The 72,089-nt window shown below is 46.6% G+C and overlaps 1 protein-coding gene across 1 annotated transcript; it reads left to right on the top strand.

The window, feature by feature from the left end:
- Window positions 1-47,898: 47,898 nt before the first annotated feature.
- Window positions 47,899-69,339, top strand: LOC120842012. Its single transcript, XM_042286938.1, has 2 exons — window positions 47,899-50,004; window positions 69,097-69,339. The coding sequence occupies exons 1-2, from the start codon at window positions 48,127-48,129 to the stop codon at window positions 69,337-69,339; spliced, it is 2,121 nt and encodes a 706-aa protein (XP_042142872.1). The 5' UTR covers window positions 47,899-48,126.
- Window positions 69,340-72,089: the final 2,750 nt, after the last annotated feature.

Genomic DNA, 72,089 nt, shown 5'->3' with positions numbered 1-72,089 from the left:
AATCCAGGTGTCCCTTGGGAACCCTGGGAAACCACTCCAGTCCTCTACGCCCAGGTTGAAGCTTTCTCTTCCTGGGCATTCCCTCTCGGCTGCCAAGGCCGCTAAGGCAACCGGTCATTCCAAAGACTCGGGTGCCATTGAGGCAATGGAGGTGACTCCATTGCCCACACCGCGCAGGTCGTCCTCGAAAGAGAGCGAGCGAGCCCCTCGCTCCTCCTCTCAGAAGAGGACTTCCTCACCCAAGAAAACTCCAGCTTCGGCGGGAAGCACACCAGCTGACTCCCGGAGTCAGAATGGGCAGGCAATGCCTGTCCGTGGTTTGAGGACTTCCTCTGGTGAGGAGCGGCACTCTCGCCAAAACTCGCTGGAGAGGTCCTCCTCATCCAAAGGGCAGCATCGGGCTGCCCCTTCAAGATCTCAGGGGCAGGAACAGAGAGACTCGGGCAATATCACGCCCAGTATCTCCCCTGCCTCTTCAGTAGGGGGTGGTCGTGGACGGGGTTTTCCACCCCGTGCTGCGGACCTACCCAAAACTCTAGGAAAAGTCTCGTCCGAGGAGGTAGAGGCGATGGACGAGGCTACTGATCCGGCTACTCCTGTGTCCGACCATGAAGACATGGAGTGGCAAACCTCAAACCGTAAATCGAAAGGGAAGAAACCTGTGACTGCTCCCAAATAGATTATACCAATTTACCCCTTTAGTCGCGAGTATTAAGTTTCTTTTTCTCTCTCCCTTTTTATTAATTTATTCGTATACTTTTTTACCTAAATGAGAAACTTGCATTTTATGCAATGGAACTGTCGAGGTCTCCTACCCAACATCGATGATGTTAATTATTTTATGGATGAGCTTCGGCCTATTGCCCTCTCTTTACAAGAAACTCATCTTCAAACACATCAAACACAAATTTTGCGACATCATCAAGTGTTCCGCAAAGACCGTTCGAACTCCAGTTCTGGCGGTGTAGCAGTGGTCGTGCAGAGTGGGGTTGCCTGCTCGGAGGTTCCTCTTTGCACACCGCTCGAAGCTGTAGCGGTACGCCTTCTTTTAGACCGCCTCATAACAATTGTTTCCATTTATTTGCCACCAAACGTTCCATTGCAACTTCACGAACTCCAAGGGCTTGTAGGGCAACTCCCTCAACCCTTCTTAATTTTAGGAGATTTTAATGCCCATCACCCTATGTGGGGCAGTACTCGCCTCGATTCTCGAGGCCGAGTAATCGAGCGGTTTTTACTATCATCTAACTTGTGTATTTTTAACGGGAGAGAACCTACTTTTTTCAGTTCTGCTCACAATTCATTTACATCTATTGACCTTTCTATTACTTCACCTTCATTACTTCCATGCTTTTCATGGAAGGTTTTTAATAATCCTTTTGGGAGTGATCACTTCCCTATCGTTTTAGAGAGTACTGTCTCTCTTCCGACTCTTTTAACGCGAATGCCTCGGTGGAAGCTAGACAAGGCAGATTGGTCCATCTTTCAATTGGAGGCACTAATCGATTCTTCTATAATCTCGAACATGAACCCAGAGGAAGCAACACTGTATGTCACAGAGGTTATAATAAGCGCTGCCACACGGAGTATTCCTCAAACGTCTGGTCGTCTTCCTAAAAGATGCAAGCCTTGGTGGAATGATGACTGTAAAACAACACGAAAGTCCCAGAACAAAGCTTGGTGCATCTTTCGTAGATATCCAACTTCTAGGAACCTACTTGAGTTTAAGAAAAGAAGAGCTAAAGCTCGCTGGACAAGACTCCAGGCGAAGGGAAGCTCCTGGAGGAAGTATTTGACGTCCTTGAGTAGTTTTGTACCTGCAAAAGAAGCGTGGGATCGGCTTAGAAAGGTTAGGGGTGACTACTTACCCTTCAGAATTCCGCTTTTTCCTGCATCATCTTCAACGTCCCTGAAAGATCAAGCGAATGTTCTTGGGGAACATTTCCAAGACGTTTCTAGTTTACGAAACTGCAGTGAAGCATTTAAAAAGTTTAGTTCGACAGCAGAGAAACAGCCGATCATTCTGTCTGGTGCTCGTGACGCTCCGTACAACAGGCCTTTTACACTCTCCGAGCTCGAAGTGGCTCTCAGTGTAAAGAAGCAGTCTGCTCCTGGACCAGACAATATCCATTATGAGATGCTAAGGCACCTGTCACCTGATTCGCTAGGCAGTTTGCTGACCTTTTATAATTCATTATGGCACTGCTCTGCATTCCCCGAGATTTGGAAAAGAGCACATGTAATCGCTCTTCTGAAGCCTGGTAAGGATTCTTCGCAACCAACTAGCTACCGCCCCATTGCACTCACAAGCTGCTTGGGAAAAACCTACGAAAGAATGATTAATCAACGTCTCGTTCATCTCCTGGAGACCGAGAATGTGCTTGACAATAATCAATGTGGTTTTCGGGCTGGACGTTCCACCCTTGACCACTTAGTCCGCCTTGAAACCTCTATTCGGGAGGCATTTGTACACCGCCAGTTCTGTCTCTCTGTGTTCTTTGATCTGCAAAAGGCATACGACACGACCTGGCGCTATGGGATCCTACGGGATCTCTATGCTTACGGTGTTCAGGGTCGCATGTTGCGATGTATACAAAACTTCTTAATGGGACGTACCTTCCAAGTGCGTCTGGGCTCCACCTTATCGGACGTGTTTTCTCAAGAATGTGGTGTCCCTCAGGGAGGGGTGCTGAGTGTCACACTTTTTGCTGTTAAAATCAATAGCTTGGCTAAGGTGATACCACCGACAGTATCTTATTCTCTCTATGTGGATGATGTGCAAATTTCAGTTTCTTCTTGCAATCTGCGTAGTTGCGAACGTCAACTGCAAGTGACAATCAACAGGATGAGCAAGTGGGCAGCCGAAAATGGGTTTCGTTTTTCCCCTGACAAAACCGTATGTGTTCTTTTTTCACTGCGTCGAGGGTTATCACCAGTTCCTACCTTGCATCTGAATAATCATGCCATTACTGTAAAGGAGGCACATAAGTTCCTAGGTGTGGTATTTGACAAAAAGCTCACATTCATACCCCACTTGAAAGAACTAAAACAAAAATGCCTACGATCTTCCAATATTCTTAAAGTGCTGTCACACACAACTTGGGGGTCTGACAGACGATGTCTGCTGCGAATTTATAACTCTCTAGTGCGGTCCCGGTTGGATTACGGTGCACCGGTATATGCGTCGGCACGACCATCTGCTTTGAAGATGTTAGACCCAATCCATCACTTGGGGCTGCGTCTAGCCACAGGTGCTTTTCGCACGTCGCCCGTGCTGAGTCTGTATGCTGAAACGCATCAGATGTCGCTTGAGCGACGCAGACAATATCTTAGTCTCAGTTATGTCTACAAAGTTTATAGTGATCCGCACCACCCTTCGTTTTCCGCTCTGCAGACCTCTGCATCACTGCGCCTTTTTGAGAATAAGCCCAGTATTGTTCGGCCCCTGAGCTTTCGGGCTGAGAGCATGGCAAAGCCGCTGCACCTTTCTTTTGATGAGCCTCCTTTGTTGAGACAGGCCTATAGGGTTGCTCCTTGGGACTTGGTGCCAATCTCTTGTGATTGGTCCCTTTCAAGGTACAGCAAAAAGGTTGTTCCTCCTTTCGTTCTTTTGCGGGAGTTCGCAGAGCTAGAGCAAAAATATAGTGACTATCTCCACTTTTACACTGATGGCTCGAAAACATTGACTTGCGTAGGCTGTGCAGTTTGTTCTCTCGCTTTCAGTGAAGTCAGGCAACTCAACCCTCTAGCAACTATTTTTACTGCTGAATTGTATGGTATCCTGATAGCTGTTGAATATATTCTAAAAAATAACATTAACAAAGCGGTTCTGTTTGTTGATTCCCAAAGTGTTCTCTTAGCTATTTCATCTTTAGCAGACAGCAAGAACGCCCTTGTGCAACAGGTTCGTTTTCAGATAAACAAAGCTTTCCATCTAGGACAACTTATAAAATTTTGCTGGGTGCCCAGTCATGTGGGCATTCCTGGTAACGAGAATGCAGACCACCTTGCACTTAGTGCAAAAAACTACACGGAAACGTCTTTTGGCCTGCCACACCAAGACCTCAAGCCAGCCTTATACAAGTCAATTATTAAGTTATGGCAGCTGGACTGGGACACACAGATCGATAACAAACTCCACATTATTAAGCCCAACTTAGAAGTATGGGAGAGTTCCTCCCATAAGGACCGCCGTTCGGAAGTCCTTTTGTGCCGCTTGAGAATCGGTCATTCTCGATTGACGCACCTGCACTTGCTCTACGGTGAAGATGTAAAGCTCTGCGAAAAGTGTGGGAAAGTGTTAACCGTCCTTCACATCCTTTGGAATTGTAGATTTCTCGATCATCAACGTCGAAGATATTTTCCTGAACTTTTCAGAAACCACCTTCCATTTCATCCTTATTTTTTGCTTGGAGATAGACCTTTGGTACCATTTGCTCGCGTTTTAAGTTTCCTACATGCAATTGGCTTTTTGCATCTGATATAAGTAGACAAGTAAGTTTAGACATAACTGCATGCTAGGCTTTTTAAATTAACTTTCTTGGCGCAATATGGCCACAGTCGCTCTTGCGCCATTAAACCCCAATCATCATCACGGCCCTTACTTACGTCACCCCCAGGCAATCAACGTCAACGAGTACTACGCCTCGGGGTGCAATAAAACACTAGAACGAACTGCACGGTGCCAGTGGTGGGCACGGTACGCTTTGCGACAAGATGCCTAACCCACTCGTCTTCGCCTGCTTGCAGGTAAGCTACAAGAGTTGCGGTGTACGGAGTAGTTTATGCCTTGTTGTTGTACCGTGCCCCCAAAAACTGCTCTCCATGACGTTAGAGTGCTTAGATATTGTAAAACAGCCTGTGATTCCAAGTGGTGACGTCGAGATGAACCCTGGACCACAGCACTCAGTCGAGGAAAAGTTGTCAATAATTCTTGATGGGCAAAAATAACACATGAGAGTGCTAAACGATATTAAACGAGATCCGGGCTCTATCCAGAAATACGTAAATGAAAACACAGAAAATTTTAAAAATCTGGATGTCGGTGGGTGAATCTCGAATCGTCAATTAAGAGTGCTGTAGAATTGCAGGCCTTGGTCCGGGAACTCTCGCAAACTGTTCGTGTATTAACACAAAAAATCGACGACCTAGAAAACCGCTCGAGGCGCAATAATCTCTTGATCTTCGGATTAAATGAGGAAAAAAAAAAATGAAACTCCAGCGGTTCTCTCCGAGTCGGTTCAGTTCAATGTATTTCACAAAGTTAACGTGAATCCCGAAAGCATAGAACGCATGCACCGTCTTGGCAAAAAACGTCGCAGCCCTCGGCCTGTTATAGTACGTTTCTACGACTACAAAGAGAAAATGGAAATCTTGCGAAACTGTGACAGGCTAAGAGGCACGAACATTTCCGTTAGTGAAGACTTTTCTAAACATGTTCAAGATATTAGAAAACACCTGTGGGAAGCTTCACGCGAGGAAAAGAATCGAGGTTCAAAGGTTCGGTAGCTATACGACAAAGTGGCTATTGAAGGTCGTATGTTCTAGTGGGATCCTGAATCCAACTCTCGACTGCCGTGCCGGGACAGTCGGGAACTGGAGGAAGAACTGAGGCAGTCATCGTCTCCTGAAAACCAAGGTTTTTCCTGATGCGCTCACGGTCATCAATTTGAATGCAAGGTGTGTGTTGAACAAACGGGCTGAACTCGAAGCTGTATCCCTAGAGCGTGAACCTGACGTTGTTATATTAACGGAAACTTGGTAAAGTGCCTCTGTTCAAAATTCTGACTTTATACCCCCAATTATGTGTGTTTTCGTAAAGACCGGAAGACTGGTGGCGGGGGGTCGCCATTGTCATTAAAAAAGAACTTAGGGGTGTTGAAATGCCTGCTCTGGACATAAAATCTTTGTTTAGTATGATAATATTTCATAAACTTCCTATTATAGTTGGAGATGTGTATCGTGTCCTCCATGTCAAATGATGATTATTTTCACGTGTATAAATGACTACTTATGGCGAACATGTTCATAGCAAAAACACTAGGCTTGTCCTGGCCGGGGATTTCAACCTGCCTAACATTGACTGGACTAATTTGTGCGTAGGGAATGGCGAAGCCTCTATGTCTCAAGCACTATTAGATCTGGCTTATTCACAAAATTTGACACAAATAGTTCAAGGGAGTACTAGAACGCAAGGCTCAACTGAATCCATGCTCGACCTGGTATTTCTAAGTCCTACTATAGCGCAAACAAAATACTCATGCCAGATTATTGACGGGATCTCTGATCATGTTATGGTTCTTGTAAAATGTCCTCTGGAGAGGCGAGATATTCCGACACTCCAGAACCTCTCATTTCCGGATTTTTTGAAAGCAGATGACGAAAGTATACTAGATTTTTTAGATGTCAACTTTGATAATTTTAAACAGTTTTCTTTGTTCAAAACCATAGTACATAATGCTATAGAAAAGTTTGTTTCGCTTCGAGTAAGAAGGCATTCACAGAACACTCCTTGGATAACAAGAAATATTGCTTGCCTGAAGCATAGGTTAAAGACCGACCAACGAAACCATTTTCCGCAAGGTAGGAAAACGCCCCTCGCGCCCTCCTCTTTTCACCCTCTCCCAAAAATCAAGTGACGGCAGAGGCTTCTTTTGTGTCGGCTTTTTCTGTAGGGATAATCCTCAAAAAGCGCGAAACAAGCGGCTAGCTGCGAGCGCCACAACGACCTTGAGACGTCCAGGTGTCTTCCCTCGTTGACGCGGGCACGCGCAATCCGCAGGATTGAGGAAGCCAGCGCGACCGAACTCTTTTTCCCATGAGCTGCAGGTCCGAGGCCGCTCGGTCGGTGGAGATCGAGGGGTCGTGGTATGCTGGGTTCGTTCCAGCAGCCGCTTTCTGGCATCGCGCGGCTGCTGGAACCATTCTCGCGCCTGCACACGGATTGGCTTGCACAATAAAGGGTTCAGGTCGTCGATAATACATTTATTTCCGAAACTTATAAATCAAGTGGCTTACCCTAATCTCTTCATTACTGTTTGAAACACGTCTCCCCTCATAGGTTGTTCATCCCATTTTGGACTCTTTTGCGTATTTATTCCTCCTTACGTCTGCTTGATGACTGTTCTATAACTTGATAAAGACCTTTAAATATTGGCGCGGGCTTGCGCGATCAACGCTGTCCCGGATTTATTCAAAATGGGAAAGTTTGGCGTCAGGAGGGGTTGAAGGAGCAAACCGAAATTCTTGCTTCTGATGAGGACGGCACAATCGCAAGATAGGTCTTTGCTTCACCTATATCCACAACGCCCCATCGTTTGCACGATCATAATTTCTCAGTGACATAGGTGTATACAACACTTTACTCATAGTTACTATAGATGTGGCCCCACAGGCTTTCCCGTTATGAGCGAGTGAGCTTTTTAACGACCGGCGACTCTCGTGAGTGAGAATAAATATTATCACCTTCAAACAACATCCACCCCTTTCTCCCCCCCCCCCCTCCCCCCTTTCCCGAGTTGGGGAAATATCAGGCCACTCCAGGAAGCAGCCTGCAGACTGCGCTTTTCGGCTACTCATTCTCAACACATTCGAACGTGGAAGTAAACACATCAATCACATGAACGACGCCCTGTTTATCTGCAACCTAAATAATGTGGCTCTTCTGTTGGGACCCAATCAATTTCATCATCAATCATTATTTGTTACAACTTCATGGTGAATGTGTGTTCGTAGTGATGCCACAAAGTGGTCGATTCAAAGGGAGAAATAGGTCCTTGTATTTATTTTGCGGAAATACTCGCTCCTGTGACTCCCAAGTGCGCAAGGTCAAAGCACCCGAGGCAGTGCGTAATACTTTAAACCTGTCGTTGACGATGAAATATTTGTGGGAAGCGCGTAAAATTGTTTACACCACGAAAACATACCTAAACGCACCAAAATTTCGTAATTGCAAAAAAAAAAAAATGATTAGTTTGGGAAAACCGTTGCTTTCTCCCTCCCCCCTCTCTCTCTCTTCTTTTTTCGCGCCACTACAAGAAATAGCGGCCGAGCAACGAAATTCTATCAAAACCTCGCTTCTTGGAGAAAGGACACCATGATATATGGTTGCGAATCTGCCAGGGAGTATTTCCATTTTCCTTCCACGCGATTAGAAGGCAAGACGCTGGGGAAATTTATGTGCACTAACATGCTGCCTCTCAAAGAAAGTACCAGATTTCTAGTGCATGTCAATCTACATGTAAATTGTTTAATCAGAGTGCACAAACATTCGCGGCCTGGAGGATGACATGGATGCATGGCGGAAAGCGGCTTGCTGGAAATAGAAGTCTCTATTGCACTGCACTGGTGTGAAACATTATTACGTATTTTTGTTTTATTTCTGTGCGAAAATAAAAACAGCTTTTAGAAACCGAACACTGAGTTTCGAGGAGCGCCGAAATGATATAAAAAACCGGGACAACCTGAACCATACGAGTTGCCTTGCGTCACTCAGCTTTTCCTGGTTTCTTGTGTTTACGGAGCCTTTTAAAAGGGGATGAACAATTATAAATAGACTGACCCGACTTGCCACATTAGAGCAGTTCATTTTCATTACGACAGGCTCTCTTCAAGCATCTTCCATAGTTGAGCTTGTACTGGTCTGTTTTTATTTTCGGTTCCTTTCAAAAAGTGATCTCTAAGCCACTGGACCAACCTACAACATTTAAAATTTACGGAAGCGGAGAAGTGGTTGGGAGGGCTAAGCGGGCAAGGGTTGCAAGCCTCTCGAACCACCGTCCGTTACATTTGCTTAGTGGCTGGGCTTTGCGAGCAGAATGCGAGCTTGCTCGAGTAACTTGGATCCGTTCAGAAGATAATCCCCTCTAAACGACAATCTCCGCCGCCTGGGAAGAACGTGAGTGGGCGAACGAGACGCCTCTGGGTTTTGCGTCACGCCTGCATTTCAAGATTCAGACTTACTGGTTCCCGACACCAGCACGATTGACGGCCCCGCCTTCGTCTTTGTACATTGATACGGAGAAGAAGGAGAAGAGCGCGACGGCCCGCGGCCGTAGTGCGTTCTGTCTCGCGCTCTGGCGGGCAATCACATTAAAAACCTACCGCTGAAAACCACCCCGTGTACATAGTTGAGAACATAATAAGCATTAATGGGAGTGAACGTAGACATCTAATGATCCGATACAAAGTTTCGCTTGATTCCTAAACGCATAATGCCATAGCCAAGTACACCTTCACATACAATTGTTAGACAGAATTGAAGAGAAGATTGTGTGTTTTTTTTTTAAAGAAATTTTGGCCCCCTTCTATCCGGTCGTGGGCGAACCATTCATTTTGTTGCATTTCCACTTCTCCGCTTCCGCAGATTATGAATCTGGTAGTTTGGTCCAGTGGCTTAGAGCTCACGTTTTGAAGGGGACCGAAAGTAAAAACGGACCAGTACAAGCTGGACTATGCTAGACGCTTGAAGACAGCTTGTCGCAATGGAAATGAACTGCTCTAATGTGGTAAGTCGGGTCACTCGGTTCATAATTTTTCATCCCCTTTTGAAAGGCTCCGAACAAACAAGGAACCAGGACAAGCTCTGGTTGTCCCGGTTTTTAATGTCCTTTCGGCGCCCCACAAAACGCACAATGTTCGGTTTCTAAGCGCTGTTTTTATTTTGGCACGGAAATAAGACAAAAATACGTAACAATTTTTCACACCAGTGCAATGCAATACAGACTTCTATTTTCATCAAGCTGCTTTCCGCCATGCTTTCATGTCATCCTCCAGGCCTTGAATGTTTGTGCACAGTGATTAAACTACTTACATCTAAAATGACATGCACTAGAAATCTGGTACTTTCTTTTAGAAGCAGCATGTTAGTGCACATGAATTCTCCCAGCGTCTTGCCTTCTAATCGCGTGGAAGGAAAATGGAAATATCGCGGGCATGATTCGTGCAGAAGGCTAGATTCAATGGTCGCCCATTATTTGTACAAACTCCCTGGCATAATCACTACCATATATTCTGGTGTCCTTTCTCCAAGAAGCAAGGTTTTAATAAAATTTCGTTGCTGGGCCGCTTTTTTTTTTTTGTAGTGGCACGAAAAAGAAATAGAGAGAGAAGGAAACAACGGTTTTCGCAAGCTGATTTCTTTTTTTTTTTTTGGCAATTGCGACATTTTGGTGTGTTTAGGTATGTTTTCGTGGTGTAAACAATTTTACGCGCTTCCCACAAATATTTCATCGTCAACGACAGGTTGAAAGTATTACGCACTGCCTCGGGTGCTTTAACCTTGCGCACTTGGGAGTCACGGGAGCGAGTATTTCCACAAATAAATACAAGGACCTATTTCTCCCTTTGAATCGACCACTTTGTGGCATCACTACGAACACACATTCACCATGAAGTTATAACAAATAATGATTGATGATGAAATTGATTGGGTCCCAACAAAAGAGCCACATTATTTAGGTTGCAAATAAACAGGGCGCCGTTCATGTGATTGATGTGTTTACTTCCACGTTCGAATGTGTTGAGAATGAGTAGCCGAAAAGCGCAGTCTGCAGGCTGCTTCCTGGAGTGGCCTGATATTTCCCCAACTCGGGAAAGGGGGGGGGGGGGGGGGGAGAAAGGGGTGGATGTTGTTTGAAGGTGATAATATTTATTCTCACTCAGGAGAGTCGCCGGTCGTTAAAAAGTCCACTCGCTCATAACGGGAAAGCCTGTGGGGCCACATCTATAGTAACTATGAGTAAAATGTTGTATACACCTATGTCACTGAGAAATTATGGTCGTGCAAACGATGGAGCGTTGTGGATACAGGTGAAGCAAAGACCTATCTTGCGATTGTGCCGTCCTCATCAGAAGCAAAAATTACGGTTTGCTTCTTCAACCCCTCCTGACGCCAATCTTTCCCATTTTGAATAAATCCGGGACAGCGTTGATCGCGCAAGCCCGCGCCAATATTTAAAGGTCTTTATCAAGTTATAGAACAGTCATCAAGCAGACGTAAGGAGGAATAAATACGCAAAAGAGTCCAAAATGGGATGAACAACCTATGAGGGGAGACGTGTTTCAAACAGTAATGAAGAGATTAGGGTAAGCCACTTGATTTATAAGTTTCGGAAATAAATGTATTATCGACGACCTGAACCCTTTATTGTGCAAGCCAATCCGTGTGCAGACACGGGAATGGTTCCAGCAGCCGCGCGATGCCAGAAAGCGGCTGCTGGAACGAACCCAGCATACCACGACCCCTCGATCTCCACCGACCGAGCGGCCTCGGACCTGCAGCTCATGGGAAAAAGAGTTCGGTCGCGCTGGCTTCCTCAATCCTGCGGATCGCGCGTGCCCGCGTCAACGGGGGAAGACACCTGGACGTCTCAAGGTCGTTGTGGCGCTCGCAGTTACCCGCTCGTTTCGCGCTTTTTGAGGATTATCCCTACAGAAAAAGCCGACACAAAAGAAGCCTCTGCCGTCACGTGATTTTTGGGAGAGGGTGAAAAGAGGAGGGCGCGAGGGGCATTTTCCTACCTTGCGGAAAATGGTTTCGTTGGTCGGTCTTTAAGAAGGAAACGGCGGCAGCTAAAAAATGATGAAACTTCCAAAAGGCGAGAGGAGGTGCGGAACCTTTCCAGACATTTTAAATGCGAAGTTCGCAATGCTAGATCTTTTTATATGAATAATTCCCTTCTAAATTTTCTGAAGACTTCCCCTGAAAAATTTCGGAGGCATTTATCTCCTTCTAGAGATGCGGTAACCAGCATAGTTGAAAACGGTTCTGTTATAACGGATAAAGATCAGATGGCTTCATTGTTCAACGAATACTTTCAGTCAGTTTTCACGAGAGACAATGGTTTCCTTCCAGCTTTTCACGTTTCTGGCAGCATACCTCCCATTCCAAACGTATACGCGAATCAGGAAGGTCTTTTTAATTCGCTGTTAAAAATTTATACAAAAAAGTCTCCGGGACCAGACGAGGTTCCAAATTCGTTTTTCCAAAGATATGCCGAATGGTGTTCCCATTATTTGCTGACAATTTTTAAACTTACACTTAGCAGAGGAATGATTCCACGAGACTGGAAGTGCGGGAAAGTAATTCCTATTCACAATCAAGGCGAAAGGACCACCCTGAGCAACTATCGACCAATATATCACTCACTAGTACGTGCTGCAAAACTTTAGAACATATAATAGCAGAACATTTGATAGATTTTATAGAAAGCAACAGCATTGTGAACACTAATCAGTACGGCTTTAGGCAGGGTTGTTCTACAACTACGCAGCTGATTGAAGTTTTTTATGACCTTAGCAGAAATGTGGATAAGGGTGGACAAACTGATGTCGTGTTTTTAGACTTCACGAAAGCCTTCGATCGCGTATCGCATCCGAAGTTATTACATAAACTTAGTCTCATTCTAAAGAACAGTCAAATTGTAGATTGGTTGGAGGCATACTTATCGGACAGAGAACAGTTTGTTTATCTTCAGGGCGAAAGGACCAACTCATTGCCAGTGTTATCTGGTGTACTCATTTCAAAAAAGGATTTCAAAAAAGAATTTCAAAAACTGTGGACGATCAGAAGAAAGCTAGATCATGCGAGTCCAGAAGTAAACTTAATGGCTTTTAAATGTCAGATTTTACCAACCATTGACTCTGCGAGCCCTGTATGGGAGCCATTTACCACTAGAAATGTTCATATTCTAGAAAGACTACAAAACAAAGCAGTGCGATTTATATCCAATAGTTACAAATCAACCGACTCTGTCTCCGCACTCAGGTCCCGAGCAAACCTATGCAGTGTTCAAACCAGGTTGGCTATAAGCAGAATAAAAAAAATTTTTTTTTTTCAGGTTTTGAGTGGATGTTGCAGAATAAATGTTTCGAAATACGTAACAACTCCCGAACCCATGCAGCATAGAACAAAGCATAATCGTTACATTCAACCATATTGGTGCTCAACAGATCGTTTTAAGTACTCCTTTTTTGTTCGGTGTATAAATGAATGGAACAAGCTCCCGCACGTGTTGTCGATTCCGAAGATCTTATGTCATTCGCAAAGGAACTAGGGTTTGTGTATGCATGTAATTAATACCTTTTTATTCATGTTTTTTTTTTTGTGTATGTAATTATGACCTTTTGTTCATGTTTTCTATTTCTACCATTCCTGCCCTGGCCTTACGGCTGGCAGTAAAGATAAATAAACAAATAAATAAATTTAACGTCTTCTACGCAGTTTCTGGCAGGGCTCTTCGAACACTATGCATGGTAATTGAGATTAGCCGATCAATAGGGGATTGATTAACTAGGGTTCTTTGTTTTCAGCCTGTATAGACGCTTTACACACGCACCAAAGTACAGCCACCATTGCTGCCCCTCTTTTGTGTTTCCCAGATACCGAGTCACTAAGACGGGTGTCGACAAGCCTCCACAAAGGCCTATGATGTGGAGAAGGACAGACTAGAACCTAAAATGGCAATCGCGTCCCATTGTGTGGTATCGATGAAATAAAGTAACGGTAATAAGAGGAAACAAAAACTAAAGGTTGGTTATGGCGGCGCCCATGCGCAGCTGCAAACGTTAGTTTGCTGCGTGTCGTGCAATGTTGCCAAGCGTCTTTGCTGAAGCATACACCACTGAGCGTAAAAAGAAATTTAACCATTTTTTTTTATAAAACCTTTAGGTGTTGTCTTTGACCCCGATAGAGCACAAGCAATGAAATAAAATTACGTGAGCCAGTAACAATTCGAAAAATGACAAAAATTCCTAAAGTTTCAAAGCGCTCATCAGAATGCGCCAGAAGCCACATGGTCATTGCATCAACGACGGCTGCACTCGTGGCAACGAGGTAGAGGGGCTTAGAGTGATAAACCGGAAGTTCGGAAGTGGCACCCCCCCGGTTGCCGCCATATTTTACGCAAATGTGACCACTCGTCACGTGACCTCCCAAGAGCCGTGACGTCACAGGTAAGATGGCAGCGCCCAGAGCTGGCGGATGCGGGTTTGTTCGGCGCGCGGTAGCCGTGATGTGCAGCTGCTTTCCGACGACTTCGGGCTTCTTCGTGCTCGCTGTGAAAATGTGAAAATATGAAGGAATGAGACTTTATACCGTTTTTGCGCAAGATCGCTCTGGATCATCTGGATATTAACGCCTGTGAGACAGCATCAGCTCTGCATCGCCGTACCGGTGCTTGGATTCCGGGATGTGTCCGAGGTTCGATAGAACTTGAGTGCTTTTATCATGAAATTTTCGCATTCTCTTAGCTTTGTTTGAACGTTGAAATATCTGAGAATCTACGCCAAATGTACACGTCACGTTAGGGCCTAAGGGAAGTTGTTTCAGCCCTCCGTCACCGAACAACCTTAGCAACTTTTAGCGAGGAAGCTCCTGCGATTTTAACCTTTTGTGCTAATCCACGATTCTACATTCGATCGCTTTTCTTCCTTTTATTTTGTGTGTGTGTGTGAGTGCGAAGTGCACCTTTATTTTCAGCTACGAGGTTGGCGTTTTATTGAGTATGGGGAAGAATAAATCGTTGCAGGCACCTGCTTCAAAGCTATTCGACTTGCTATAAGAACAACTGTTTTGTTGCATGCATAGATTAACCGCGCATTTTTTCTGTTTTGTAGGATTGCAGCTATACTCTTTTCCATCAAGAGTGCATTGTATTAGTCGGTCAATTATTTAATTGTTCTAATTACCTGGATAAGATGATTCATATTTGTGTTCATCCCTTGCCTGGAGAGCAGTCATGTTGAAAAACGTTGACTACCATTCCTTTCGGTCTCTTCAATAGACTCTTTTTAAAAGTGTGGGCTGTCTATACTTCGCATCACCGTAACTTGGAAAAGGCCAACCGCCACAGCCCCCTCGAGCCAATCAGAGAGACGGAGCGAAGGTGTGTGACAAATCTGTGCAGACGAGCACTCTGGTGATATGCTGTCATGTGCCTCTCTCCAATGTGTGTATTGACTCACCGAGACCGTAGCCTTTGCCGTCTGCCAAATTCTGATGAAACAAATTACAGTAGCTACTACTGTAATTACCCCAGGCTTTCATACTTTGGGTATTTGTTCGACAAGAATGTTATGTCCGCCATCCCTGTGAATTCGGCTCAGCACCTATTGGACTCGAATGCTGCATTGGCGTTCGATGTGAACTGGGGCCCATTTGTGTGCTTTGCGCCGAAAAAAATGGTGACGGTTGTGTTGCTTGATAAGGTTCTGCGAAGGGTCTATTGTGTCATACATATAGGAAGTGTCATGCTATATAACAATGCATCAACACATACTATTAAACTATATGCTCAGAGGTGTGTTTGTTTCTCCAATTAACAAGTTACAGCAGTGTGCTTTAATGCTATTATCATGTGTGTAGTTTTAAGTATCCTCTCTGCAATGCCTACGAAGGCCCCTGGAAGGAATAAATTAATAAATAACATTTTCACATCACTGGAGTTAGTTTTCGGATGCACCACATGTTCAGGAAAGGTTGAACGAGTGCAGCCCCTTGCAAGAAGTCTGCCAGTCTGGTATTACTCCTTAATTAATATTGAAGGGTCAGAGAAGCGAGTGTCCTCGTAAGGTCCAGAGCGTGCAATGGACACAATTCTTGGTATGTAGACTCTCAATGCATGAAGGCAAGTGGAAATATGTTTATCTGGTTAGTGTATCAAATATGTTTATTTCCACTTGATTACATAATTATTGATTCTTAGTAAATGGTTCCATAACGAGTTCTTTCTGCGACAGTCTCGTGTCAGGCGCTCCTGGCACGTCAGTGTTCAGTTTGGTAGAGTGGCAACTTTGACCGACTGATGCTGTCTTGTAATCATACGTCATGTGCACTGAAGCTGCAGGGCTGGCTTCTAATCCGAAAATTTTCCTGGTAGTTTTCGGCATTAATGTAGCAAGCTCGGGCATGTATTGCTTACGTGGCTGTGCCTTTTGCTGTACCGTTGACTTGAAAGCTGGCAACAATTTTTGTTTGCTATCCAAGTCTGGTGATGCTTGCAGTTCACTTTTGAGAGCAACCAACCATTCTATTCCTTCAAGTCACTCAGGGGCATTCTCCCTCAAAGTTCGAAATTGTGTGCTTCGTGGAGTGGACACAGAAAATTGGTGTCAGCAAATTTTTAGGTATTGTCCTTGGACGACAACCGACACCAAATCCACTGTCACTGCATCGCCGCTCACCTGCTTTGTCGTGCTTACCTCTTGTTGAGGTGATGGACATGAGGAGCTTTGGGATAATCAGGGATTCAGAATCTTCGATTCAGCACCTTCGGCATCAGGGACAAAGGTCGCCGAAGGTAATCCTTAATCTCCCGTGGTCGCTCCTTGAGACGTAATTCAGGGCCGTTTGGCACGAACCCTCGCCGACCAATTCATTGGTACGGGCTGCTTTGGTAGACATGGTCGGCTTCATGCAGTGGTAGCAAAGTGGTTTTCGGTCGCACATTCGCATCACCTACGTTTTAATCGGTGTACTTTGTTGAGCACAGTCCTACACACGATGTCGGGAATGCTTCGGCGTTAGAGTGTCTCATTGAATTGGCATTGAATACTAAGGGGCAGCCGGTGGCGGTCGTCGTGCCATTGTGGTGTAAGTTGCCCTTGGTTTGTCAGATGCCGCTTCGCTCGCAGAAGTCTCGGTTGAAATACCTGTCAAACTTGTTCCGAAACAATCTCGGCAATCAAAATAAAAGCCGGGCAACTGATGGCAGGAAGTAGCTTCCTGATCTCCTCCCAGACAACGTCGTGGGTGATGTCGTGGATGCCTGGGAGGCTGGCGTCGAAGTAGTAGCTGGACAACTCGAGTGTCGAGACGCCGGGAAGTTGTTCATAGTGGCAGGCTCGGGCATGCAGTGCACATTCTATGTTGGAAGCCTCAGTGATATGAACACTTCGACTGTTGTTGGGGGGTTGCGGACAAGGCTGCCCAAGGTGTTGTCCCTCACGTGAGGCGCATGGGATTCTTAGGGCTTGTCTTCTGTAGCATCAAGGTTGGCGTGGGCGTGGGCGCTCGATCAAGCGCAAAACATCCTCCCGCTCTCATTGGGGCAGTGTCCTGGACAGAATCAAGAATGCGGCTCTCTTTCCTTGATGTTGGCTGACGGATGCGCGCTTCAGCTTGATCTTGCAAACTTCCCATGACGTTAAGGAGGATCCATGGTTCTCAGACCAGCGCCGGCAGTTGCTTCCACGAGAAGTATAGGTTCTGCAGGAGCTGGTTGTCTGTCCACCCAATGTGGCGGGCGACACTGTCATATTGTTCAATCCAGTCCTTGACGTCTTTATACAGCTTGCGTGAAAAAGCGTCGGAGTGTGATTTGCGACGGGCATGCAAATAATGGTGGGAGGGGACACGGTTTGCTGCTACAGGTTTGTCATTGTTGGCTTAGTCAGCTTCGGATTTTCTGACAGGAGACCGAATTCCGGTGGTTTTTCCTGGTAGCAGCAACTGGCTCGGATTTCAGGTGCTTCGTGGAGTATTTCCGCGGTTACTCCTTGTGGTACTCGGTCGTCTTGCGGTTGTTCTGCCAGGCTCGGGTCAGGACTTTGCCTACGGCTCGACAGGGGTATAAGACGCAGAATAGTCCGCCAGCCGTGTCCCATTATCGGGTAACTCGGCTGAAGAGCCGCTGGGTTCACACAGAGTGAAGGGCTACGGGTAAAGTGCCCAGCACCTCCACCTGAACACACGATTACAGCTGAGCATGACCTGCAGTGTCCCAGAATAGTGAATATTGATAGAAGATAGGACTGGAACAAGGATCCGTGACAGTATAACAAAACTAGCAGAAGAGAATCTATCCTGACCACTGAAGAAGCTGCATTGCGCTTTAGTGGCATTCTGTCCGAATAAATCCTCTCCTTCGGGGTTTGGCGACTGCCGTGGACGAACTGAACTGAAATGGATGTGGGACCACTTTTCTGGTAATGAGCCACTGCAGACTGTTGCCACAAAGCGGCGGGAGCTGGGTACGTAACACGCTCGGTGAAATGTCCGGACAGCTTGCAATCCGCGTAACGAGTGTGGATGAAACGTTTGTGTTGACGAAACGTGCGACAGACCAGCGGGATCAATGCCAACTGCAACACCTGTGCTCCGTGAAAGTGCACGTCTACGCCGGAACAATTTCCGAAGCAGCACAGCATCACCTAAAGCATGGCACAGGAACTACCAACTTGAAGGCAGCTCTTCGGTGCGCCGCACACCTGTGCTCCGTGAAAGTGCACTTCTACGCCGGAACAATTTGTAAGCAGCACAGCATCATTCAGCACGGCACGGGAAATACCAGCTTCAAGGCAGCCTTCCGGTGCGCCGCACAACCGAAGTGAGCCCTCGGTCATTTGATCGAAGCTGCACCACGATTGCACACCGCCAAGCACGACTCACGCAATTTCCGTCGCTAAACTGTGTATCCAAATATATTGCACACGCTTCACTGCAAACCTCGAAGATTCCGATGGTCAACGAGAGCACAGAAACGTCGCCTTAAATTTTATCCTAGCGGTATCCGAATCAATCCGAGGTCCGAGCAACGTAGGTCATATTGTCTCTTCCGTGGCAATATCCCGGTCGGTCACCAGCGAAATGCACACCGTTTATCCCTATTTTCACGTTATACCTACGTCAAACACCACGCTGAACTCTGAACTCGCTTTCAACCGGCCTCATATGACGGCTTCCGCGTCTGAAATCAACTCGCCGAGACGAACGACAACCAACAAAGCAACCGACAAGCTCCGGCCCAGCTGGGGCCAGCCGCTGCATGGGCGCTGCCATCTTTCCTGTGACGTCACGCATTTGGCTTGGTCATGTGACGTGTGGTCAAATTTGCGTACAATGGCAGCCTCCTTATGGGGGTCACTTTCGAGTGCAGACCGGAACCCCGGTTTATCGCTCTAAGCCCCTCTACCTCGTTGACTCGTGGGAACACTGATCTCTATGTCTATTTGCTGGATCGCGTTTGACCAGCTCCTCCTATGGACCGGAATGCGGTCACTGGCGGCCATCTTTAGGTAGAGTTATATCATCTCTAGCCATCATAGTACTAATATGGCGGACAGCGCAATGGCGGCAGGCTGTCATAAAAATAGCCGGGGTCTAGTACAACGTAACTTCACTTTAGTACACAGGTAACGTTTGTATACAGAGCCGTGGTGCCGTGGGTGATTTTTTGTGCTTGATTGAAGTTGTTCGACGAAGCAGATTCTTGAAACCCGTCGTGAACGGTAGCCTCATCTTTGAGGACCCGGAGGAAGTTCTACGGAAGCGCAGCACCGGGGTAAAGCAGCGCAGCTCGCATCGAAAGCAGACGCCGTACCGGGAATGGGAACCTCCAGTGGAACCTCCGCGGTTCGACGTCGTTGATCGGTGGTGATTTCGTTGGTGGTGAAGTCTTGCGATCCCGAACGCTTAGATACGGGTCAAGAGACGCCCTGCATGTGCTCGCGATCATTTGGGGAATTCTCGCGAGTGTACGTATTTACCGGGGTCTCTCCACAAACTAGTGTGCCGATGTGCCCGTGAGTGATTGATATATTTGCCTGTGACGTTCTGAATAAAATGCATTTAAACGAAGTGAATTGATGTCTCTTCCCGATCAATACTGGTCAAAGCCAGAGGTCCAGAGCGTTGTCCGCTCGACCGAGAGAGCGCACACAGGGCGTCGTCAGTGTCGTGCGAAATCAGCTGTGTGTCAGCTGGTGTCGTGTGCAATTAGTTGGCCAATCGTAATCGTGCATTGCAAAACGCGGGAACTTCCGAGCAGTGTATTAGCTGGGGTCGTGTGCAACCAGCTGTCATCGTACAAATGAAAACGCGGGAATTGCCCTCGGAGCGCGGTCGACTATGCCGTCATGTTGTGCGGCGCACTGCTCCAATCGCCCGGACCGCGAAAAAGCGAGAACTTACCATCGGTAAGTATTCAGTGTTTTGTGGCTATCCTGGCGCGCAGCGATATTTCTGTAAAAAATATATATATATATAATAATGACTTTATTTACCATACAAGTATGGTGGGAGCTAAGGAAAAAAGCTGTGCAAGCAGCTTGACTGGTCCTCAGCCCCCCACAGGTACACAGCACTGGGGAAGTCATACACAAGAATTTATATAATACAAAATACTTAACAAAAAATTAACGTAACAAAAACAAAAGCAAAAATCTGCTAGCTAATTAACAGCAGTAAGGATTGTTTAATTAGAAAGAAAATAATCCTTAAGCGCACACATATTGGAAGATTCGACATCAAAATTAGAGCCCATAAGAGTGTTCAGTAATGTTGGCAAATATATTTATTTGTTCCCAAGGTTTCCACGAAGTCACCCCGCGACCCTTCAGCTGTGGGTGGAAAACGTCGGCAGGTTGAACTGGGAGCCTTCAGAGACAAGCGTGGTCTGCTCTGACCACTTTGAAGAACAATGCTTCGATAGGACGGGGAAAATTATGCGCCTAACGGAAGGTGCAATACCCACCATCTTCAACCAGCCTACAGACCTCGTCAAGGTAATATAGTACCCCTGCTTCTAAAAATATAATCTTTAAATCCCAAAACGTTAATGTCAAGCACTTGTTTTGCTACGGTTGTTAAATAATGTTTGTTTTTTTACTTTGATTCATTACTAGTAACAACACTCATTATTAAAACATATATATTTATTTTTATTATTTTTTTTTGGGGGGGGGGGGGGGAGCAGAGGCGTCTATATTAACGAGACATGACTATGACGCTAAACCAAGCCATGTATACAGAGGCTATGGCAACACTCAAGTACTTCTAGCACAGCCAAAAGCGAAACATAAATTGAACAGCTTGGTAAGTGTGCAGTAGCTTAAAGCCACATACATACAACGTGACCATAGAGAGTAAAAAAATATATATATATCAGTAAGATACGAGATAAGGACAAGTTTGAATAATGACTATTGAAAATTTGTGAGTGCAGATGATATGAATGAATTAATCTATGTCGCATTGGAGAGGAGTGACTGTGTGCTGACAAGACTTTTCTATGAAGTCTAGGTTAGCGAGCTCTGAAAAAAGCCTGTTTCACTCTGCGACTGTGGGTTGAAAGAAGCTACTCGCAGACCCGGGGCGTAGCCAATGGGCTTCACCCCCCCCCCCCCTCCCCAAAATCCAGCTGACCCTATAATATATACATGCATTTTGACACCCCCTCCCCCTCTCCACACCCCAAGTCATGGACATCCCAGCCGCCGCCACCCCGCCCTCCCCCCAAAAAAAGAAAAAAAAAATTTCCTGGCTATGCCACTGTCTCAGACATATCTTTTGCCAATGTCCACATTGGAAAAAGATATGTCTGTCTCATGCAATTGATTAGCAGGTAACACAATTTTAGTCTGTCCCTGGTACAACTTCATGATGGATGACCACCTGTCATATCAGTTGTAGATGAATCGAAGGACTTTTTTTTAACATTGTTTAACACATCAATGCTCATTTGTGACCATGGATCTCATATTGCATTTGCACACTCCAGCACGGAGCGAATAGAGCTTTCATGTGACACAAATTTAGTCGCAGAAAGTCACTAATTCAATGGGAGATTTGAGGTTTGTATAACAGCAAAACATTTGTATTTACACACAGGAAAAGTTGTTCAAACAAACAGGAGTACAGTGTGCTGATTCAGCACAATAAGCAGATGTATGGATGAATGCGTTACTTAATTGTCCAGCTATTGTGTGTACTCGCTGAGCCCATCACTTAAGCTAGAGGGCTCTCCTTCGGTCCTTGTTGGTTCCACACCATATGGGGAGTTTTTCTCCAAGTCCAAAATCAAGTGATATATTGAAGAGTTTCTTTCAAATATAATGACATATGCCATTATCCTTGGTATAGTTGAACTGTCCAGTTAGTAAGGATGGTCTCTGAATCTCGACCTCCAAAGAGGAGCTTGACTGGTTGTCAAGCGTAAAAATTACCCGACCGACTATATTGAAATTGGTGGCAGCTGCTTCCCACCTAAGACAACAAAGGGACAAATACGATAAAATAGGAGTCTTTTTCTGTAAATGTAGAATTAGTTTATCAGTCGCTTATAGGGCGGGAGGTCAGGGAAGCAGGAACAAGCACCAGCTCAAAGTATAACTGTATCTAAATTGTTTAATTGGTTTTGATGAACAATACAAACAGCTAAACCAGTAAATTATAATGTATACAGTCCGATCCCTTATCGCGTGTAATTCGAACAGAATAAATAAAGTAAATAAAATCTTCACTGTACTTCTCACAGGCCCAGTAAAATCATAGTGCGCAAGTTCTTTGACCTGATCTTTGGAACCACACTCTGTTCTGTTAATCACCTCGCTTGGCGGTGTAGCCTCATCTTCAAGTAGCATGAGGCTGTGAGCTCGGTCAGTCGGACGACATGGTTGTTGTCTGGTTCGGGGTCAAACATGTGGTCATCGAGGCCTCTGAAGACCTGGGTCCAGTGATTTCCCAAAACACCCCCTAAGGGGGGTGTACACCCCCCCCCCCCTTATTTTTTATGAAGGCATCCCCTAAATTTGCAATGATTCCTCTATTCTCAATGCGGCCCCCCTAATCCCCCCCCCCTAAAATTTAGACACCCCCTAATTTCGATAGGTGAGTGGCATTTGGCAACTTCCGGTTTCTTAGGAAATTTCGTTTAGCTGTTGACAAGCGGCGACGATAATCTGCAAGCCTGTCTAAGCATGGTTCTGAAAACTACAGTCTGGAGGTTTCAAAATTATGCTTGCACAGGCTTCCAGCTCATTGTTGTGCTTGTCAAAGGTGAAACAAAATTTCCTAAGGAACCGGGAGTTGCCAAACGCCGCTCACCTATTCCTGGGGAAACCCCTGCCTGGGTCCTCTCTTCAGCATGGTTGTGAAGAACCGCACATACAATGGCAGCTTCCAGGCGTGGTTGCTGAACCAGCCCCTTGGAGGCGTTGCTGCCGGGCTCCAGTCTCCTTACACACTTGCTATCGCTAACATGTGATTTTGCCACAAATATTCCAAATTGCAATATCTGCTTTCTTCACCAGAATATAACACTAAGCATGCATGCTTTCTCAAAGTGTTGGAATCACAAAACCTATTCGTTGTTTGATGTTTTCTCAGCAAACTAAAGCCAAGGGGCGGGCAAAGCAAACTGCAAGTGCAACCGGAATTGACGAAGGTGCTGGCACTAGCGGTACGACATGCGACACCCTCGTCGTACAACCATCGACGTCGACATCGGAGCACTCCTATGCCGTGGGAAGTCCACACAGCTTAAAGCAGAAGATGGAAGACATTGTTTGTCATATGGAGGCTTTACAAAAAAAAACTAAAGTACTCGCAGGAAGTTGCAAGGCGGTTGAAGCAAAAAGTCTCCCAGGTGGAAGAAATCCTCCAGGACCTCCAGAGGCAGCAGCTCATCAGCAACGACGCTACCAATGTTCTTCGTCGGACATTTTCAAGCACCACACTGGAACTCTGTCTCCAAATGCTGAAAAACAGTAGGGGGAAGGTGACTAGAGAAAAGTACCCTCCGGAGCTAAGGAGTTTCGCTCTTACGCTGCAGTTCTATTCGACCAAGGCATACGAGTATGTGAGAAACACTTTCCAGCTGGCACTTCCCCACTCGTCTTCGATCCGGTCATGGTACACCTCAATTGATGCCGAGCCTGGGTTCACCGCTGAAGCGTTCGAATCTCTGCAGCTCACTGTTAGAGAAAATGAAAAGAAAGGCAACAAAGTCATCTGTGCCCTGCTCATGGATGAGATGAGCATCCGAAAGCACGTGCAGTGGGATGGGAAAAAGATGAGAGGATTTGTAGACGTCGGGATCGCAGGGGACAACAATGAGAACTGTGACGGCGGTGCAGAGGAGAGCAGCGACACCCGCAAGGATGTTCGTCCTCAAGCCACTGAAGCTCTTGTGCTGATGGTTGTGGCTCTAAACGACCACTGGAAGGTGCCCTGCGGGTACTTCCTGGTCCATGGAATGAGTGGAGCAGAGAAGGCCAACTTAGTAAACATTTGCCTAATGAAGCTTCATGACATCGGTGTCATTGTTTGCTGCTTGACATGTGACGGGTTCCAATCCAACTGGACTATGTTCAGAACACTCGGGGCTGAGCTGGAAGATCCGGAAGAAATGAGGCCCTGGTTCCCACATCCTGCCACCAGCGACCAGAGAGTCTTCATTCTAATGGACATTTGTCATATGCTCAAGCTGCTGCGTAATGCACTAGCATCCCTACAAGTGATCAAGGATCCCGATGGACGCTCCATCAGGTGGTTGTACATAGAGCGCCTGAACAAACTTCAGGAGGAACAAGGTCTGAGGGCAGGCAACAAGCTGCGACCAGCCCATATGGAGTGGGACCGCCAAAAGATGAAGGTGAATCTTGCAGCTCAAGTGATCAGTTCAAGCGTTGCTGATGCCTTAGAATTCTGCAACATTGATCTCAAGGACCAAACCTTCACCGACAGTGAGGCAACAGTGAAGTTCATCAGGATCTTTGACAAGCTGTTTGACATGATGAATTCGAGAAATCCTCTGGCCAAGAACTTTAAAGCACCCTTGAAGATGAGTAGACAGCATCTATGGAAGCCCTCATTTGAAGAAGCAGCCAGGTACATCCTTGGCTTGAAAGACGTTCGAGGTCAGCTGCTCTATCTCACCAGACGGAAGACTGCCTTCGTGGGATTTCTTGTGGCCATGAAAACCTTTGAAGGCCTCTGCGAGACACTGTTGGGTGGTCCGGAACCCCTCATGAGGTACCTGCTCACCTACAAGTGCAGCCAGGATCACCTTGAACTTTTTTTTGGTGCCATCAGGAGCAAGGGAGGCTGGAACAACAATCCCACTGCTCTGCAGTTTAGGGCTGCTTACAAAAGGCTCCTTGTGCGCCATGAGGTGCAACAGGTGAAGGGCAACTCCACTGTGCAGGATGAGACCAGCATATTGCATGTGAGCACGAAGGCAGCCCACCGGGATGGCACTAACCATGAAGGAACCCTGGAGGACTATGCAGTAGCTCGTCGCTTTGGCTTGGTGATCTCACCCGGGGAAGAGGACCACGACTATGTTTACATCCCAAACGCTACGACTCTGTCCTTGTATGTGGAGAATGTCGTGGAGTACATCGCCGGCTATGTTGTCCGCATGTTGCGAAAAAAGGTAGCCTGCCCAAACTGCCTGGCTGCCCTGCAAGAGCAAAGCGAAACTGGTGGCCAGCTCCTGAGAAGAAAAAACCGTGGCGGACTGCTCGTGCCTTCGTCTAGTGTGCAGGCCATCTGCAAAAGTGCAGAGAAGTGTGTCAGAAGACTGGAACCCGGCAACAACGCCTCCAAGGAGCTGGTTCAGCAACCACGCCTGGAAGCTGCCATTGTATGTGCGGTTCTTCACAACCTTGCTGAAGAGAGGACCGAGGTCTTCAAAGGCCTCGATGACCACATGTATGACACCGAACCAGACAACAACCATGTCGTTCGACTGACCAAGCTCACGGCCTCATGCTACCTGAAGATCAGGCTACACCACCAAGCGAGGCGATTAACAGAACAGAGTGTGGGTCCAAACATCAGGTCAAAGAACTTGCGCACTGTGATTTTACTGGGCCAGTGAGAAGTCTAGTCAAGATTTTATTTACTTTATTCTGTTGCGCACTCTGATTTATTTTACTGGGCCAGTGACAAGTCTAGTCAAGATTTTATTTACTTTATTCTGTTGTGCACTCTGATTTTTTTTGCTGGGCCAGTGAGAAGTCTAGTCAAGATTTTATCCACTTTATTACATGCGATAAGTGATCGCACTGTATACATTATAATTTATTAATTTAGCCGTTTGTTAAAACCAATTAAATAATTTCAGTTATACTTTGAGCTGGTACCTGTTCCTGCCTGCTTGTTTTGAATGTGATTCGGTGGCTCGGCCACATAAGTGGTAACATTGCCAGAACCAGAAATTCGCACCCTACTATTTTCCGTCGAAACGACTCGCATCTCAAAACCCATTGAAGCTTTTGTTCTGAATTTTTTTTTCTGACGGCCCGTGAGAGCCACAATTGTAAAGTAAAATGGACATTGCTCATGAGTAGCAACAACTCGCGAGAATCCCCCAAATGATCGCGAGCACATCCACGGCGTCTCTTGATCCGTATCTAAGCATTCGGGAGCACAAAACTTCACCACCACCAATATCACACCACCACCTGTCAACACATAATCGCACCGCGGAGAAGCTCATTTGCGGCACGGCGTTTAATGTTTCTTCAACTCTGGAGAGATGGCATGCAGCACAGAACCACTCCGATGTTGATGAGGAGAGGCGTCGATACATTGCGAAAGACACATCCTCGCATTTGCGGTGGTGCCATGCATTGCGAAAGACACATCCTCGCATTTGCGGTGGTGCCACGCATTGCAGAGAGATGACATGCAGCACAGAACCACTCCGATGTTGATGTGTAGAGGCGTCGATACATTGCGAAAGGCACATCCTCGCATTTGTGGCGGTGCCATGCATTGCAGAAAGATGGCATGCAGCACATAACCACTCCGATGTTGATGAGGAGAGGCGTCGATACATTGCGAAAGGCACATCCTTGCATTTGCGGTGGTGTCATGCATTGCACCCGTCACACTGCAATGCCGCCACATTATCATACACCGAGCGGGAACAGCGGGGGAAGGTAGGCCGCGCGCCGGGATTGGGGGGCACGTGGTGTTGGCACGTTCCCGGCGATGAGGAGCCAGGTGAGATACGGCTGACGGTGGATGGAGCGAGCGGGTGATGGCCGGCAGCGAGGCTTGACAAACCTGCTGTTGTCCACAGGCGTGCCAGCAGATGTTCACGGCCTATCGATGACGGGGGCCCCTTTGCCGTAGGCGCACTAGTGCTGCACTTTAGTGCTACGAGACACGAGGAGCCGAACTACGCAAAAGCGTCTGTGCGCCCCGCCATCGCCCAAATCCGCTTTCGGTGCGAGCTGTACTGCTTTTCCCCGGTGCTGTGATTTTGTGAAACTTTCGCCGGGTCCTCAAAAATCGGGCTACCGTTCACACCGAGCACGAAATATCACCCACGATTATTCTCACGGCAGCCTGCGACCACAACTGCCATAACGCTGTCTGTCATGGATTGATGATTGTGGCTGCGCCAGCAATCTAAGGGGCGGTAGATTGCGCCACCATAGTACTATGTGTGGCTAGAGGTAATATAACTCTACCTAAAGATGGCCGCCAGTGACCGCATTCGCAGAGTGGGCAAACGCGATCCAGCAATTGTCATTGAGATCAGTGCGTGGGAACGCCTCTTTAGGTAGTCGATCAGTGTTGCCAGATTGGGCTATATATAGCCAAATTGGGCTACATTTTTTTCTAGTTGGCGTCAAAATTTCGTGGTTGGCTATGTGGCTCTTTCTAAGAATGCGGCGAACTTTTGTCGAACCTCAGGTTCGACGCCGAACTTTGAGGTTCGGCTAGTTAGTTTTCGAACTTCTATTCAGTCTCGAAACAAAAAAGTTTTTCTTTTGGCTAGTCGAGAGGAGGGAGAGGAAGGAGAAAGGCTTCACCCTTCTACAAACTTGGGGTTTTCACCTTACGCAGTGAAGCAATGCTTGCAGAGTTCAAGCGGGCTCCCTACAGCGCAGTGGAGCAAACCAAACAGATTGCACCATTACCAGAGGCTTGGTGGCGCGCCTTCAACCCGGGCGCATATGGCTCTGCCCGGACGTAGACTGAGCTCACCAAATGCTGCTTTGGTGCCCATTGCGGGAATGCTTAGGCACCCAGGTTTGTGAAAGTGAGAAGTCCGCAGTTTCACCGCTAAACAATTGACTACCTTCAGTCGCTGCCCACCCCAAGAAAGGACAACACAGCCAGAAATAGCGTGAACATGAATGGGTGACACTAATATTTTTCACAAAGAAAAGGAGACGGGCCGAAAAAGGAGGGGGGGGGGGATATTAGTAAGGACCTGAGATATTGGGGTTCTAGTTTGAAGGATCAGTATTACGACTGTTTTGCTTCTGTATTTGGTTCCTTTACCGTATGATCATATCTCCCGAGCTTCACAATAACGCTGTCTTTGTGTGTTTTGTACTTCTGAGAACCTACGAAGGAAACGCCAGTTTTGTACGGATATTCATTTTTCCGAAGCTCCTCTTAAAAAATTCGCAAGTAACATAATGTTCACAAAAGGTGGTGCATTTGACGGTTGAAACAGATTGTAACATGTATTGCATGAGCGTGAAAAATGTTCAATATAAGGCTTAAGATTCATTGTTTTTGTCTTGGCTTTTTTGGGCTATAACGTTTTTCACGACTTTGGCAATATTTGGGCTATATTTCCCAGTCGTTTGGCGGTTTTTGGTGGGACCATCTGGCAAAACCGTAGTCGATACGAGGCAGTGACGTCCGTGACGTCACTGCCGGAAACGTAAACACAAGCGAAAAAAATATATCTTTTTATTTATTTTTTTACGTTTTGTGGAGAGCCTGTTGCAGGTTGTGTCCAGTCTCCAGCGTTGGGGCGGGGGAGGCGGCGGCTGAGGCGTGTCAGTGTCATGCGCTAAAGAACAGAGGCCAGATTCACGAAACGATATTACGCCAAAAATGTACGTACGACAACAGCTCCGGAGCCGCCTTTCTAGGATCAAATCAACGTGACCGTCAAAGTCGCTCTGCTACTTGGTCGCGACGACCAACGGACATTTTTTTTTTCTACGTGCTCTTACGGGTTTCGATTTCAAGCAGCAAGAAAAATTAAGGAAGTACTCGAAACCGGCCACGACGAACACGAACGCTGGATCCACAAACACCCGGGAAAAGCTACAACGGCAACAATAACACCGACCGAGCGAGCTCGACAGACTTTAGGCCTGGCAGACACTCCGACTCGGCGCAGCGTTGCTCTGATCAGCGCCTGCGCTGCTCTGACGGTCCTTAGCCAAGATTGTTTGCCCACGACCGGCTGGCTTGCTGAATCGAATACGCGCCCGCGCGACCCTTCAGTACCCTTCCTGTATTATAGTTTGATCGCTGACCTCAATTTTAGGTCAATCTCTTCCACTTGTCATCTCCTTGTTTTCCGAGGCAGCGGTGACGAACGCTGTCGTCGATTCTATCTCCTTGTTTTGTGTGATATGGAGCTCAAATAAACGCCGTATGTATTACTTTCGCAACACGGTATAGTACACTTTGTTATTAGTGGGCCACTTTTATTCTGACACGCTTGTAGCCGCGGGGGCGCCTTCCTCAATTGTTTCCGATAGTAAATATTACTGTCGAGCTATAACAGTTCGTGGGAGCTACGCAATGCCGGTCCCACCTTTCTTTGCCGAGAGTCACGTCAGTATATCGACTGGTACTCGTAAAAGATCGGTCCCGACGCACGTCGATCAAACGTGCGCGTGCGCTCCGAGTGTGCACAGGTATTTACGTGGCTCTTGCTGACACTCTCGTAGCTGAAACGTCGGCTCGCTCCTGCATCTCCGAGGCCGCGCGCGGCGATTTGTTTCCATCTACGTCGCTTTGAAACCACTGGCACGGGCCGTTATTTAAGCCAGCACAGTTGTGCTGACTTAAATAACGTTCCTCCGTAGTCAGCACAGTTGTGCTGACTTCGGAGGAACGAGCTGGGAGCATACTCCGGAGGAGCGCGCAAAGTGAAGAGGTGAAGATGTCAAGGTAACAAAATTGGTACAAATAGCTTTATTTTGACTAAAACCGGATATGACGCCACAGACGTAAAACTACTACTCGGTCCCCTTGCTCTGCCACATATCGACCTCCAAAAAAGATGTCCCGTGCTCGCGGCAGCTCTGGCTGGCTCTGGCTTTCACGACGTGCAGGAAGAGAGGCTGACGATCGTTGTAAAATCACCTCCAACCCTTAAACAAGGCCCGTCCTACAGTATTTGATGCTACGATCGTGTGAGGATACCTTCAGCTGCGTTCCAAAACAGTAAGTGCGTCGCTGATACTGGCCGTCGGCGATAGAGTAGACGGCGCCATCTTGGTCAAAGCGCATCCCAATGACGTGCACCTGGCGCACCCCAGCATCGCGGCAACGTCACTCGGCGCCAGCATCGCTCAAAATGGCAGCGCACCGGAGCCTTTCTTGGAAACGTCTATTCATAAAGCCAAAATAAATCCTAGGTCCGCTGCGCGTGGATCCGGCGGGCTACCACCGAGCTACGGCACAATTTTGACTAGGCTGCCTCAATGTTTTTTTGTTTGGTTTCTCTGTTTAATGTGGTGACATTTTTTTTGTAGTGCCCGATGCCGACTTCACGCGCTCTGGACAAATGCAAAGAAATAGCCGTTAACAAAATGCCGTGACCATCGGGCCGGGAGAATCACTTGAAAGAAATGAAGAAACAAAAAAAAAACGTTCCGTACAAGATGTTGAGATGTCACTCTCGTTCCTAACGCTTTTGTTCACGCCATGGAGTTATTACAATGAACGCTCCTGCAATGGCGGCCTAGAGAATCGCGGTGCCCGTTTTATATTTACTATCATCGCACATGTAGTGTCTCAACTATGAAAACTAATTTATCACCCCCTGCTCTTTCATTACGCCGAAACATTTCTCGTTTGTGTCTTTTTTTATAAAATTTGTCGTTCCAATACTTCGCTAAAAAACAAACTAATGTTAAATCTTCTTTTCATCTCGCCGCGCGTAGATCACCAATCTAAAGTCGGAATTCCTCACTCCATTACATCAGCCTATTATAACTCTTTATCCCTGCGCAATTAGTAAACATACCGTCCTTTGATTGCGGTGAATGCCTACTTGTGTTAAATATTTTTCTTTGTTTTTTTGCCTTGTTCTAAAAAATTCTTATTTTGTTTACAATTTTTTAAACATTTTTAGCGCTTGGCTTCTACTGTTTGTATATTGTTTGTATTTCGAATTAGACTTGTACTACTCCCCTCTGTAATGCCCCAGGGCCTTGAGAGTACTGCAATAAACAAATAAATAAACGCTAGAGGTTCAGGTGGCGCTAGTGTGCTGATTTTTAAGCAGACAGCCACCAGTCTAAATTTGACTTCCGGTAATGCATTCCTATGGGAAAACGCAAATGCCAGGGATGGGCAGTATTTCAAATACAAGTATTTGAAATACGTATTTCAAATACTTTGTGTATTTTGCATTTGTATTTAATTACAAATGGGGCAATGTATTTGACGTGTGTATTTAAATACTAAAACATGGGTATTTCAAATACAATTGTAATTAAATACAATTTTGTGGGCGAAATTACATTTTGCTTTTATGGATCTGGTTGTAAGATATAGTCTCCATCCTTTATTCGGCCATGGGGTTTTTTTCCTTTTCTCCTCCTGCTTTATTTTAAAGGCACCGTCCAGAGCAGGAAGAAAACTACGTTCTGCACCGAATGGAGTGTCTTTCAATCAAGCAGAAGCTTTTAGTGACTTTGTGATTACGGTGATAGTCCAGGGCAAGAATAGTGACGAAACCGACGTTCACAGGCAGATTGGCGAAATAAGTGCCTGTGACAACTTGTGATGCTTTCCAGCCGGATTTCCATCCATATTTTTGCCTGGAACATTCTAAATGCGCGGGTCGTCCAGATTTTCGTACTGGTGCGAGTTGCAACAATAAAAAATTCTCTAGCTAGTGCTGCACGTCTTGGTCGTCTCGGTTCTTTGTTGGTCTATACCAAAATGTAATTGACAAAAAAAGCTGCTTGAAGCTCTGCACTTTTTTTACCTATTACGTCCAAGCTGATTACATTTTTTTAGTGATTATATTTCTATTACGTTACTAGAGCCTGGCACACTAACTCCCGAGTGTGCAATGCAAAATTAAAATGAGATACCCAGAAACCCGTTGCAGGTGCCCTGAAGTCGCTGAGGCAAATCTTGAGGAATGTATATGGAAAAGTATTTGGAAGAGACCAAATACGTTTGGTTGTATTTGTATCTTGTTCTTAAATGCGTTTTTGGAAATGTAATCAGATTTGTAATTAAATACATTTTTGACGTAGTATTTTGTATTTGTATTTCGATACATATTTGCATGTATTTTGCCCATCCCTGGCAAATGCGTTTTCTCTTCGCACTCAAATATAAGAGCAAATATTGCTTAAGGTTGTGACAGAATAAAAAGTTTGGAACTTTTTACAATCAGATGTACAGTCGCCGCGGAAGTTAATAGTTCCAGGCGAGCGCGCGTTTTTTTCCGAGGTGCGCTTGACTGGTGGCTTGCGATGGAACTAGAGATGACGTCAGGGCGAGCCCATGCGGAGTGGACGGGGGAAGCCGTCTCAATTCAAGGGAACCGTTCTCACCATCTCGCCCCCGGAGGCGACGTGGTGGTCAGCGTAGTTCGAATGAAAAGGGGAGATGATTCTGCAGAAGTCAAGATCGCCGAGCACGAATGAGATGGCTGCTTGGTAAGAGAAAGGAAATAGAAAACATGTCTCGTTTTCTACACCGTTCGGCGGCTTCTCGCTTTTATTTGTTAAGTTTACAGGTATCAGCAGTTATCTTTTCTCGCGGACGATTGATGTTAAGTAGGGTTGTGCAAATAGTGGTTCGAATCGAATAGTGCTGCGTCATTCATGCCTTGACAGTGCATGAGAAAGCCAAGACGGTTGGTTCTTTTAGCAGTGCACAAGCTAGGGATGACGCTGCACTATTCGCACCCCTACCCCCCTGTTAAGCGCTTTGCGCTTGCTCTTGAAATTTCAGTTTCTTTCTGTTTTTGTTAATCGCACGAGATCGCAGAAGTTGTCTCGCAGGTTCAGCTCGCATACTGTATGCTCTAGTTTCGTTTATCCTGGTTTACGTTATGCACATTAATACTCGGTTCTTCGTCCAAGTTGTCTCGAATAAGCTTTTCTTTTATTTTTAATATGCCTCCTCGTGTACCGCATGATACGAGGGTTCGCATAACCGCGCTCTCGCAAGCTGGATTCTCGCAAAGGCAAATTGCATCAGCCACAGGAGTAAACCGGCGAACGGTCAACCGGATTGTGCAGGCCTTTCGCGATGAAGGGCGCCTTGAGGATGCACCTCGAGGTCGACCCCCTCGCCGCACGACTGAGGAAGAGGGCTTGCTCATAGTAGCTGCTTCCTGTGATGATCCGTTTATGACAGTGAAGGAGTTGAAAACGTGCTTAAACATCCGAGCTTCCGTGACGACCATATGTCAGCGCCTACATGAAGCTGGAATTCGATCCCGAGTGGCTGCACAAAAGCCTCGCCTTTACGAGCGTCACCGAACTGCACGGTAGTCGTTTGCAGAAGATCATCAGCCGTGGGGACCATCTGAATGGAATGAGGTTGTCTTTACGGACGAGGCTAGCTTCTGCAGCCGTTTCGATCAACAGCGCCGCGTCTGGAGACCGGCCTTCTGCAGGTAGGTTTTTCTGTTTGAAGGAATTCAGTAGCTTTATTTTAACTATACTCAGAAGGTGGCTCTTGTAGGCGCAGTTTGTTTTATCTTTCGAAATTACCACTTTCAGATACGATTCACGTTACATTCAGCAGGTCGCGGCCAGCTGGCGGGTCACTGTCAGCATTTAGGGTGCAGTGACCAGCCAGGGCTTAGGGCCGCTACATAGGCTGAGTACGCCTTTCACTGCGGGGCAGTATATTGACGTCCTGGATCACGTGCTGCTACCTTTTCTTCTTGACGGGCCATTTGCGGATGGTTGCTGCGTGCTGCAGCACGATCGTAGTCCCGTGCATCAGGCAACCGCTGTCAAAATCTACTTGGAGGAGCGGTGCATCACCAGCCTCCAATGGCCCCCAGGAGGCGCGGACCTTAATGTGATCGAAAAGGTTTGGGGTCTGCTGAAGCAACGGCTCTCCAAAAGGCACCTTACGGACGCATCAGCAGACACTCTGTGGATGGCTATTGCGGGGGAGTGGAGGATTCTACAAGCTCAGCAAGGGCTTGTGATGGCACTCTACGAGTCTCTTCCTCGTCGCATGGAAACCGTTGTCGCTAACAACGGGGCGTGTTGCAAGTATTGAATTAATGTAAACATCGACATTAGGTTATTGATTAGCCAAGTGGTTAAAAACAAAGTATGTTTTACAGTATTGCTTGCAGGTCATAAATATTAGCCAGCTGTTTTATTGTACTCAAAAAAATTCCGAATAAAAATTCTAATTTTACGACAGACACCGGTATTTCAAACCTCGAAGACATGCGCGTGTCACTTCTTTCTGATCCGGAGCACATTGTCACCAGCGGAGCTGCGTTGGCTACTGCCCAAGCACCGTGCTCGAAAATACGGTTTCGTGCAGCTCGGTGCATTTTGTTTTCTTTTTATTAGACTGGGCACATTGAAGATCAATACCGTTTCCTAAAAAATTCATGTCGAAAAACGTGATCGCATAATTATAAATGGCATACTAAAAATAAAGCTTGTTTGCGTAGCTAAATACAAATGGCGAGAAAAGAAAGCAATCAGTATCTGTAGTTCACTCAAAAAAAAAAGGGGGGGGGGAAGGATAATGCGGCATGATCAGCTTCACAAGATGGTAAACAATAAGGGCTAAAAAAAAAAAAAGCGTACAGATAGGTTAGCATGCAGCAACAAATAAAAGCGAGAAGCCGCCGAATGGTGTAGAATATGCGACGTGTATTCTTCTCTCTTACCAAGCAGCCATGTCATTCGTGCTCGGCGATCTTGACTTTTGCAGAATCATCTCTCCTGTTCATTCGAACTACGCTCACCCGCAGGCGGGATGATAATAACGGTTCCCTTGAATTGACACGGCTTCCCCCGTCCACTCCGCATGGGCTCGCCCTGACGTCATCTCTAGTTCTATCGCAAGCCACCAGTCAAGCGCCCCTCGGAAAAAGACGCGCGCTCGCTTGGAGCTATTAACTCCCGCGGCGACTGTACAAAAATTTATGTCACTTAGAACGTCTTTCTTCAGAATTCATAGCGTCGAACCCTGCGCTAAAATAGCCCAATACACATGTACAGGGTGTCACAGAAAAAATTTACACGGTCTTTTTTACCGCAAAAATGAACTACGCATCACCGGACGCTCATTCTCCGCCCAAAGGGTAGCGCTAGAGGTCACAACCAGGGCCGGTTTTCTCGAAGCAATGGTAAACCCATTTTGGCAAACCACGGTGCCTAGGGAGGGAAAAGTACCTAGGTACTGTAATAACGGCTGGATATAGAAAAACAATAATTATTTTTGATTGTGCAGTAAGATGCACCATCTATCGGTGAAACAAGCCAGTCATTTTGTATCCTCTTTTTCTGCTGGTTGTTATCGATCTAGTATGGTATTTTAAGTCAAAATATAGTAATGTTGTACTTGAAGACCAATTTATTTGCTTTAGATGGTACGAAGAAGTTTTAGCTACTATGCTAGAGTTTGTCGACGAATATTCGAAAATGTAAGAAACATTTCCTTCAATATATTTCGCCATAAACAACGCATAACTTTCCCGTGTGCCTTCCAGTCTGGCAACGCCGGTGCTGTAGATAGTCTTGTTTTTGTTCCTTGCGACGCACGTTTCTGCGATTCCTGCTGATCTCAACTGTTTGCCCCCTCTTCCGTTTGCCCAACCGATCCACCGGTGACGAGAAGCTAAGCTTCTCGTCACCGTTGAATTGCTGGCCACCGGGGATATGTAGAAACCTCGATGCTGTCGGCATACTGTGGGCGCACTGCGAACGAAAAAACAGTACGATGTCCCAGCTGCTCACCCGGAACGAAGACTTTATCGGGGATAACAAATTAAACGTGTTAGTATAAATATATACCAATACTCGTTCGCAAAACATTTTTTTACTCACCATAAAAACACTTGCACGGCTAACGTACCGTCATATGTCTTGGACCCCGACTGCTGAAGAGTGATGCGTTCGCGGAATGCTGCCGTCGGTTAGTTTAGTAGTCCCTCTGAACTACCGCTTTGCTTGACGTGCTAATAGGCTGATGGTGCGTCATTAATATAACAGCCGGATCGAAATGAATGTTCAGCAGAACCAAGCAGAACTGTTAACCCTCATTAAGCGACGTCGCGACCATTTTGCTTGTAGGTACTGCTCCTCCCTCGGCATCCCTGCTCTCCCAGTCACGTGACCTAGAATTCCCTCTTCTAGGGACAATAGTTAACTTTAACCCACGGTTCGCGTTCGAGAAAACGGGCCCAGATGCCAAAGTTTCAGCCCGATCCGATAGCGTAATAAAAAATTATAAGGGATTTTCTGTAAAATTCAATGGGAAAATGGTGGCCGACGGAGTTTTCAAATAGACGGGGCTCTCTGACACCAGAAACCGAAAACGGTAAAAAATAGGCTCCATTTTTCCATTGAAATTTCCAGAAAATCACTTATAACTTTTGAATAAGGTATCGGATCGGGCTGAAACTTTGGCATCTGGTTGTGACCTCTAGCGCTACCTTTGGACGGCGAATGAGCGTCCGGCGATGCCTCTTTTATTTTTGCGGTAAAAAAAACAACCTTGTAATTTTGTTTTGTGACACCCTGTATAATATGTGCTGCCCGTTGCAGACTGCAATTATAGGGCACGTATTTAAGCATATAACCAATGTTGTGAAGCACGCAGAGTGAATCTGCTTAACAAAACACCAAAATCATGTTAATATACTCCGAATCAAACATTCCAAACGGACAACAAGAACCAAGCATGAAGTTATGAAACGAAAAACAGGTACTAGATTAGGACGTGTTCTATTGCAGCACGAATGCCATAAAATCTCGAATAAACCCTACGCACATTTTAATTGTTCTTTTTGCTTGAATTGATAGCTTGTATTGACATGTCATGCTGAACAAGATAGATCTGGGCCTATATTTTCGCTAACTTAAACATCGCTCAGTAATTAAAATAACTTATTAATTAAATATATTACACTTTTATAATGTGAATAAAGGTGCATAGCACCCACTACGAGTAAAGAAACTACGCTGATTTCTATTATTCCCTGGCGAAGATAAAAATATCAGGTACGTTTTCTTATAGGAATACACTAGAAGACTGGAAAAGTAGGTTGTTTGCTGCCTGCTTCAATTTGGAACCGGAAGTCCCGCAGACACTAGCGCCAGTTGAGCCTTTAGCGTTTATTATAAAAATTGTATGGTTCACACGCGGCACCACATGTGAATGCGGCGGCAATGGGCACTGACTTCGCCGGGTCATGTCGCAGCTATCGTGGTGACCATACTGTGGGTCAACACAAGACTGCATAATTTAGGCCTATAAATAGGGGTCGGGGCTGTACCCAGGTGCTCCAATTCACCGTTCATGGGTACGAAGAAGTATTTCTAGCCTTCAAACACGCCTAACTTACGCTCTGCTAGCCCCTTCCACTATGTCAAAATTAACTGTTGGGCTAGTTGACTAAACATTGTATAAAAATTCAAAAGCGCAAACACCAAGGAAAAGAAGAGGGGACAGGACAGAGCGCATACTCCAACTGGTAGTTTAATGCATTCCCCGAGGAAGACATAAAAGAAGAATTAGGTATGTGAAGGTAAAAAAGAAGAAGAAAAATTATTGTTATAGTTTATAGACACATTTAAAAAATTTTCAACTAAATCTTACCCCTTGACACTAGCGAAAAAATGTAATAAAAACTCAGAAATATAAACAAAATCAGTAGGGCAAAGATAAGGTTAGAAAACACTAAAATGACCCGCGTTAAGGAAAAAGGTCGAGGTATCTCATCTCTTTCTCGGACAGCGCTATTGATGGTGCGCTTATGCAAGCTCCCCCGAGAGACAATATGGTTTTCGCTTCATAGAGTTCTCGGGATCTTTTTCTATGGTAATGCTTGAGGATCTTAGTCTGTTGGAATATGGGTGTGCAGTGGCAGTCACGGACATGTATGGCGAGATGTCCCGATGGTGATGATTTCAGAGAAAGGTGATGCTCTCGAAGTCTCACGTTCACACAGCGCCCAGATTGTCCGACGTAGACTTTTCCACATGTGAATGGAATTTCGTAGACTACGTTGATGTTGCAGTTGACGTACTTGTGCGTATGCTTGACGGTGCAGTTGTTGTTATTTTCGTTTTGCGAATTAATCTTAGGACACAATTTTTTTAGTTTGTTTGGAGCTGAAAGTACCACTGGTACTTCATACTTTGAGCCTATCCGTTTGAAGTTGTGTGATATGTTGTGGAAGTAGGGTATCACTGCCGGTCGCGTTTTCTTGCAATTTCGTTGTCCTCTTCCCTTGGGAGTTGTCAGACATTCTGCTACATCAAACAATAATGAATTGGTGTATCCAGAATCCTGCAGCCTCTGCACTTGTGCTTCGAAACTGCGCTTAGCCGTGTGTTCACAGGACTTGTGCAGGGCCGCTTTGAAGCAACTCTGCACTATTCCTCTTTTGATGATCTTGGAGGGGGCAGAATCAAAAGGTAGGAATCTTTTTTTGGACCGTGGTGCATAAGTCCAGCAAGTGTGCGATTTTTCAAAGGACAGTTGTAAATCTAAAAATTGAAGCTTGCTATTAGTAGGTAACTCATGTGTGAATTTGAGTCCTTGAGCTTGTGTCATGAAAGTGTTGCTTATGATGTTGAATGTAGCACAATCATATTGGTCAGGTCCGATGGAAAGTAAAACGAGATAGTCATCGACGTATCTAAAGATACGTGTTACAAGGTTTGTGGGAAGGCTCTGGGCTATTGCCCTGTCACAGGTGGAAAGAAAAATGTCGCATAAGACAGGTGCTACACAGGAGCCAATGCAAATCCCTTTCTTTTGGATGTAAGTACTTCCGCTAAAAGTTACAAAGGTAGATGTGAGGTAGAACCTAAGGAGTTCCATGAAAGATTCGGATGGTATGCCACATTGATTTTGAAATGACACAGTTCCATTAGCCTCTATGCAATCGCTGACTGCTTCAAACATTCTTGCGTGAGGGACCGAGTAGAACAAGTCCTCCACATCAAGGGAGAGTCCAAACTTTACTGTTGAAGCACTTGATTTGAGGTAGTCTATCAGAGATTCTGAGTTTGGAATTAGAAAAGGGTCATAGATGTTGAGGCTTTTCAGGTGGCGTAAAAGAAATTGGGACATAGCTCCCTGCCAAGATCCTCGTTCAGTTACTATTACACGAAAAGGGCAACCCTCTTTGTGAGTTTTGGCGGTGAAAAACATTTCCAATTGATCACTTTTAGCAGTGTTTATCTGTTTTCTCAATTGGCTTAGATCTAGCCTGCTGCACAGCTGGAGTGATTTTGCCCTCACTTTGGCAAAAGTGAGGGCAAAAGCAAAAGTGAGGGCAAACATATTGGCATACCGTGGGAATAATCAATAAGTTTGTTTCTTAGCCCTAGAGGTTTTAGGGCCATGGACAAAAGTGTCAAGACTCCCCTTTTAAGACCAGAGATAACTAAAATCATTCCATGAGTGCAACACTCAGCGTTTAGTCACCTCGAAGGTAAGTAGGTAGGAGACGTTTATTGATAGCCAAGAACTACGAATAGAAAGATTATCCGCGCCGCGGTGATCCTCGGATGTGGCAGCCTCGTTCTTGCGTGATTATGGGTGATGAGGGATGACCGTGCGATGGGTCATGAAGGGTGTTTTCATAGGGAGTCCCCCAGACCTGCCTTGGCACATCAGTCACCTCGGCAAAGGTGACTGAAATGTAGAAAAAAAAAGACAGCGAGGGGTTTGAATTTCTTTTTTTTTTCTTTTAGATCTTGTAGGCACATATAAGTACAGCGCATTTTAAGTAAAACCGAACGCACGATCGTCGCTCTGCTTTTAGTACCTCAAGCAAAGTTTTTTGAGGCTCCGAGTAGGGGAACATTCTGCCGAAATGAACGAAAGTGGTCATGCAAACCTGCATATGCACGAGACGTATATATATATTTCTATGCATAAATGTGAATACACATACATGTGAATACACGCGACACTTTAGGTTAGAACCAAGATTACCAACTTTTCTTAAATATGAAGCTCGAGAATCTCAAAATTTACACAATCTCATGAAATAGGATATTTATTCCAAACGGACGATTACCATCGCAGTAAAACCTAAGTAAAACAACGCACCCAAGCTATAAAGATAATCTTTTTCTGTCCGACACGGATCAGAAAAAGGCGAAAAATTTGTGATACTGGAAATGTTGCGACCGCATGGCTAAAAGGTTAGAAGCTGTGTTTAGTATCTTAGTTTTAAAACAGCTTACACAGAAGTACGGGAGCACAGAACTCTGGGAAGCTCCAACTCGCTGCAATTCAAAAGCATGTATTATTTCTTGAGTGCTTGCCTCAACCTCAGACATCTGATTATTGCAATAAAGTTTCTTACTTGCAGAAAGCCATTATTTTGATTCACATCGTTCTGAAGCTGTTGGCAAGAAACAGAAGCGCTGTAACACATGAAGGCTCAAAGTAGCCGTCCGGAATTCCGAAAGGAATTACAGAAGCAATAAGGAACTTGAGAGTTGCCTATGAGACTAATCAGTTCGTAGTGTCAAGGTGACTTGGGTGCTGGAGGGATGGGGTGTTGACGCGCAGCGACTTGGAGCGGCGTCGGCGTTCCGGGTGGCGCGTCCGTTGAGGCGGTGTCGCCGTGGCCTTGCAGGGCGCCTGGGAACGCCACACCAGTCTTCAACGGAGTTCTGGGCTGGGGCCGGAGCTCAGGCCAGCTGTTAATTTATTTATATATATATGATACTTCACAGCGCCCGTGATATCATTGTAGTGTGGGAGGGACAAAAAAGTGCATTACCCCTCGATACATGGGAAAGGCAGGCGCTGCCTGCAGTAACCAAAACAAAAACAAACAAAATCGCAAAGAGGGACATTTTGATTTAATTTTACTCTAAAGCGCTATTACAGAAGTAAGTGGACCTTTAACATCGGTTAAGCACTGAAGAATGAACTAGAATATTGGGGGGGGGGGGGGGGGGGGGATTCAACCGCTATTTATTTGTACCTTTTTCCTCGTAGATGGAGCAGAAGTTTTTCGGAACAAACGAGTTGCATGTTCGCCGCTGCGCATGCAGGTCGGGCGCTCGAGGTGGGCTCGGGCCACGGTCTGTTCGCCGACGATCTTGAGCTAGATCTTCTTCGCTCTGCGTCCGCCGCTGCAGGAAACGGATAACAGGCGGCGTGAGATACAAACCAGTACATACGTAGATTACAGCGGCTTGCAAAAAGTAGAATAAGCTCTGAGTTTCGAATGAATTCGAAGTTCCACCCACGTTCGAAATGATCGACGAAAGCACAAGATGCGGCGTTGCGGCCGTTTGGACCACCACAATAACACGCAAATGTTGTTCAGCACAAAAAAAAAGTAAACAAATTACTTATATATATATATATATATAGAGAGAGAGAGAGAGAGAGACAGAGAGCTTAATGTAAAGCTAGAAAACAAAAAAGAAATAATGTGGCAGTTTTGCACTGCTCTTCGTCTGAATACTGGTTTGCAAACCCGCTCTCAGGTTGTGTGGAGCAAAGCCCATCTATCCTGGGAAAAGTGGCGCCAATCATTCTTGTGGAAATGCTCGAGGCACGTGCCGGGCGCCACTTCTGGGACGAACTAGAGCCTCTAAATGAGCTGCGCTTAGAGTATCGGCCCTCTGTTCTCCAACATTGTTGTGGGCGCCGACATTTTAGTGCTGGTGCAGAGTAGATGCAACTGCCAATCGTCATGATTCAAAAGTGGGACTTCCTCAGCATTAGATTCGGTGTTAGGAAGCTCATATAATATTGCTTTGCTGTGTCGCGAACCGTTTAAACATTCATGGAGGACGGAGAAGCGTTTCCTGTAGTTTCAGATAAATCTTCAGATAACTGGCAACCATGATTTTAAGCCACAATATGAACAAGTGTCGCTACTCTGAAGCGTAGCTTATGTAGTGGCACTATATATAGAAGAACATGGCGTGTGAAATCTAGCTCAGTGCTGCGCTGTTCCGCCATGATCTTCCCTTGTGCCACTAAATAAGCTACGCTTCGGGGTAACGACACTTGTCCATATCGCGGATCAAAATCATGGCTGCCAGTTATCTGAAAATTTATCTGAAATCACAAGAAACCCTTTTATGTCCGCCACAAATGTTCAAACGCCTCGCGACAGAGCAAAGCAATATTACATGAGCTTCCTATAACCGAATCAAATGCCGAGGAAGTCGCACTTTTGAATCATTACGATCGGCAGTTGCGTCTGCTCCAGGGTGTCGAACCGGAACCGAACCGAACCGAAAACCGGAACAGAACCGTTATTTTTAGCCGAACCGGAACTGAACCGAACCGAAATCTTCGCCGCCATCTTGGAACTGAACCGGAACTGAACCGGAAAAAAATATAACGGTAACCGGTTCAAAACGGTTCACGGTATTTTTTTGTTGTTAGTATTACAAATTTATTATTTGGGAATAAAAAATTGGCACGTGTATTCCTCTACGTATTGATCAAATCGTCGTATACAGTATTGCAATGTATAATAAATCCTGGTTTTCTGCGGCGCTTTCTTATTGGCACTATGATTAGCCATGTGTCACATCGTCACGTGACGTCATGATGTCAAGGCATGCTGTCAAGTAATGTCACATCACGTGACCCCGTGACGTCACGTGACTCACCGCGTTAAGTCGATTCAAATTGAGGACGTCGCTAGATCTATTAACGTTGTTGATACCGTGACGTCACATGACATCACAACTTCGCACTGAGAGTAACGTGACACCATGATGTACCCTATTGTCATGATCCCGAGCTGAATGCTCTGGTTCATGACAACCAGCATCGCCAAACATTCGGGTAACGGCTCGTGTTCAACTCAAAGATTATGATGGGCCCGAGTCCCACTAGAGCTAGAAACAGAAACAAACAACAGCGATAAGCCTCAGACACATGCAGCATGTTCGCGATGGTACCTCTATACGACTTTGAGTTGTTCGGTGCTCGCGAAGTTAGCACGAGCGTTTAAAGCCTGCAAATGGTACCATCGTGTGCATGATACTCGTGTTTGAGAATAGCCTTCCTTATTCTACAAAGCCTGTCAAATCGCGAAATACTCTGGTTTAAGGCTAGCCGCTGTCATTTGTTTCTGTTTGTCGCTTTAGTGGGGCTCGGGCATTATAGCCCTACTAAAACTATATCTGAAGATCAGCCCATGCTCTCTGCTTTGCCAACCCTGCGTACGACTATGATAAACACTGACGGTGTATATATTAGGATCAGATCACGTGGCTGATAGTTCTAATTGCGGGTTGAGGAGGGGAAAGCTGTTTCATTTCTTTCTTTCGACTGTCTGCCATTTCGCCGAGGGGCAAACTAATGGATGCTTTTGCAAAATATCAACGTCAGGGATTGCATCTTAGCGGTATTTTTTGAACTTAAGGTAAAAAAAAAAAGTGCTGCACGACCCATTTTACATGTATGCACACCATTGAGGCTCCCAAACATGTTTTCGTTATTGCTGAACTGCATCAGAAAGTTGTCCCGAGAATAGGAGTGTTAAAGGGTCTAAATGTGACGTATTAGTCCCACGTTACATGGAACTATTAGTGTGTACGGGAGGGATACTTGAGAAAAAAGGTCCTAGTGGCCTCACGGGGATAGCCGAACGTTGGCAGCCGCTCTAAGTCTCACAGGAGTGTCGTTCTCAAGTTCTCCAAGTTTCGACCGCCCTGTATTTTGTTTAAACTTCACAGTATGGTGCAAAGTAAAAGCAAGGAAGAATTACTGTTAACAAGTGACACAAATATAATTGTCGAGTGAACACCACTCAATACGGAGCAGGCAATCCCTGAGGAATAAAAAGAATCTTGAGGAGCAACTAAAAAAAAGGGGAGTGGGGAGGGAGGTAGTTTTAAAGCGTTCTGTGTCGTAAAGATTCCTCTGGCCCGCATTTTCGGCGCAGACTAAAAAGCGTGGCCTGGAAACGATAGTGACAGATGGGTAGTTGGTAACACTTTTATTTGTAAAAACACTCTTGCCAGAAAGCACGTTTTTGTCGTGCCAGATACTCGCGCCGTGCCTAACGACGATGCACCAACAAGAAAAATGTGTGCCTCTCAAATACATAGCTTGCACTGAGCGCGAAACTTTTGCAGCGTGCATTTTGCCCCACCGGATTTGATTTTCTCAGCAAGAATAACTCGCAATGACAACCAGAGTGTGACTACGTCACGTGCAAACCATGTTAAATACTTCAGCTTTCTGGTGAAGTGCGACGTTCGCAACACCAGCAGTAGACGTCCAAGGTGTAAAGTTGTGTAGTATTTATAGCAGTCTCGCCATGATATAGGGCAGTCTAATGAAATGTTGGAGCACATGACTGATAAAGAACAAAGTCGTGAGGTAAGGTCCCAAAACAAGTGCACGTAAAACCTAAGATAACATTAGCCTCCCGAGGTAGTATCTCGCGACGTTTCGAGCTGAGGCAAGCTGATGCCCAAAAGTGATTTATATTACGGTTCTAAAAATCTTCGTTTGCCCTGTGCGGAATCTATGTTTAATTAGGAATATCATTTTCTGCATTTCTATGCATCTCTTTTTGCAGTAAAACGTTGTGTAAGGGATTATTTAGAAAAAAATTGCGTGTCATCTCCTTACTTCTGCCCCTTTCGTGTATTTGCCTTCCGATATATCATGTGACCACAGTGTTTTTTCGCATACCCTGCAACCCAGTATTTTACACTGCAAAACAGCTAACAAAAGCACGTTGCCGAAGACTCAACAGCTGGCGTATTTTCGAGTATCGTACTTCCGTGTCCGTCTCAGGCGGTTATGTGAACTTCATAAAGTCAAATTTATCGATGATAATAAAAATATACTTAATTCCTGTCTGAAGAATTGGCAGCATAAATAGAAGATCATCACCTCAAAGATATATAAGTAAGTGCATTTTTAAATTATCTGAAAGATGTTGTGCAAATTTTTTTCGGCGCTTTTATCCTCTACAGACACGTTATAGGTGATTTGGAAAAGCTTTCAATATTTTTTTTTGTTATTTTGAAGCTAATTTAAATAACTATGTGCTCCTCACGCATAAATAACTTCTCAAATATATAGAAGTTTATTATCGCGTTTTGTATGTGTTTTTATTATCGCGTTTTTTTACTGGAACGAATGATGGAACTAGGACGATTGCACACTTAAACTCTCAGAAAGTGTCCGATTAAGTAGCTTCCGAATTGAGTAGAGCATGAAATCCCACTTTGTTCTATTTAAGAAGAATCATCAATTAGCGAGGGTGATGCTTATTTGCAAATTAAATGGACCGGCATTTTGTCAAGAGCAAACCTCAACATCCAGGCTATGCCAGTTTATCCAATATAAGAAAATGTTCACATGGGTAAGCACTGTTTTAGGTGAGATTCGATCTCAGTACGAAGGTGCTCATAGATTAGAGTGAACAATTTCAGCCATTTCTTTTCGCATGATTCGTCGCCCGCATCATGGTGCTGAGAGCAAACAATGCTAGTTAGAAAAACAAGCATTGCGATTGTCGCTTAGTGTTTCTATAAAATATAGACTGGAAGGACTTGTCCCGTGACTTTCTTGACATTTTGAAAATTATATTGCCTTAAGCTCAGTCGTCTCGTCATCATATATATATTGTGAAACGTATTCCGTAAAACACATTTTATGGTATATATGACACCGAGGTGCCCATTTCATGATTTTATTCACTGTAATTAATTCCTTAGTTCAAGGGAAAAACCACGATTCAACATCTAATACTGCGATACAAAGTTGTTCCAATCACGGGTATTTTAGGCAACCTACTTCATTTCGCGAAAACATTTCGATTCAGGTACAATGTATGTGACTCTGGTAAACGAAGGGATGTTGAGTCGTATAAACACGACGTTTTGTATGTTAATCTAGATTTTCTTTTCTTGTTGTGTAGGAATAAATAACAGAATTTTATAATTTTGGTACCTGAAAATAAAACTGGATTGAACAAACGATAAAGAAACAAAAACTATATACTGTAAACGACTTATTTTTTCGTGGGCTCAATATTTCGCGATTTAGGTCAAAACTGAAGTTTTGGAATAATTCGCGGGTTGTAATTTTCTCGACGCGGTGGAACCTCAATATAAATTTTAATGTGTTTACATTTTACCGAAATTGTTCGCGGGACCCATTTTTCGCGAATTGTAGGCGATTAGTGAAATTCTCACAAATAGATCCTCGCAAAAATCAGGTCGTTTACAGCAGTTAGTTTCACGGCTTAAATAGTGCCTATTGACAGAACAACGCGGAAAATATATTCTCAATTTAGCGGTTCAAACCGGTTCGAACCGGTTCGAACCGGTTTGAACCGTTATTTTTTGCGCTCCGGAACTGAACCGGAACTGAACCGAAAGCCGTGAACCCGAACCCGAACCGAACCGATAAAAATATCGGTTCGACACTCTGGTCTGCTCTGTACTTGCACCAAGATGGCGGCACAGCAATATTGGGGAGCAGAGTGCGGACCCTAAGCATAGCTCATTTAGTGGCGAGGTCCACACTTCCGCGCAGCGAGGTCCACACTTCTGCACGTCCAGAAATGTGGACCTCGTCGAAAAGGTACACACTTCTGCGCATGGAGTCAAAAGCAACAAGAAGCAACCGCTTCCCACCTGTGAACTGTACCAAGGAGTTCTCTGTCCAAGCCAAGTGGCTCGGCTCTACTACTCGTCCACAATCGCGCGCCAAGTGCACAGCAGCTGACAAGATTGGCAACGGGTATGGCAAGGAAGGACACTTTCCGTCTGTCTGCCTGTCAGCGAAAAAGAACCACTCAAATACACAAAGCCATGCTGCACTCGAGTTATCCTCGTAAATTCCATAAGTTGAAGGCGCTACCGGCAAGTGCAGACTAAATTCATTTATTAAACTTCACGCTTACAAGTACCGCCAACCATTGTTGTGGAAACGCGCAAGACACGTGGGAGGAGCGGGTGCTCCGCTGCCATTCGCTTCCAACGGCCGCTCATTTCAGTGCTGCGCCGACAACTGCTTCCAAGGGTCGCTCGAGACACGGGCCTCGTGCACTGGCGCGTTTGACTCCACTTGCAGGACAAATGGAAACACATCGTAGGCTTTAGTCCAGACAGATGAAGAGGGATCGGTGGCCATGTGCAATAAAAAAAAAAAAAGAACCGTTGGCCGATTGGGCTACAGCTAGAGCCACTGTATATGGCAGCGTAGCTGCCAGAGTAGCGACACGACGCAAAATTATCTAGATGCACGACGTCAGAAGCGCTGATAGTGATCTCCATTTTGGGCCTGGGAGGCTGCCATGGTAACCGTGTTTCTAGCGACGCCGGGCGGCAACTTTTTTAGTCTAGTTGATATCTCCATTCGTTCATTGAAAAGTGGTATAAGACGCTTGGCATCACGGTACGGCAAAAACCTCTGGAGGAACGGTGCCTGTTTTTTCTGAAAAGCGAGACGATTTGTAGCCCGGGGACTGTCGGGTGACGAGAGCTGCAATGGTATCGTACGTGCACGGACAAGGCGAGTGGTTTTCGGCGCCACCGGGATGGCGGCCGCTTCGTGGGACGAACGTACCGTCCTATAGTACTTTCGGACTTCGCTCCGATGGAACAAAATGCGATTACGCCGGCCACGACAGGACGATTGGCTCGGAACATGACTGCTCCTCGACTGACCCATATAGTGAACGAGTATATCCTTATTATCATACCTCTCCAAGACGCAATCGACCCTTCAAGATGAGATTTTCTCACCGACTGGCAAGGAGCGAAGTCGACGGGGTTCAACCAAGAAGGACGGCATGGTGGTCTCTAGAGGACTGTTAACGCCATCAAAAGAGACGGATGCCGGATATGAGGTGTTCTTGCCGACAGGCCAAATGGTAGCTCGGAAGTTTACCGGCATTCAAAAAGTCAATATTTTTATCTGGTGTAGCACACATATCTGTTGTGTTCTGCTATTTCTCTTTCACTTCTTCTTCTATGTATTGCCCTACCTATCTCACTTTAAGAATCCTATCCTCTTTCTTCTCTTCTTTTCTATGACATAAAAGCAGTTCATCACGAGGCACCGGACGAGATGGTCGTTCTTTCATAGCGGTACGCTTGCTGCTGAATTCTACATTATGGCGACGAGGATCTACGTGAGTTCTGCGCTGGACTGGGCTTCAGCGAGGACATGCGGGGAATGCTGATCGCCGAATGGGCAATTTCTTGCGTGTCCCGGCAAAACCTTCCCCAGAACTGATCCAGCAACAAGATGGCGACTACATCGAACGGCATCACCGAGTGCTGAGAAGCCATCTTGGAGCAGTCATGGCCTCGGGCGGCAAGCTACCCCCAGAGTTCTTAGTCAAGCTGGGACCTCCGCCCATTCCATGGGAGCGATGGATCAAGATGTTTGAGCGTTATTTGCTGGCAACTGGCGCTCAAGAGTTTGGTGCAGAACGCCGTCGGGCAATGCTGCTCAACTGTCTCGGAGAGGCCGGCCAGCAGATTTACGACGCTCTACCAACGCCTGAGCCTGCTGTTGAGGAAGCGCTAGCACCGCTGGCAGCAGCAGGTGGCGAACAAGTTGTGGGAGCTCCCCTTGATGTCTACGAGGAAACAGTTAAGTTACTGGAGGCTGAATTTACACAGCCAGTCAATGTGACGCTCCAGGAGCTCCAGTTTCATCTACGAAGACAGAAAGAAGGCGAGTCCCTTCGCGATTTTCTGTCGGCTCTACGGACGTTAGCCGCCAACGCTAATTTTGGAAGCCGTACTCAAGACCGTATCCGGAAACAGTTCATGATTGGAGTGGCTTCAACTGAAATTCAGGAACGGATGGTCCTCGATGCAGCTCTCCCGTTCGACGTTGTTATGCATACCGTCATGAACCTGGAAAGATCACGTCGAGAGGTTCGAGAGTGGGCTGGCGTCGCTGCACCGAGCGAGCAGACCTGTCAAGTGACGCACTCATCAGACTCGTCAGCCTCGAGACAACCCAGGGAGAGACAGTCCGGGCGACGTGAAGGGCATGCTTCCAGAACGCCATTCAAGCAGCCTGCCCGTCAGCATAGTTCTTCACAACGGATATGCTATGAGACATCGCCGCCACCTCCACGGAGGTCATCATCCCAGAGGGTTGCGAGACAACGTCCTGCCTCGAGAAACGCGTGTGCGACCTGCGGGGGAAGCGGCCGAGATCCGTTCTCCAGCCATCAGCAACCACGACCTGGACAGTCGTCGGACCGCCGTCAGGACCCCGCGGCACAGTCAATTCGCTCAAGGCCAGGCTGGCAAGGGCGGCAGCATTCAAGGCGACATGACAATTTTCGCCACACACGTACTTGTGCCAACTGCGGACATGGTCCTCATCGATGCCAGAGCTACGACACCTGCCCCGCAAGAAACCTTTATTGCTACAACTGTGGTCGCAGGGGTCACCTTGGCCGCGTATGCAGAAGCATACGTCGGGACTACCAGCGATCGCGATACAAGCAAGTGGAGCAGGTGCTCTCAGATTATGATGACTACGACGACGACGATGATTCTGAGATCGTATGCCACATAACAGAATCATCAACTAAAAAAGTCTTGATTACCGCCAAAGTCTTTGGAACGCCGATACAGTTCCTGCTCGACACCGGGTCATCCGTCTCAATAATGGACAAAGCCACGTTCATGCAATGGTTTGCGCGAGATGCACTCGTCATACCACCACCGGTGACGCTACTGAATTATTCGCGCCAGCCCATTAATATCATGGGAGCCTTCAAGGCCATGGTGGTATTCAAGCAGCGTCGCTCGCAAGTACTATTCTACATTGCAGACCAAGGCACATCATTGTTAGGCATGGACGCCGTCGTGGCACTCGACATCAAAATGAGCGGAGCAACGCGGACTTGTTTCTATACTGCGACCAGTGACACCGGTGAGGCTTCAACAAGTGCGGCAGAACAACCGTCAACGTCGTCACAATTACCTACATTGTCAGCCAAGTCGACGGTAGCAAATTCAGCCGCGACCTCTCAGCTGCACGACTCGTCAGCTGCACTGGAGGAACAGTGGACTGAACGTCTTCTGCCACCAGCAAAGGCAAGTCGGACTCTACCAACTGCCTTAGCGAAGCCTGTGTCTTCCATTCCTAGACTTCCATCATCTCTGACACACTTCGATCATCTTTTCACTCCAGGACTAGGCCGAGTCAAGGGAGTCACCTGTAAGATAAAGGTCCGTTCCTCTGTCACTCCTGTTAAACATCGTATGAGACGTATTCCTCAAGCTGCTCGACAACAAGTTTCTGACGAGATTAAACGTCTTGAGGAAGCTGGAGTAATCGAACGCATTAATGCCTCAGAATGGGTGTCACCGATAGTAGTCGTCCAGAAGAAGGACGGCAGTATCCGCATGTGTGTTGACCTTCGTGAAGCGAACAAAGCGGTCGTAATCGACAGCTACCCGCTTCCACACATTGAAGAGTTGCTCAACGCCCTACATGGAGCGCAGCGTTTTTCCAAATTAGATCTCGCTGCCGCATACCATCAAGTCCCATTACACCCGGATAGTCGGGATTTGACAGCGTTTATTACGCATGAAGGACTGTTTCGCTTTAAGCGAGTGTGTTTTGGATTAGCCTCAGCGCCAGCCACATTTCAGCAGATGATGGCGAAGATATTACAGGGCTGCAAAGGAGTGCTTTTCTACCTCGATGATGTGGTTGTCTACGGTAAGAACCAGCAGGAGCACCTGGAACGCCTGAAAGAAGTGCTCGTGCGCATATCTGAGGCTGGTATGAAACTCAACAACAAATGCGTGTTTGACGTAGGAGAAATTTCGTTCTTGGGGCACAAAGTTAGTGCTGCGGGGATTTCACCCCTTCAAAACAAAGTCGACGCTATTCGTGCGGCACCCATTCCCACGGACCTAAAGCAGTTGCGGTCATTCCTAGGAATGGTTGAATATTATTCACGCTTTATACCGCGCCTGGCTTCTGAAGTGGAACCGCTTCGAACGTACTTGAGGAAGGACACCCCGTTCATCTGGGACCAGGCAGCAGATCGAAGTTTCAATCGGGTGAAAACACTGCTGTCCTCTGCAAGAACGTTAAAGATGTTTGACCCAGAGCTGCCTATCATCGTAGCTACGGATGCTTCAGCTTATGGGATTGGAGCAGTGTTGCAGCAGCTTCACGGACAAGACATTCACCCAATTGCTTTCGCATCACGAACGCTGACTGCCGCAGAAAGGAAGTACTCTTCGGGTGAACGAGAGGCCCTTGCGTGTCTGTGGGCCTGTGAAAAATGGCACACATATCTCTGGGGTCGCCAATTCACTCTGCGCACAGACCATCAAGCTCTCGTCGCTCTTTTGGCCACAAGAGGGACCGGACATCGCCCACTCCGGATCACTCGGTGGTCGACCCGGTTGCTGAACTATAACTTTCAAGTACAGTACCAGCGTGGCGCAGAGAATCAAGTAGCTGACGCTCTCTCCAGACTTCCGGTACCGGAAGATGAGGGAGGGACAGCATTTGACGAGCAGATTGTGTCTTTCACCGCTCTGAACGACGAATGCATATCAAAAGCTCAACTCCAACAGGAAACGGCGGATGACCCCCAGCTGACTGTAGTGATGTCTTATGTCATGTCGGAATGGCCACCATCTAGGGCGTTGTCTTCCGACGAAGCCATCTTCCACGCCACTAAAGAGACACTCTCTGTACACGACGGTCTCCTGCTGCGCGGGGAACAGTTCGTCGTTCCTACCAGTATGAGAAATGCTCTCATCGGCCGAGCACACGAGGGCCACCCTGGCATCGTCAGGACGCAGACTCGCCTTCGCGAACTATATTGGTGGCCCCGCATGAATGCGGAGGTGAAAATGGCAGTTCAAGCCTGCGGTGTTTGTAGCTCGGCTGACAAGAGTGCAAAGACATCGCCAACACCTTTGCAACCCGTGCCCTTGCCAGAGCGACCATGGTCAAAGCTCGGCATCGACATCGTTGGCCCATTTGAAGCTTCGCCACCAGCGTATCGGTACTGCATCACGCTCGTGGATTATTTTTCAAAGTGGCCTGAAGTCCATTTTTGCTCCAACGTCACGACAAGCACGGTGACCGGATTCCTGAAGCTCGTCTTTTCTCGGGAAGGATACCCCGACACCATTGTGTCTGACAATGGACCTCAATTTTCTTCTGCAGAATTCGAGAGCTTCCTGGCTAAGCGAGGTATTAACCATCACCTGGTCTCTGTGTATTATCCACAAGCGAACGGGCAAGTAGAACGATTTAATCGTACCTTCAAGTCGTTCTTACAGTGTGCTGCACTAGAGAAGCGTCCAATCCACTCTGCCGTTCTGGATTACTTGTGCGTGTATCGTTGTACGCCGCACGCAACGACAGAACTGTCTCCTGCGGTTCTGCTACATGGACGCAAGCCACGCAACCGGCTTCACATCACTGGCCTTTCTCCATCGCAGTTCTTGAAGAACCCATTTGAGGAGCTGCAGCGTCTGCGGTGCCGAGTGCAGCGGGGACAAGAGCACAGCAAGCGCTACACAGACAGACGGCGAGCTGCCAAAGTTCCGACATTCCAGGTTGGCGGATGGGTGCGCGTCAGGAAGCCAGGAAAGGTAAAGAAGGGAGACCAAGCTTTTGGTCCGGCAATGAAAATTGTGGAGCGTGTCGGTCGATGGACCTTCAAGCTTCAGGACGGTCGGATCTGGAACGCCTCCAAGCTTACAGCGGCAACGGCTCCACCTGGCCCAGATAACGTTGAGAAGTCGTCGCAAGCAACGACACAGTCTTTTGAGCGCCTTCGTACACAGGGAATTCTCAGAAAGACCTCTAGAAGCCAGCGTCCTCATCATGAGTGGCGGCCAAACAGATTAAAGCAGGCTACTCAGTGGCAGCAGCAGCAGCTAAGGCCACATACGCCTCCGCCTTTTCCACCTCCACGGGGACAAGATGAGGATGGAGACGAAGCGTGCCCAGGTAGTCCAACCGGTCTTTTTGACTCTCGACAGGGTGCCGTGACGGTGCCACCAAGTACGCACTAAAGAGTGAGGTTGCCACCGGAAATTCCCGTTCCCTCAGTGGATGCTACAATTCCCCCAGTGCCAGTTTCCGTTCCCCCAGTGGAGGAGCTTCGGCGATCGACCCGAACTCGCCGACCACCGGTTCGGTTTAGAGATCTGAGTCTCTGACCCGCGGTGACAGACGTGACAGTTGACTATATTTGTCTTGGGGCGAAGAGAAGTTTACATATTTCTTTAACGCTTATTATCCGAAGTGCAATTTATTGCTGGAATTCTGTAAATAACTTGCCGTAGTTTTGTAAATAAGTTGCTGGAATTCTGTAAATAACTTGCCGTAGTTTCGTAAATAACTTGCTGGAATTCTGTAAAAAGAAACTTTCTGACAGTGTTATTTGAGATATTAGAGAGTTTTAGTAGACCGTTTTCGGTTTCCCGCTCCGCTCTATGGGAAGCGGAGTCGCCATCGCGCATGCGCGACCCGCTCTGGGATTTGAGCGTGAAGCGTCAGCTCCGCTATCGTCGCCATTTTGAGAAGTACGTTCCACTCTCAGTAAAGGTTCACTAGATGGTGCTTTTCTGGAAAGGGGGTGCTCGCTATTTGAAATCATGCTTGGGAGCGCGCTTGACCCTTATGAACCTCGCTGCACTAAGAAGCTGCGCAGACTTTGTTTGAAAAGGCGTCCCCCAGAAAACGTTTCACGGTAGTCAAGAACCTCTGGCTGCTTCGAGAAATCGCTGGCCGCAATCCTTTCACGGCCCCTGAACGGTGGGAACAGGTGCTGCCTTGTGTAAGCCAGCGGGCTCGATTTTTCTATGCGAGATGACGACGACGACGTTGAGAGGATGACACACCGGGCGACGGCGGTGTCTCAATCTGAGCCCTGGGCCTCGGTTCCTCGGAGGCGGAAGTTTCTACTTCGGCTGGACTACATCCTTGGAGCATGATTCTTTGACCCCAGTGGACTCCAGTGAGCAATAGCGAAATTATGTTCCTGGTGCTCCTTCATGCACTGATCGAACGGCGTGCAAGATCCTCATAGCTCGCTGCTCACCCGCCCAACCCGCCTCCACGAAGTCTGGACTTCTGCGAATCGGACTGCCACCCTCCTCAATACCAACAACCCATGTCGTCGTCATCTTGCACGTATATACTCATCACATTACCATGTTCCCTAGACGCGGCACCGCGGGCCTCGGTGGTACGGGCTGCTGCTTTCCGCGGTGCCGCGGCTCTCCAGAGCCAAAAATTAAAGGTTAAGGACCAAAGACTAGAGCAGTCGGCAAGCCAACAGATATTTTGTTTGGTTACTTCAGGCAGCAAGAGAGTGAAAATTAGCAAAAGCGAGTGCTCCATATATATATCTACTTTTTTTTTTTCCCAATGAAATGAGTCGTTTCTTCTTCGTATGCTTCGGTTTGTGACATGGTGCCTTGGTGTTTATGTACACTGCGCGACACTGTTAGCGGGAGCATTCAATATCCGGTTTTAATTTTTCACCTTAAGTTCGAGGGGCTGACATTTGCCTATTGCTGTGGAATAAAGCGCTCGTTTGGGGCACTAATCTGAGCGACAAATTTTCAGCTTTTTCAATAGCTGTCAAAGAAATAAACTGCGAATAAAAGCGATTTTTTTCGTGTTCGTATTAACAGTGGAGCGCAGTGTATGTATCTGCCTTGGGGGGTGACATGAAACCATTTTGCTTGACTATACACTTCTTTTTATTTCTTTTGTGTGTTTATGAAAGTGCGTTTTTCAGCTTAAGCTCCTGCCCAGTTTCTGCCTCACTTGTGCTACGGTCTTTTCTTGCAATAGAAGGCCACGCAACATAGTCTACTCTTACAATGCTGAATTCAACAGTAACACTGTAATTTGGTTAGATGCAATATTCACACGCACATCTGAGAAGTAAAATGGGAGCCGTTAGTAAACGTTTTTTATTAAAATATTTCTAGATGTCTTTCAAACCAGTTGGACAGGTATTTCGCTCAGTACAAAAGCTTGAACATGATTTACTGTGATAAGTTTATGCATTCTAATATTAAACAAACAAAAAAATGCCCATGGTCTTTGTATGTTTCGTCCAGCCGTCAAATTAAGCCGTCTGCGCACATCACTGCCTGGTGCTTCACGACGAGCACCCTCTTGTGGTCTTCATCTAATTTTTTTGATGGACGGCGTATGGGCATGCTGTACGGTCAACAAAACCCCAACAGTTGTTCAGGGGTGTTCCCTTGTCCTTGACGGCCTAATAAAAAAGACAAAGAAAAACACTCTTACAACACGGCAGTATGTAAACACTACCAAAACATGTGATATGGGGCTTGTTACTCCTCTAAGATAAAGCGTATTTCCATTGTAGGGCTGTAAAAAACTGGGTATCGTAAATTTATATATAGTTGTACCTTAATTCTGCTAAGGTTTGAGGCAGTCAAACTGTGCATGCGAGGCCCGCTACGCCGGAATTCAAAACGAAACTTCTGAAAATTGTTCTAATCTACCACTATTGCTTAAAAGCCCAGGGTTGTGTTTGCTCAATTTTGCATTGTTTATGCCTGTCTGGTTTTCACCAGACAAAAAATTGACGTGGAATCTTCTTTCGACCGTTATTGGTAACTCTTTTCAAAACACCACCGGGTAACATATTCGGCCGCCATATTTTGGGCATCGCTTTTGGTGCGATACTTGTCACTAGAACCCATTTCATATTCAGTATTGACGCAGCATTCGTGTCTAATACATTTAGACTCGCATCCGCGAAAAACAATGACGTAGCTCTCTTGCTCCCTAGACACTTGGCCAAAATAAGGCGGCCTCGAAGACTAGCGGCACCATGGGCTGCACTTTTAAAAAGGCTGCATTCCAGTTTCTATTATTTTCTAAATCTACCAAGGAAACCCAATGCAAACATTTCTTGAGGAAAGTTAAACAAATCAAAAGTTGCGAGCGAGCGTGAATAAATAAAGCTGAGAGGGAGGCGGGGGGGGGGGGGGGGGGATGGTTTCTTTGGTGCAGCTTGCAAGCGCTATGCTCGTGGTCAGCTTTCAGTGGCATTTTCGACAGGAGGGCGCATGCACAGATATAATCGGCGTTCAACGACCCGTACATCTGACTGCATAGCCATTGAACGTCCACAAAGCGCGACGATTTTACCGACGCCGTGCTGGTTGCAAAGTGATACTCGTTCACTTCGTTTGATTATGCTGTTTTGTGTTACGTGGAACTCAAATCGAATGGTTTACTTTTTACGCGCGGGGCGTACGCTTTACTTCTTGATTCGACCTCTTTCAAGCTGAGGTCACGGTCAAAAACATCGACGCGTATTGAGTAAGTGCAGCCATCTTGAGATCTAAGCGATCACGCTAAGGACGCTGAGGGCAGTCCGCTCTACAACTTGTGAAGCGGAGCGCACGCTCACTCCGCTAACTATACGCTCCAACTCAGAGCGGGCCACGCATGCGCGGTGGGGACGATGCTTCTTGCACAGCGTAAAGTAGAGCAAAGAGGGCTCATAAAAGTGGCCTACTAATACTCATGATTACGAACGCGCTCGCTGTGACTTGTCCTGACACTGCCCATGTACACCTTTGGCGTATAAAAAAAACTAACTTTTCACCAGACAGAGCAGCTGTGCTAGAAACAATGGAAACGCGAAATTTACACAAACCATGCAGGGTCTCACCTGTGAGCACAGCTCTAGTTTCGCCAGGGTCAAACACTTATGTTTGTTCATGTCAGCGAGCAGGTGGCCGAACCTCTCGTTGATGTAACCCACGATGAGGTTCACAGAACTGAAGAACACCGACAAGTTCCGTCCAAACGCTCATTCAAGTACGAACAGACGGGTGGGATAGGCCAGTCGTGGAAGAACCATGCAAAGCGTCTTGCCAGATTGGCAACACCCTGCGCCGATCTGTCGGGTGCTGGTATTTGGAGGCCCGCAAGCAGAGCAGCCAGGTCCTTCTTTAAGCAGGATAGCTTCCTAAAGGGTTTCTTTTCTACGTTGGAAATATCCAGCAGACCGCGTTCGGAAAGGAAGCTTCGGCGCTTGATGGCACGAGGGATGCGAATCATAGATTCGATGTCTTGCCAGCTTAATCTCGTTAGTAGAAGTCTCCTTCCTTGAGAACAGCGGGGATTCATCGTGCAGACGCCTTGCTAGCCTTGAGCAACACTGTACTCGTACTACGCAAGAGGATGTACTCGCCATGCGCAAACTTCGTCCTTTTCTCTTATTTTTCTACTTCGAATAAGTAAATCTGTTTCAGTTTTAATTCAAGTGGAGCAGAAGCTACAAGAGCGAGTGCCGGCCTTTCAGCGTCCTTGATAAGCACGCGCGCTCGTGCAGTGCAAGTACCGTTTAGAGCAACATGCTCATGCTTGTACCTTCGGCTTCACTCGCACACAACGTGGAACGATTATATTTATATTTTATAGCTTAATATTTCTTCAGGTGTGTGCCTACTCTTTTGTGTTCATTATTGTCGCCTTCGGTTTTACTACCTCTACAATCACGCTCCCTTTTACTCTCTTGGTGTTAACGCTTAGGTTTTTTTGTCTTACTAGTACTATAAACGTCCACTTGTGGGGCTGCGCAAGCAAATATTTCGAACCCGCTCAAAACGCTCTTACGCTGAAGAAAAACGCTCTACTAAAACGCGTTTTTGGACCTCCGCTTTCCATTCCGGCAAAGCGGGCCGCGCATGCGCAGTTTGGCACCCTCAGAGCGGAGCGGAAGATGAAAACGGTCTACTAAAACTCTCTATTGTGTACAAGAGTATGAGTGTTGAGTGCGAATGCTTTAAAAATAGCCTAGGCTAAGAGTCTGATAATGAATGCTTAACTTGAATTTCTTTTGAATTATGATTTGTGCATCTTTGCTTTGTATGTATAATATCTATGACTGGCTTTGTTATGTGCATTTTGTATAGTCGTTTTTTTCTCCAAAAGGGGAGGGGGGAAAATGTTGTGTTCTGCTATTTCTCTTTCACTTCTTCTTCTATGTATTGCCCTACCTATCTCACTTTAAGAATCCTATCCTCTTTCTTCTTTTCTTTTCTATGACATAAAAGCAGTTCATCACGAGGCACCGGACGAGATGGTCGTTCTTTCATAGCGGTACGCTTGCTGCTGAATTCTACAATATCCGTGTTAAAGGGGCCATGAAATTATTTTGAAACTTCATCTTCCTTACCTGTAATCCTCAACTCGAAAGCGAACTGTGAAACCATGCACTCGTGACATGCTAGGGCACCGGTGCGATGACCCCAAGCTTCCACCGTGCTTTTTAAGCACAACACACCGTAGAACTTGGCATTCGCAAGTGCTGATAAGTTTTGTCAGGGCACTCATTGGCCAGGAACGCGAATATAAATATCCATGGGCAAATTGATAGCTGACGAGCGCATACATCCGAGCGACGCAGTTTTCGTGTGCAATGCGTGAGTTGGGGTCGGCTGACGTCAATTTGGCCTGAGTAGGCATTGTAAAGATTATATTTAGAACCGTAGACACATGCTAGTAACGTCATAGCACACTGACATTAGGGAGCAGAAAACGGACCCACCTACAGAAAATAAATATTACACTCGTAAGAAATATTTACGTCTGAAACTTGTTAATTACAAAGACAAAGACACCTCGGAGCATCTACGTTTAATAGTATATGTTGATGCGTTGTTATATAGCAGGACATTTCATATACGTCACTTGAGCAAACGCCAGCTTGTCACTTAAAAAAACAAACCAAAAAACACTGCGGTCAAATGCAATCTATTGGAACGAAAGCAAGTTATATCAAAATCTTCAGAACTGTCAATTCGTAAAATTGGCGATTAGTAAAAAAGGTTAAAGATCGCAGGAGCTTCCCCGCTAAAAAATGCTGTGATTATTCGGTGACCCAGGACTGAAACTGCTTCCCCTAAGTCCTACACGCGCCCTTTCGTTATGATTCTCAGAAATTCAGACTTTCAAAGGAAGCTAGAAAAATGCGAAAAATTTATCCTAAAAGCTATGTGGAGCGCAAGTTTGTCAGCTTATTTTTGCAGGGATTATGGTGACGTCAGAACGCCGAGATCTGAGTGGCTCCGATTGAAGGATAGTGGGTAGACCTCAAAGCAAGATGCCTTGAGGTCTACACACTATTCCTTATTCAGAACCATCAGAGCTCGGCGTTTTGACGTCACCACAACCCCTGCTAAAAGAAGCAGACGAACTTGCGCTACGCATATAGTAAAATCTTTGATTAGTATACTTGGGGGTTGTGTGAATATTTATACAGCGTGTACTTGGTCAGCCATTTCAAAGTTGCGAAAGTCACTCGCTGTAGATGCGCAATTTAGCCAATGCAGTATAACCGCTAGCCTGGGGTCTATAGGTCTTTAACGTGCACCACGCAGTAGTGATACACAACCGCAGGCCGGTACGACGCTCATCCAGATCGAAACGGGCAGGGGCGGGGATTGAGCCCAGTTTCCCTGGTTGATTAGTACAAAACGTAAACATCGCAGGAGCTTCCTCGCTAAAAGTGTGTGATCGTGAGGTTACCTGGGGCAAAACAAATTCCCCAAGGCCCAACGTGCGACGCATAGATTTCGCATCGATTCTCAGGCACTCCAGCGTTCAAATAAAGCTAAGAGAATACGAAAATTGCATCCTAAATGTCTTATAGATCCTCAAACACATCTGGGAATCCGAGCACCGCTAAGGTGACATGACTGATGCTGTCGCACAGGTGCTAATATCCAGAGCGATCTTGCATAGAAAGGGTGTAAAGTACCATTCTTTCAGATCTTCATGTTATACTTACGTCAGAAAGCACGAAGAAGCCTTAAATCGTCGGCAAGCTGCGGCACATCACGACTCCGCGCACCGAACAAACTCGCATCCACCAGCTCTGGGCGCTGCCATCTTACCGATGACATCACGGCTCTTGCGAGGTCACGTGACGAGTCGTCACTCGGTTGCTACGGAAACGGAGCCAGCTCAGCTCGTTGCTATGGTACCGCGTGTGACCAATCGCAGTGAGAGGCGGCACAGGGAAAAGCGTGGCGCTACTCTGGCAGCTACGCTGCCATATCGAGTGGCTCTAGCTACAGCACATTAGCTCGGAGCACGTGGAGCGAAAGCTTGCGCTGTATAACCCAGGGATCCTAGGTTCAATCCCCAGCCCTGCCCGTTTCGATCTGGATGAGCATCGTACCGGCGTGCGGTCGTGTATCACTATTGAGCTACGCACGTTAAAGACCCCAGGCTACCGGATGTACTGCACTGGATAAATCGCTCACCTAAAGCTGAGAGACAAGTCGCCCGTTGAGGCAGACTATGTTTTAGGCAGTATAAACATACGCACACCTTAATTTGTTTCCAGACAGGTAAGGTAGCACCTCTTCATTCCACTGCGACATAGTAAGATCACTGTTGAAACAGGTGTTCATAACGGACAATACCATAATGAACTCCCGAGGTTACTCATGAAGACACTAAAGTTATTTAGAGGTTTATTTGATTTTGCCTAAACATTAGAAAGGTGAAGAGAAGAAAAACGTATTTTTCTTAGGTAGAAACGTATTTTATAACTATTGATGGCCCGTTTGGTTTTCTTAGTAATCCGCAGAACGGGAAGTGTTAAATTTACAAAAAAAATTGTTTCGGGCGCCAAAACGCTAACGTCAAAATTCAATTTGCATCTAAGAGTAAGCACCAGTTTGTTGGTTAAGAAAATATTGTAGCGATGAAAAGAAGAACGAGGCCGGAGGTCGCGCGATGCGAGCGCTCGGGCAAGCAGTTCGAAGCAAGCCAGCAAAGAAACCGGACGTCTTGTCCGGCTAATAAACAGCTGGCAAGCGGAACCCGCTTCATCTGGTGTCAGAAGTGGGATACGAACCCACGCCCGGAACAATTGTAATTGTTCAAAATAATAGAAATCATGCTTCTTTTTTTGTTCATATCCACTAGCCACCAAACAAGGTCTACAGTACAGAGAATGAAAATATCTGAAATAAAGTTTCATAAAATAAATGTTGTTCGGAGTAAGTATTTTAACCTTCTTTGCAACTCATTCAACTATTTTTTTTCTTTCATTTCCAAATACATATTAGTTGGGTGCCTTCATGTGTGCTTTGCTTAGGGTGGAGACATCTGGCCATTTTGTCCTACAATTTTATTTTTTTTTTTGTTCAGAAGCGCGTGAAAGAGCGTGTCCCGGCAAGTGTTTGTGGCGCTGACTGTACTATGGCGACAATTTGTTTTCGTCGATTTATTTGTATTTTACCCGTGAACGCGTGCTGTCGGCATCGGGTACTACAAAGGGCGCTAACATAGCACACACAAAAAATAGAATCAACAAAAGTATCGCCTTCAGAGCCTTATCAAGCCTTTCGCTAGGAGTCTGCTGATGACTATAGTTACACTTTTTTGCAACGTTCAAAAAGTGCCGACCAACGGAGCCATCAATTGTAATTCCGTTGTGTCTATGTTTTCACAGCCGGAAGTTAGTCAGCTCTGAGGGCATCTGGTATCTTCGTTGGAGATGAAAGACAGTGCAGTATACCGCTGCTTGTCTGACGACTTTAACGTGCATCACGCAATGGTGATGCATGACAGCACGCCGGTACGATGCTCATCCAGATTGAAACGGGCAGAGGCGGTGGATTGAATCCACGATCAGTGAGCTTTGCAGCGTGAGCTTTCGCTACACGTGCTACCGATCCACGAGCAACGAGACATCGCGGTCAAATTCTATCTCGAGAGAAAAACAGCAACAGCAACAGCAAGAAAATCTCAGGTTTGAGGCATTTAGTACTAGTGTCGCGATCTCGTTTAAGAAGCTGGTAATAAAATTAACAGGGTGATTTTATTTACACAAATACGCGAATATAACAATATTTAGCTTTCTCGACATGGTCTTAAAATTAAGATTAGAGGCACCCCTAGTACGCACAGCAAAACGTTTTGTCACGTTTGTCTTCTAAATTATTGTATTTTTAAAAATGCATCAAAACGCGCTAAAAACAGGAAAAACGGTCATATTTTTGGATTTTTTTAAAAATCTCCAGCGCTCTAAAAGAAAAATCCAAGGGCCGTACAACCTTCATTACGTTATTAAAAGTAATCCCCAAAAGAACGAATCTTACCGTGCATTCCTGAAACTCAGGCTTGTGTAGCCAAATTTGCCCATTGGGTGACGAGCGGTATGGTCGGCGGTTCGAATCCCAGCAGAGTGAAGTTTTTTTTTTTTAATTTCTTTTATTAGGTTTTTATTTGTTTTTAATGTTTTGCATATTTGCTATGTTTTTTTTTGCAGTCGCCGGCCCCTTACTTCAGGGTAAAAACGCAGACCAAAATAGGAAGTGCGAGTCCAAAAAAGTTTTACAGCGCAGCTCTTAGGCGCCCGTTTCCGGCTTGAGCGGCGTCGGCGTCGCCGTCGGCGTAACCAAGGTCACCCCAAGGTCACGTGACCCCCAAGCTCATCCCAAGGTCACGTGACCCCCAGGTCACGTGACCCCTCCCAAGGTCACCCCAAGGTCACGTGACCCCCCAATGTCACATGACCCCTCCCTAGGTCACTTCAAGGTCACGTGACCCCCCAAGGTGACCCTCAAAGGTCACCCAAGGTCACGTGACCCCCGAGGTTACGTGACCACCCAAGGTCACGTGACCCCCCCAAGTCACCCCAAGGTCACGTGACCCTCGAGGTCACGTGACCCCCGAAGTCACGTGACCCCCCCACCCCCGAGGGCACCCCCGAGGTCACGTGACCCCCTCCCCCCGAGTTCAGGTGACCCCCCGGAGCATATTAAAGAATGAGGGGAGGAGGAGGAGAAGAAGGAGGAGGAGTAGGAGGCGTATACCCTCCCCTCAGTACCCTTCCCTCGTCCTCCTCAAGAGCTGCGCTTCAATTCGGCGTTACAGGGAGTTGTAAACGGCTTTCACTTTTTATGTTCCCGTTCCTCTGGTTCGGTATGTCGTATAACATAAGCCATCAGGGGACAGATCGTCTGGGTACGTGAACATTTGAAATGTTTCTGTTAGATGATCGTAACTACCACAGAAGACAGTCGATTTTTACTGAAATAGCATATTGTCACACTCAATTACAATCACAAACAACATGATTTGAGGAGAATTATATACAATTCTCGTGGCGTCGAAAGCAATAAACACATCTCTTACTTTTTCAAGTTTCTGGAGAGTAATGTTTATTATTGATTTTGTAGCTGAAAGCGCGTGCGCATTTCTGCCACGTGTTTTTTTTTCTTTCATTCGGAGGCTCCCCTATACCGTTTTTATTTTCTTTTTCTGAGCCAAACACGTGCGTATATCGCCGGACGTTAAGTAGAGTACATAAAATTAAACTAGAATCCTGAAACGTATCGTTCGGCATTGTAAAATTCATTTTTCGTGCCGTACGTGTTCAGATTCTCAATATCCTGAATGTGTTTTCCTCACCGCATTGTTTTTTCTCTCGTTTTCGCGGTAAAACACGCCAGCCTTGCCATGTTGGGATGAAATACGCCAGCGTCGGCAGTCATTTACGAAGGATTTATCAACACAAACATTTCCCCTCGCTATTCATGCTATTCATGCCGCAGTTCGTCAGAATATCAATGACTTGACTGCATAGTAAAAACGTCAGAAAAAAAATAAATAAGACGATGTCGGTCAGTAAACGGAACTTCCACGGCGGGGCTCGCCAGCGTGAAGAGCAAAGCGCAGATTCCGGAAAGTTACGGACTTCCATGTAAAAACTGGCCATCAAAGACAGCAAAATAGCGATGCTGGCCAAACTGGTCATCAAAAAGAGCAAAATATCGATGCCGGCCAGTTAGTGGAACCTCCATGGAAGTACTGGCTAGCAAAGACAGCAAAGACACGATTCCGGCCAGTCACTCTAATCTCTGCTGAACTGGCCAGTGAGTAAGACGAAACGCCGACGCCGGCAGGGGCCGGTAGCCGACGCGGTGTGCTACCTGGGTACATGCATTTTACTCAAGAAAAACTGCTTGCTTTTTGTTTTTCAGTCTGTCTCCATATTTTGTCATTTGAAAACATGCGCTTCTTTTAGACAATCACTATTCTGCTGCAAGATGATTGCAATTGTTCATGTATACTCGTCAGTGCGCTAGCTTTTTCTCTTGCTTTGTTTGCGGTTCATTGGATATCTGTCAAATAAACCCAATAATAGTTCACATAAGTCATGTCCTGCATCTAATTTATCTGTTGCCTATAAACATATACATTTATTGCTCTGCATTTTGGCAATACGATCTTTCGATAGAATACAGAACACACAAGACTGATAAGGTCAGAGCACAGAACACGAAACTGACAACTTCGGAACAAGGTTGACATAACGGAATAATGCGTTAGCATTAGAAGCCCCATTTCGAAGAAAAACCCGCGTGGTCGACGTCGTCGGTGTAGTGTTCTGCGCACTGGGGTGAGCGATGCAATTAAAAAAAAAAGACTTACAAAAAGTTATATCTTGCATGACTTCTGTAGAATATACTTTGAGGCGCACATCCACAGGCTTCCCATAGTCCTCACTGATGTCCCGTGTAGAAACACAAAGCAGTCCCCTAGCGTGTGACAGCAGCCCGCACAATGTCGTACTTGTCCTATGGGATCCTATATTCCCGCAGGCTGCGGGGTACCTACAGCAACCCACATAATTTCTTACATGTCCCATAAAAGCCAGGGTTCTATCCCCACAGACTCTGTGGATTACCCAAAGGAGCCTCCACAGGTTAAGTGGGTTGCCCAAAGGAGCCCTTACAGGCTTTGTGGGTTACCCAAGGGACCCCACACAGAAACCCGCATGTTCCATAGGTCCACAGGCCTGACCCCACACAGATTTTAGGGCACCCATACAACCCCATAGGTGCCCCATAGAGACCTCTAAGATTCCACACAAATTTTCTGTGGGTGCTCTGTGGGCATTTGGACCAGGGGTGCTATTCTGGTCGCAAACGGGTACCTTTCGAGTTGTGACGTATTGAGAAAGAAGGGGCGGAGCCTCAAACTAGAATGATTCTTGTTTGAGGCTCCGCCCCTACGTTCGGGTTCACGCACGCGGCAAGCTAGAATCTGACGATCCCCTACGTCGCGATGACGTGTCCACGCAGTTGGGGCGCAGAAATCCCCGCATTTCCCCCTGTTCTTTTTGTTCTCTTCTTTCTTTCCTCCGGGAGTTAAAACGAGCGAATAACGGAGAAAAGGCTACCTTCCGGAAAATGGAAGGAACCAGAAAAAAATAATATTATCCTTTGATAAAATACGAAAGATTATTTCAATAATTATGACGTAAAGTAAATTTAACTAAGATATCTCACCTTGTTTTCTCGAAGTCTTTCGCTACGGTATTTGAAAACAAACATGGCGAAAACCGCGGTAACGACCTTGTGGTGTATGTGTCTCTTTTGCGTCGTTGCTTTCCCTGCTTCTTCACGATACGGATGGCATTACGAGAAAAAAAAATATTACGTGAAGGTGCGCTGCGACACCGATCATCCTTTGTGAAGCCGCCTTGAACATAAGCTGCTAATGAAATTTCCTGTTTGCCTGTGAAGGAGACTTCAGATGGATACAGAGCTGACGACGACTCTGTGGGAGTATATGACAAGTCATGAGATCGACGCAGAGTGCAACGGTTGTGAGCATTCTGTGGATGATGCAGGAAAGTTTCTTCGGGCAGTTTTAATAATGCTTTGCTCCTTTGCTCACTGCAGTGATCCTGCCTATATAGTTTCCATAAGCCATGCTCTTCTCTTTCGGCGCTGAAGAAATGCACGCGACGGCATAATCTCGGGCAGTTTTTTTTACTTATTTTCATTTGCTGAATAGCTCGTGCAAAAAAAAAAAAACGGCTCTTTACGTTTTTACACGTCCCTACATAGGTACCTCGCTTTCCCATTGGCTTCATTGCGCGTGACGATTCAACGCCATTTGCCGTGGAAACGTTCGTGAAACTAGAAAGCCTCTGTTTGCCGCTAACAGTCGTTTTTCGAGTTCGGGTTGTGACGACAAAATGACGTAAGAACAAGAATGCACGGGACTATTTGCATTGTTTTAACTCGACAACCGTACCCTTGGCGAGTTAAACTCGAAAGAACATGGCCGCGATGCTCGTCGGATCGACCGCGGCTGGGGTTTGACATGCGATCGGTCACTTGATCAACGCGCACACGAATACTTTCGTGCTGTTGGATGAGCCCATTCGGCGGCAGGACTGGGTGGAAGAGCACAGTGAGCTGGCGTTTAACGTCTCCGATGTAACGCTTGGCGCGATGCAAGACTTGGCTTCTATTTGTGCCGGTGTTATGAAGCTTGAAAGTGGTGGTGTTGTTGTGGCTCGTACGGTAGCGTTGCTGATATTATAAAGACGGTAATAGACCTTTATTCAGCGTTGCGGTGCATTAAGATTCAAAACCTCGCCTTGACACAAAGAGAACCACGTTTCCGCGAGCACGAAGGCAGCAGCCAACGGTCTGAGAAAGAACTGTGCCGCCGCCACGACCCCCAGCGATCGCCCCAACGGCAAGAAAACAAACGACAAGCTCATTGAGGTTTGTGTAGTGCTGACTACTGATTCATCGGACGACAAAGGTGAATGATGTAAAACGCACCGTAAGTTTGCCAGCATTTTGCAAAACAAAATCGTTTCGTTGAAAATTTATTTTGTGGAATTCGTTAACGCCTTGAAAGTTTGACGGGGACCGCATTGTGAACGCAGGCTTCACACAAGTGTTTTCTACAGTGTGTGCTTTGGCTGCATGCATATAAAGACAAAAACACTGCCTATATGGTGCATAAAATAAAAGAAATTTCGTTTATCTTCATAATGTTGACTATCTATTGAGTGCTGTTGATAGTAGTGGCGTAGCCAGGAACTTCTAAGAGGGTGAGGATGGAGGGGGGTTGAGGTGGCTGGGATGTTCATGACTTGGGGTGCGGGGGGGGGATGGTGTCGGAATTTGTGTGTATATTCTAGGGCCCGCCGGATTTCGGGAGGGAAGGAGCGAAGCCCCATAAACCCCCCCCCCCCCTTCTCGCTCCCCCCTCCCCCCCCCCCCCCCCTGGCTTTGCCACATAAGGGGAGCATCCTACATTCACAGGCTGCTATAAGCATGTGCATAGCCACTGAGCTCGTACCACAATGGCAAGATAGTTGCTGACATTCTTCACGTTACGTAGCAGTTCTTTCTTTAGTACATATGCTCGCTTTTCCTTCACACATCTACTCTGCCTCCGCTTGTTGTTTATGCTTGATGGTGATAAGCCAACAGTGCGTATTTGCTCTGCATCACAGGCAAATCTCAAAAATCCAGCTCACACTACTCTTTAATTTCAATGAGTTACTGTCACTTTTGAAACGACAATCTGTTTAATTGCTATAATAGCCTTTACATTAAACACACGTGTGTTGAATGTAGCACAATTCTATTTTATTGTTTTTCGTGGTCACGAAGATAACAACCATCCACAAGACACTGGCTAAATTTCTCCTCTACAGTGGGTAACAATGTTACCATACTCTGTCAAACTAAACTGCTGCTGTCTAGACAAGTAAGGATTCATTTTAGGACAGACCTCTTCGTAGTTTATTGCAGGGCATCGAAAGGTGTTCTTATGACTTTCCGATGACTGACTTGCAATTCCAGCAGCTTGGCGTGAAAAGGTAAAATATCTAATTCATACAACAAAATGCCATCAGCAACCCATCCAGATCTTATTGCGTGATTGACAGTAGCTACAGACCGCAACGAATTGTCAACTGAAGACCTAGGTTCTAAGCGTGCACTAACTTTGAAGCGGTAGAAACCCTGAAGTTTAAACGTCAACTTACTACCATGTTGTTAATGGCAAAATGGTGTTTGCGGCAAAGTGTTGGAGTCCTTCAGAATGGTGACGGTCTCCTTCAGACCGATGATGACGGTGACGAAGGTTTAGTTAGAGTCGAATTTTAGTCAACGCACCCGACGACGTCGGTGTGCTTGTCATGGTGGCGACGAAAGCCTTCTTTCGCACATGCCTCAGCTGCCTCGGTCCGGGGTTTCGTCGACCCAACCTTCTCTTCCCAGCCGGTTGACAGCGATACTCACGACGGCCGTCACGGCTCTGCTCACCATCCACTGGGCATTAGCTATGTGATCATCGGGGGCAACCGCGCCCTTGTAGTTCCCCGTTGCGAAAAATCTCAGTGCGATTCAATTTGTAGCTGCTGCTCGACGGTCATCATCTCTCATCGTCGCCGTCTCTCGTTGTCACACTAGGATCACACGGTGCTTTTCGACAAGCGGTATTGTCGTCAGAAACTGTCGTCGTGCATCGCGAAGGCAACCGGGTGCTCGCGGAAAGCCCGTCATTGTACGTGTTGGTCGAGCCATCGGTGAGCAACAAGCATCGCCGCCATTTTCTACGCTCTAGAATCCTGCCCAAAGCTTGTTCCCCTTTGTGCAATAGAAAGAGAGGTTAAAAGCACGAGCGCATCACCCCGAACGATCTTGCACGAACGTTGGCTTGCACTGCGCAAGCGCGCCTGCTCGACAGGGACGTTGAAAGCCCGGAGCACGTTCTTGTAGCTCCTACACCCGCACTAGCTCGCACTGATAGTGAAACAGAGAGTAGGGTGTGTCGAGTAATACCGCAGTTAATCTAGTGACGCGACTTCCGCTATGTGCTACGTAGGTCGGACGTGGTCATGCGTCACTTTGTCGTCACGGTTCGAACTCGAAGAGCGACAGTTACGGCAAACGGTTGCTTTCGTGTTTCGCGAACGTTCCCATGGGAACCGCGTGGAATTATCACGCGGGCTGTGGCCAATAGGAGCGCGCGGTTCGTAGGGGGGAGGAGTTTTCGAGAAACACGAACGTGACCGTTTGTGACCAGGATAGCACACCAGGGCGAGCTTTCGCTCCACGCGCCCAGCGTGTCCTCAATAAGTGTGCATAAAAAAGACGAAAACGTCCCCTGGCCAGACTCGCGCTTTTGCACGCACAGCATCGGCTGTTCCAGCTCGCGCACCTATTGCTGTTGGCGAACGTCCGTGTGCACACCTCGCAGCAGCTCAGCGGATTTGAAAATGGAGAGCGTTAGCCCTACTTCTGAAGACGTTAACAAACACAACGTAACCAGCGGTAGTTCAACATTCTCAGGGGGTACCTCCACCAGGACACCAGCAAGCGATGGTACCCATACCGTCAAAACCAGAGCCGAGCTCACTTCGCAGAGACATCATCATCACACACCGAAAGAAGTGGATTTCTCACGGACGCGCAGCGCACCAGCAACAGGGACCTCGCCAGCTGAAAGGTGGAATCGGGCAGGTCCCGATCCTGTCCGTGCTCCGAGCCCAGTCGATTTCGGACAAAACGTCTTCTCCACTGAAGAGGAGTTAAACGGCGAAGAGGTGGAACAGGACACCAGGTGCCTTAAGATGTGGTTCTTCTGCATCGCAAGTGCGGGAACCATGTTGATTCCCATCGGCCTGGTGCTCCTTGGCTACCTGTCAAATTTATACAAGACTTCACTCAACAGAAGCAGCACCACTGCGGTCTTGACGACGCGTTCCAACGCCGGTCGAGGGACAACTATAAATTCGTTGACTGCAGTCGAGTTAAATTGCTCTGGTGCGGTGAACCTGGAGGACGACATCAACGATCTGCGACGTGATATCAGCAGTTTTTCGATGCCTCATACAAAAAACCTCAGTTTTTTTTGTCTGTTCAACAATTCGAGGTTCCGCAAAAACGAAGGTTTCCATTTCCTTCCGGAGCATCTACCGTTCGACCTTTGTCCATACGTCATTTATTGGTCAATGAGCATCCAGGATGGCCAAGTAAGAAGTAGAGTTCCAGCATTTGACATGCTGTATGGCATCTCGGAGCTGAAGAATACCACCGACCACCTCAGTGGAGGCAAAACCAAGGTTTTGGTGGCCCTCGGAGGGTACCCCGAAGACAGTCCTCAATTTTCGAGGCTGGGCAGGGACTCCGTGGCCATGGATATCCTAGTCGTCGACATCGTGACGATGATGATCGACCTTCGCCTGGACGGGATCGCTATCCACTGGGTTGTGCCCACAGGCGCCTGCCAGCCTTCCGACGTCCACAACACACTGTCAGCACTTTTCGCAAACGTGAGGAAGCTTTTGATTCTAAACAATCTACCAGCGCTAACGACGCTCATTCTTCCCCCCGGAGACGTTGTTACTGTAGGCTCGATGCCGCCGGACCTGGTGGATTTTTTCTTCTTCATGACCCATGAGATTCAACCGGACAACACTACCACCGACCCTTGCCAATACGTCACGACAAAAGCACTCGAGTTTCTAACAAGTATTCCTGAGTATAATCAGCATCGGCGAAAGCTTTGCGTCGGTATTTCTATGGCTGCCTTCTTCTTAGATCTGATCGAGGACCGCCAATTCACATCGACCCGCTTTCCCTATATACAGGGCCGGGCGCCGCTTTTCGAATTGTGCACAGGACAGCTGCCAGGAGAACGTTCCGCTTGGAACTGCACAATTTACTTAGGTGTGACGCCGTCGGGTAATTTGTCATCACTATACGTGTACCTGTCAGCTCATAAGATGAACGATCTTCTACACCGGAACATTCCACAGGGAAGCTCTCGGTGCACCCTTGTCGCTGACCTTGACTTCGAGACTTACAAGCCGGGCTGTTCAAAGTTATACCCAACACTGACTAGGCTATACCAACAGGTGTGAGTAGTACACACCGGCTAACTAAATTAGGTAAACCTTCATATAATTTAAAGTTTTTGTAGTTTTTCTTTTTAAAGTTATCATCCAGAAATGGAGGGCTTCCTGCTCATAGATTTAAATATATATTTTGTCTGCCCCGTACCGAGGAATATTTTCTCAGTTTTTTTAATCATATATGAACCACTCCTGTTCTTTTCCGGGTATTTCTGATCAAATATAAACCAGGTACGAGGAGCAGTGCATTCGTTTGGGCGTTTCTGGTTTTCTGCGTTCGTTCAAACACTTGCCTGTCAAGAACATTTCTTGGTTGAATTGAGAAATGGTGGGGCTGAATTTCGTACATCTCGTATTGTAGAACGGTTGTTGTAAGTTGTATTCAAAAGGGCGAGTAATCCATGCTCCCCCTTTTTCTTCCCGGGATGCGCATCACGTGGTAACAAGGTAACGCTTTTTGCTTGGTGCCGTGCTAACGTAAACATCCCAGGGGGATGGGGGAGCATCCCCTTGGGATCCCCTGGGATGGCGGAACTCCCACCGCCTTCGCGTGGGATCTCTTTGCAATTGACGGTATTTCGTTCAAGTGTCTGGCAACTTTTCAGATTTTTCTCAGCGAGGTGCCAGCAATCGCATCGGGGTTGCCCCCTGGTCTCTACGACAATTTCCTCGATCGCGCATCCCCGCTTGGTGGCTGCAGCGCGAGTGCGGCCACCGGACGGCCATCTTGCATGCAGCGAAATAGCGCTTTTGTTGCGAGCGTGGCAGAGAATGGAAGCAGAGTGCTGAAGACGCGTTTACTACCCGTTCTTCGTCATCCGCTGAAGTTCCTTAAACCCATGTAAAAATGGTGAGACATGCCTTTGAGGACACGTTCTAGTTTTTACGTAAGCGCAGCGCCTCATAAAAAAGACACAACTCGTCGGAAGCAAGTTTCGGCGGTGTCGCGGCGTGATCGAAGGTTCTTTTGCACGCCGCATTGTGTTTCGTCTCTGTGCCTTCGCACGCTTGGACACCGATCAAGAATCGCCATCGTGTGAATGAGTTTTGCGAGTGAAATGTGCGTGAAGTCATATGTGCCCTTGAAGCAGCGTTTTAATTTACTTTGAAGATAGTATTCGTAACTTGCGGCACTCGCGGTCCTGACTCGAGCTTGATCCAGAGTCCAGTGGCAACTAAAGGTGGGGGGGGGGGGGGGGGGAGAGTAGAAACCAGGTAACGTGCAAAGGGTAGAAGGAGGGTGAGGAGAAAGCAAGGGAAAATTTAAAAGCAAGAAGTCGTCGGCCTTTAAAATAACTCAATCGATCAAATCAAATCAAATTTATTTGACACCACATCGTACAAGGATGGTGATGTCGGGAGGACAGACAAAAAGCCACTGGAGTGTGGCTTGACGAGGTCTGTGCCCTCGATTGATCTAATTAGCGA

Source organism: Ixodes scapularis, unplaced genomic scaffold (assembly GCF_016920785.2).
Source record: "Ixodes scapularis isolate PalLabHiFi unplaced genomic scaffold, ASM1692078v2 PGA_scaffold8__174_contigs__length_109621045, whole genome shotgun sequence".
Taxonomy (NCBI): Eukaryota; Metazoa; Arthropoda; class Arachnida; order Ixodida; family Ixodidae; genus Ixodes; species Ixodes scapularis.
This window is presented reverse-complemented; position numbering and strand designations above follow the sequence as displayed.

What these genes read in the sequence shown, in the direction of transcription:
- LOC120842012 (XM_042286938.1), top strand. Translation starts at nt 48,127, where the DNA reads ATGGGCAATTTCTTGCGTGTCCCGGCAAAACCTTCCCCAGAACTGATC. An exon ending in GTCTTCTGCCACCAGCAAAG is followed by an intron (nt 50,005 to 69,096) that starts GCAAGTCGGACT and finishes CAACATTCTCAG; the next exon opens with GGGGTACCTCCACCAGGACA.